Source organism: Lissotriton helveticus, chromosome 2_1 (assembly GCF_964261635.1).
Source record: "Lissotriton helveticus chromosome 2_1, aLisHel1.1, whole genome shotgun sequence".
NCBI lineage: Eukaryota > Metazoa > Chordata > Amphibia > Caudata > Salamandridae > Lissotriton > Lissotriton helveticus.
The window spans coordinates 238,778,724-238,850,812 of NC_136059.1; positions in this window are offsets into that span (position 1 = coordinate 238,778,724).

Sequence of the window (72,089 nt, forward strand, 5' to 3'; positions counted from 1 at the left end):
CAAAGTGCATTAGATCCTGGCTTGTGTGTCAAAGATGGGGCGCAGAGCCGAAGCCATGCAACTGTCCTGAGAAATGACATATCTGCAGAGGGAGGTCCTGCGCCATCGTCGAGAATCCCTTCAACGAGGGCTTGAAATGGGAAGGCTGGGGTGATGCATCAGTTCCGAGGAGCTGAGAGGCTGTGGTGAGAAGTCCGGCATGATTGCCAATGCTGTTGTTGGTGAGGGAATAGAGGGCCTGCACCAAGGATGCATCGCGCAGTGGATGTTCCATTGGACTAACTGGCTGAGATGCTAATCCACACAGCAGTGAAATCTGTCGGTTCTGCTCTGGGTTGTGCTGCACAGTTCTGCTGGATCCACAGAGGCTCGCAAAGCACCTTAGACACACTTCTAAAGGTCGAGGACTGAGGTGCACCACTTGGGAGGGTAGACTCACAGAAGGCAGAGTCCAGGTGCTGGATTCAAGGCTCTAGTGAGAAGGCCGACCAATTAACCCGTGGAGTCACTTTAGGGTCCTGGTTGCAACAGATGCAGGTACAGTCCTTCTCACCCAGGCAAAAAAGGCTGCAGGTAGGAGGTCAGCAGTCCAGCAGAGTGGCAGTCCTATCAGCAGCACAGCAGTCCTTTCCACTATTACCTTTTAATTTACAGAGCCTCGGTACATGTAGTACCACTTTACCTGGGACTTATAAGTAAATTAAATATGGCAATTGGAAATGAGCCAATTTTTCCATGTTAAAGTGCACAGAGTTCTACGGCAAGCAAAAATGATATCAGCAAAACTAGAGGAGGCAGGCAAATCATTTTGGGAAAGACTAACCTGTGGCTGATAGGTCCAGATGAATGTACGGAGAACTACCCAACCTCTTCAGAGTTCTCATCAGAAAGGCAAAAGAACCTGGATAGACTATCATTATTTGGGGTGGTATGACCCACAATGGTGTTCCACCGTAAGGTCCGTTCCCTGTAGGAATATGGACCAACTCAACAGTTTGGAATTTACACCCCTCATTTGCATGAGCCATTAGAGGGGTCTGTGGTAGGGGTGGGCGGAAATCGCTGAGTTTTACTCTGTGGAATTCTGAGGCGTTACGTAAAAACTCTGCAGGTTTCCACAAAGTTCCTTCACCCCTAGTTCTTAGCCAGGCAACGTAGCAGAAGGATGTCCCACTAATGCCTCATGAGCTCAGGTAGATCCATTATCTTGTTAAATCTCTCCACAAGCAAGTTGGTTTGGGGTGATAGGGCCTGGAAAACTTATAAGGCACTCCACACTCATTCCACATGAACTTCATGTATGCTGATATGAAGTTAGTGCCTCTGTCAGACACTACCTCTTTGTGGAACTCTATATGGGTACAATTCCCATCAGGGACCTGGCCACCACAGGCGCAATCACCAACCTCAGAGGGATGGCCTCTTGGTAGCTAGTGGGGTGGTAACCAAGACTAAAATGAACGTCTTGCTTAATCCCTTGCGTGCTGATGACGGCCCCCGTCCGTCATGCATCACAGTGCTCATGTGCTGATGATGGCTGGGGGCCGTCATGAACCCGCCCACTCTTTGAAACGGCCGCACAGGCGCACAATCGCGGCCATGTCCAAGGGGGGATCCAAGTTTCAAACAATGTTGATGCCAAGCCTCTCAAATGGAGTGACAATGACAGGTAATGGGGGCAGAGGAGCCTTGAGCTTTTTCCCTGACTTCCCACTGGCCTGGCAGGTGGGATTGGACCTACAGAATGTAACTGAGGCTGTCTTCATCCAGGGCCAATAGAAGTGGTCAAAAATCATTGTAGAGGTCTTGTTCTGTCCCAGATTACTGCCACCGGAATATCATGAGCCAACCCTAGTACACAGGCTGCCCCAGGTACAGGACGTTAGGCTCACTGTACAGCAGGTCATTCTCCCAAACGATAAGGTGATCTACAGAGCTATCACCTGCTGCCTGGGCCTCAGCATGCTTCAGAGGCTGTTTTTTCTTGCTCCTTGCCTTTACTCTTCTTGGCAGCCTCCTGGGCCATTTTTCCAGGCTCCAGGTGTCTTTGACTCCCTTCCCAGGCAGCTGTGGACCTTGTGGTCATGCAGATCCATTCAAGTAATCCCAACATTTCCAAATGTAAGCTGAGCGCTAATTCTTTCTAGATACCGTGCTCCAGGCTATTACCTAGCAGATATTCTACAGGCATGGGAGGAATCACAGTTATTTTTAGAGGACCTGAGACCACTCCACTCAACCAGAGCCACCGGTAGATTACTCTCAGGGTTGTCAGCGGCTATGACTAGGTAGATTGTGTTAGGGAGCACTACCTCTGAGGTCACCAGCTGGAGGCTGGAGCTTAGCGGAGTCAAGCTGGTTCCTGTGTCCCTGATAGCCTCCACTATTGCCCAATGATGATTTGTCTGTACATGGAAGTATGGGCAGACAAATGGCCTTTTGGTACCACTCCTTATCCCCAAGGGATACTAGAGTCACCTCTGCCTGCCAGCTACACTCGGTCATGTGACCCACAAACTGGCTACAGGCACTAAATGGCTGAGGTAGGAAAACTACATATTTCTAAAAGTGGTATTTTCAAAATTGTAATTCAAAATCTAACTTTATCTTAAGAGAGGAATTTTCATGAACATTCCAAAAACACCAAACATGAACTAGTTACCTGTTCCCATTTGGAATAGACAGCTATTAAATGTAATAAGGTAACTCAAGTGTTATGCTATGGGAGAGCAAGGCATTGTAGTATGTAATGAATTTATGAGTGTTTCACTATAAGAACATGTAAACCTTGAAATTATAAGCCATGTTTTTACATACACTGCACCTTGCCCACGGGCTGTCCAGGGCCTACCCTAGGGGTCACTTACATGCATAGAAAAAGAAGGTTTGGGCCTGGAAAAAGGTTTATTTAGCCAGGACAAAATGGTAATTTATAACTGCATACACAGGCTGTAATGGCAGGCCTGAAACATATTTAAAGGACTACTTAAGTGAGAGGCAGAATTGGTGCAGCAGGTCCACCTGTAGCTTTAATTTGAAAGTAAAATAAATATGCCATTTGGGGATAAGCTAATGCTGCTATGTTTTAAATAGTGAGCACTTGCACTTTAGCTGGTCAGAAGTGTTAAAGTGTGCAGAGTCCTAAAGCTATCAAAAATGAGATGAGCAAAAATGTAGGAGTAAGGCAGGAAGGCCACCCTAAAGATGACAGCCATTATGGTACTCACTTTATTATTTTTGTAGAAAAATGACAAATAATGCTCTCTGTAGAACTTTAAACACAAAACTAGTTGATGTACTTCAACTGTATATATTGTTTTCTTACAGGTACTGGGGACATTTCACAAGATGATGATGTTGAACCATCTACAAGCAGAGAATGGCAGGCAATCCAAGGAGGCAATCAAATCATCATCCAAGCAACCATTTTAGCTTTCAACACTGCTTGGGAAAAAGAGGAGAAAGAGTAGGAACTGGTCACAGAAGAAGAGATCTGGACAAGCAGTAGGACACTAAATCCCCAAACAGAACATCTGTAAGAAGGCCACTTGAAGGCCAGGCATCAGGCTCCAAAATCAGTTATGAGGGTTGCCAATTCCTTTTTTTTTTTTCATCCTCATTCTGCCAACATTCTTGTTAGGGTGTACTCTGATCGCTCTAGGTCTTACAAGGGGGGACCAGACCGGTGACCCATGAGGAGAAGAGAGAGTAATAACCCACGAGTAAGCTGCTGTGTCCACTTCCATCTCCTTTACTCACTGAGGCCGCCCTATTAGAAAAGGAAATACCATGGCTGACAACAACAGTGGCTTAATCATAGGACTCACATTGTCTTTTCTCTCCACCTTACGAACGGAACCCAGATTTTCTTCTCGCTTGTTGGATCACATGCCATATTAGACTCACTGGTATACATAATATTCCTGAGACATTCAGCAAAACACGGGGGACTTTCCAATTTCCATAGTCTACAGATCTCCTGCCTAGCTAACAGAATTGCATAAAACAGAAACTTTGAGCGAACCGCTGAGAGCTGAACTTCCTCTTCCGAATTTAGCCCAAAGAAAACTAGGCGGGCACTTACTATAATCTGTGTCTCAATAAATTCTCCTATAAAATCACAGACTGAATTCCAGTAAGACAATATTTTGGACATAACATGAATAAATGTACATCATCTGCCACTGTCAACATGCGTCTTGGGCAGTTATATATATTGCTTGAAATCTTGGGCAACTTCGCAGGTGACCAGTATACTCTATAAGGGGTGAATAAATGATTGCGTTTAAGTGATGCTGGTTTTACTACTGTTCATAAGATTCTATGAGAATCGCACCACACTTCCTTAAGATCTCTCTCACCAAACTCTTCACCCCACAGTTTTGAGATTTCAGTTTTAAATTCCATGTCCGTTTCAAAAAAAGTCTAATACCAACAATACATTTCTTTTTTCCAGTGGGCAGTTCTCATCACCTGACTAAATTATGTCTCCTCTTCCTCCACCCAATCTTGTGTCGCCTATAAGGAGCTCAATTGATAATATTTGACCCTTGTTAACTGCCCCTTAGTGAGGTCTTTCAAGGCTTCCCAGCTCATCATGTTTAAGCCCTACTCGAGATCAGCCCAACAATAAATGCCCCCTAGTTTCAAGGGCTGACTAAGCTGATCCCTCAGACATTCAGGGGTCCCTGGAGATTCCCAAATTTGTGCCCAGATCGAGAAATATGGCGGTTCAAAGGTCAGACATGAGACATGCTGTTCTCACTGAGAATGGTGCCTTATTGGCATCTGTTTAAGTCAGTCACAAGTGTGTCATAATATCTCCCAGCCAGAATCAATTTTGAGTATGTTAAAATATCCTGTCCGTCTTTGGTGCACATTCAGCATGTCATTAGTTTTTGCAGAACTTGAGAAAGTGTCATTCCATCTAAGCAATTACTTTGCTGTCACATCATGCGACACATGTGCGCTACAAGCTTGGCAATATCTACATATCAGAGTTTGACACTGGAAATTCAGTTTTTGATTGAGCAGGGTAGAGACCATTCTCAAGCATCAATCACAATCCCTGTTGGGATGAACCACAAAAGCAATAAATTAACCTGTACTTTACCCTCTGGTAGTGTTCCATAAACTACGACTTTGGTGTAGTTCTACAAGGTTTGCTTTCTGACCCACACGTGACACAGGTGAACTCGGTTTAACGCACCAGCCCTAAATGTAAACACCATGTTATTGTAGCCCAGCAGAACCCCATCCAGTACATAGTTGAAATCGAGTTAATGCTTTTGGGTTACCAACAATCTCTGCTGGGAGATCAGGGGCACCATGGTAACAGAAACAACCCTATTTTGTAATTCACAATATCACACAAATATTGCACTAAGAAGAATAGACACTTTTAACATAAAGCATTTATTACAGTAGGGCAAACCTTTTTCTCAGCACATCTAAAATAAGTATACAGGATATCATAAAAACAGCAAGAAGGCATGTTGTGGCCAATGAGAATAAAATGAATATTACTAACATTTCTCAAATGCCTTATAAGACCCTAAAATATACTTCCATGTGCTAAACTTGAAGAGCATGGAGAGTAGCACAATTTGCAGTCTAGAGTTTCCTTGGGAGATGCAACTCACTGCAAACCTTGTTGATAGCAATAGCTGTCATTATCAGCAGAGGTGTGAAGTAGTGTTCCCTATGAAAGGCAAACATGCACGGTGATAGTGGACTTCCTCCGGGACTCTGCCTTATCCCCATCAGATGAGTTACAGCTTCCTTGAAGTGTGCTGGCAGTAGGTGAGACAGTCTCTAGAAGAATCTCGCCCGATATTCTGGGCGAAGGACCTCTCCTGACAAGTGGTCAAGTGTAAGCCCTTATATACTAAATCTTTTCAGAGATTTGATTTTCTGACATACGTTTTGGAATGTCTGACATAGATTATGTGCATCAAGGTGTACATCCCAGACGTTTCCTTATGAACATATTAGGTGAAAGGACATCTATTGAGACTACCCTATTTTGTCTGTATTTTGTCTCATTTGACCTTAACATGGTGATAAGTAGACACTTGTCCCAGACTGATGTTGCATCAGGTGTTATATCTATGTCATTAACCAAATGACTTTCACTGTTCTTAGAAAAATATGTTCAGACGACATCTGTGACAGTGTCAGGTAAGAGATGATTCTTTAAAAAAGTGGGAATATGGCTACTCCCATTACCTAAGGCGGTGTCATGACCTACTTAAAGTAGAGTCAGACTTAATGGGCTTTAGGTCAGTATCTTAACAGAAAAGCAAACAATCTTAATTTAGAGGCAATGTGTAAAGTATTTAAGCACACAGACAGCAATAATGTGAAAACACAATGCAAGCAACTACCCACAGCAATTTAGAAAATAGAGTATAATGTAATTAATAATTTGAGACCAAAAGGACAAATATCCTATTAGTAGAACCAGACATATGCAATTTCAAAGATGTAGGTAAGTGTAGAACCTAAAACCACAATGCGCAGATTTTATATTTCTAAGCCAGAGTAAATTTAATAACAGGTCAGATTTTTGGGTAACTCCATTTTTGGGGCACTGCATTTTAGGTTCATTTGTTTCATCCTTTTGTGTATGCAGTGCAAGCAAAATGTAATCTAAGAGATTGGTTCAGCAGAACCTACACTTGAGTGAAACTGACATGTCAATGAAATGAGAAATCAAGATCTTGAAAAAGTTCATGCAAAGGTGCAATATAAGGATTAAATAAAACGTTACCTAAGATTGACGTTTGAGGCTCATCGCAAGAGATGTTAATGGAAAGGAGTAACCAGTTTCAAGTATAGAGGATTGTCCTGAAAGAAAAGAAAAAAACAAGCCTGGTTCCTCCACGCCAATCCTGTTTTAGACAGTTATTAGTAGAATCTGATGGTCTACAGTATTGAATGGTACAGATAAATCCAGCAAGATGAGAACATTGAGTTGACTGCCATCAAAGGTGCTATCACAATTAATGTTGCATATTCTAGACTGTTGCCTACCCTGAACCCAGATTGAAAATGCCAAGATCTCTGGATATGATTAATTAGGAGGCTAGTGATAGAGTAGTAGTTTCCAACTTTAGAGGGATTGAGGTTAGGTTATTTATGGAGTGGTGTGATGTTTACAGCTTTGAGTCATGTTTGCACAACACAATTTTAAGGAGCAGAAATGGTGAAAGACAATGAGAGAGAAAGACTTGCATAGGGTCTTTGGTATTGGTAGGATGGACAGTGTAATCAAAATACGAGTGATTCAAATCTATGACTGCAGAGATACTTTTTTCAGTAACCGAGTGGTGATTGACTTGATGAGAGAATGATTTAAAGAAACAATGGAAGTGATATTAGAGAGTTCTGATCTGATGTGATGAGTGACACTAAATGTTGCTTCTGGGAATATCAGTACTAAAAGGAAAGAAATAGGTTTGAGGTTTGATAATTCCAAACTGCTTCTTAAGTGTGGTCTTAAAGAGATTTATTTGAAATATAAGGTTTGTTGATTTGATGACAATATGAAGGACTTGTAGCACGTATTGTTTTAGTTTGAGATAGGTAAACAATAAATCAGTTTTGGTGACAAATCATAAAATGTCTGAACTTCTAACAGAGCAATATTTAAAACTAAGACAGGATGAGAAACACTGGGAGGCTTTACTATTGTTCATTTGTTTCCAGGAGAGAACAATGAGATCATGCACTGTGCCTTTAATGGAGAATTGTACTTTCTATAAGAGAGAACCCAATGGCAGACGTATAGCTCTGCACATCAAGCTAGTTTCATTAGTATCAAAGTCCTGCGCACTAACTCTCCAGCACCTGCCTTTGTGTGGTGCCTCTGGGTTCCAGACCCTTAGTCGATGAAGCAAATGAGGGATGCACCAGATAATGAAGTCCAGTCAATCTTGTAGTTTCAAAACCTTTATTTCTACTTATTTTTTTCTTTTCCTCAATAGCACATACAGCTCAGCCAACGTATGTCATTCCAAAACAGTAGGCACTTCATCAGGGCTGAAAATTGACACATAAAAGACCGAAATCAAAAAATAGACAATCAACTCACATTATGACAAAAACAACACAGGGCTTTTAAAAGACACAATACTCAATCCTAAACACAACATAAAAATTAAGGCTTGACTGTGCCCCATATGGGGATCGTTTGCGTCCCCCACTTGCACTTTGTCATGACATAGGCATTAATTGCTTGCCTAGGTCCATCAGCCCTTACATTGAACGACATGTGTAAAACAGTAATCTGACCAAAGACATCATTGAAGCAAAAAAGGGGTTAATAGTATCATAACATAACATGACAGGGCCAAAAGGAAACAAAAGAGAAACACCACATATTAGACAAAACATAACTATCATAATTACTGTTATGGAAACATCTAAACAGGAAGGTATCTATGAGCCCAATTGGCACTCTCTATGTGATTTATTTTATGATAGTTATTTTCAATGTAAGGGCTGATGGGCCTTGGCCTGCAATTTAATGTCTATCTCAGACTCAGACATTATCTGGCGCACCCCCATTCGCTTCATAGCAGAATTGTACTTTTTAAATATGGAATTTGTTCCATAGAATACAGGTGTTTGAACAAAGGTGGAAGAGGTCAGGGAGCTTGGATTATCTCTATCTAGAAGCCAGTTATCACAGTCTCAATATAAAACAATGCCCCAAATGTTTAGCTGGACCTAACGCCCGAAATAGGAACAATTTACACCAGGGACCATGCAAAGCCTATGATTTTTTTAATTAAAAGATTAAAAGTAAGTTAAGTTAATTACCTAACTTTAAACAGAATGTATTACATATCAATTAAAATGCTAATGAGGGTGAGTTTTTAATTTATTTCTTAAATTTTTAAATATAAAGAAGGAGAATATATTTAGAATAGATTTATGTATTACATATTTTATTTGAAAAGTTGATGTGGTTTAATATTATTTTATCAGCTCTAGGTATAATACAATTATTTAAAATTCATTCACTTTTTTTTTAAATGTCGAATATTTTTTTCAAGAATTATAAACTTTATGAATTGTCCTTATTCCTTCCCATAGAGATCTACAGCTTGATGGCAGAGACCTCCACAAATAGGTGGAAAGTGGCATTCACTCTGAATACATACATCTTCAAAGTACATTGAGGTAGATTTAGGAATAGTAAATCTATACTTCCCCAAATGCTCTTATCATTCCAAAGTTTGTCACTCGATATTCTGTTTCCACAGTGTAGTATATATAATTGCGGCAGCTTTCTAAATGGCTTAAGAAAATAGCAACCAACAAAATCTCTGAGATAAGCAAAAGGGTGATTCAGGTGTGGTAGTCACTCCAACTCAGTATATGCATAAAGACTTAGGAACGTGCATCCCCTAATATTGAGAGAACCAGGAACTGAGACAGTAAAGTTCTCTGCATGGTAAAGATGTGTAACCTTGCCCTGAGTGATCTGCTGCACTGTTGTCTGGGGCCCTGTAGGAAAGTAAGATCAGCTTTCCTAGTTATCCCCACTTTCTGCTGGTGTCAGTATGTTTTTTTGACTAGTCTGGCTGGGATCCTGCAAATCAGGACCCCAGCCACTGTGCTTCTTCCCTACATTTGTGTTTATATTTCTGGGTAGGATGTATACCAATGTGTTAGTGCATGTTGTATAATACAGAGACACACTTTTATAAATGTAACATGTGGTTCTTTTTCATTTAATCTACACTACATGATTAGATCTGGTAAAAAGAACTGCTTAACACTCCTGCTGGACTAAGCCTGAAGTCTGCTCTCCGCAGATATCACTTATAGGGCTTTCAAAGGTTATCTAAGACCACAAAAATCACCATAAGGGTTGTATGAATTAGTGCAAGGTCTTTTACTTAAATAGGTGTGCACCATTTACTAAGACAGCCTCCTACATTGGTGTGCTGCTGTTGGAATTTAAGCCTGCACTGTTTTACCAGCTCATCTAGGTCTGGTTAGTTAAACTTGGATGCTAAGGCACCTGCAGATTTTTACTGTCATTTCCATTGAAATGAATGGGCACTCCATGACGAGTTACCCTTGTCATTTGCATCCAAGTGGTTAAAAAACCATCACTAATATTAGGAACATATAAAAACATTTTGTTTAACAGTAAGTTCCACTGAAACCTTTTGATTGCTAGTTAAGGGTCTTGCACAACCCTTTCTACTTTCCTTTTTAAGTTTAGTGTCCACTAGGGTAGGTAGGCGCAACACCAACCTACACCTAGTTTACCATGTCTTTAGTTGGGGAATCCAGTGGGAACCAATCTTCTAGATAGAGGGCTCTTAGGTTCCTTGAACGAAGGACCCTGGCTGCATCCAGGAAGTTAAACAAAGGTATTAATCCTAACACTCAGCACCTCTTAGAGCTGCTGCTGCAGGATGACCTCCAGAAAGCTGGTGGGTCACAAGAGCAGAACAATGTGGGTGGGGTAGCTCCAGAACATGGGTCAGGGGTGGTTTACCCCAGTGACACATATTTTGAGCCTGTCCAGGAGGAATTTGATGACACCAACTTGATGACATCTGATCCCCCAGCGAATAGTACAGATAGTATAGAGGGTGTACCCCATTTATCCCTCCTGAGAGGGTGCAAAGAATGCTGGGAGGACTAGATCCTCCTCTGTTAATTCTGATGCCTCAAGTACCTCCTCAAGCTATAGTATGAGAGAGACCCCTTAGAAAAGGAATATCACCTGCTTATGCTTGACAAAGCCAAGCTCAGAATTAATCAAGAACAGCTGGCCATTTATAAGGAAACCTTGAAGGTACATAAGACTATGAAGCATTTGGTAATAAAGACTTATGGTGGCAACACTAGTGTCCCTAGGGTCAGGGAGCAATCTTGTGATGCTAGGAACCTGAGCAGGATAGTCCCTCCTTACCAGGATGGGGATGATATCCATAAATGGATCACTGCCTTGGATAGGGCCTGTAAAGTACAGATGGTCCTTCAAGGGCAGTGGGCAGCTATCCTGTTGCTCTCCTTTGCTAGAAATGGCATAGAAAAACTTCTCACTGTCAAAGAGGAAGATACTGACAACTATGCAGTCTTGAGGAGTGCCCTCATAGATGGGTTTCGTTGGACCACTGAACAGTACAGGGTCAAATTCAGGGACACACAACAGGCACACACCCAAGACTGTGTTGACTTTGTAAACAGTGCTATTAAGGCTCTGGAAGGCTGACTTAATGGAAGTAATATGCATGACTATGAGTGATTGTACAATGTATTGATGAGGGAGCACATCCTTAATAACTGTCCAAATCAGCAGCTGCACCAGTACCTGGTGGACTCTGATCTGACCTCTCCCCAAGAATTGGGAAAGAAGGAAGACACATGGGTCCGTACCAGGGTGAAGCAAAAAACCAATGGTGATGGAGATGATCAGAAGAGGCAATATTCTTCTAAGGCCCAAGAGTAGGGCGGAGACAAGGGTAAAGACAAAAAGGAGTTTTCGCACAGTTCCCTCCGGGGGTGGGTGCTAAAACTTCTCTTCCTCTGGGAAGAAACCTTGGTGTTACCTATGTAAGGAAAAAGGCCACAGAGCAAGAGATGCCAATTGCTCTAAAGCTAACACCAAAGAAGCTACTACTACTGCCCCTAAGGCATCTAGGGCTTCTATCACCAATACTAATGATAGTAGTGCCACCAAGGGATTAGTAGGGTTAACCTTGGGTTCTGAAGTGAGTTCTGACCTTGTCAGAACTCCCACTCAGACTATCCTTGTCTGTAGATGTGGCATGGAGCTTGTCATTTTAATAGTATGTCCCACTAATTTGGGCAAGTACAGGCAACAACCTCTGATTATTGGTCAGGAAGCTGTGGCATACAAGGACATAGTGGATAGTGTCACCATGGTGGCAGAAAGCCTTGTGTCTCCTGACTATGTCCTTGGCCTGCATTTGTGCATTGCTTAGTACATGCAGAAGGCTAGCAAAAACCTTGAGGCCAGCCAAGAGCTTCAGAAAGCTTGGCATGACCAAAAGGCTGCACTGACTGTTCACCAGCCAGTACAGAAAGTGTTGGTGTTGGAGCCTGTGGCCCCAGCAGCTCTCCAAGACAAGTGTACTGTCCCCCACACAATCCTCAAGAAAAAAGGTAAGGTCACCTACTTGGTGGGCCTAGGCACGCCGAGACGTCCTCACAGAGTTCTTCACGTGAACCGCCTAAAGGCTTTTGTTGAGAGGGCTGACTTGAGCTTGCTCATGAGAACTGATAAGGGACATGAGGAAGAGAGTGATCCTCTCTCTGATCTCCTCTCTCAGGACCCTGTTGATGGGTCAGTTTATGGAGTATCCGTGGCAGGCCGCCTCACCGATCAGCAGCAAGCTGATTGTAGGCAAGTCCTCAATCAGTTTCCACACTTGTTCTCTCTGACTCTAAGTCAAACCACCTGGCATACCCACGAAGTCGACACAGGTGACATTCTGCCTGTAAAGAGTAAACTCTACAGGCAGACTGACCATGTCAGAGACTGCATCATGACTGAGGTTCAAAGGATGATGGAGGGGGGGCATTGAACCTTCAAACAGCCCTTGGGTTTGTCCTGTAGTCCTTGTGCCAAAACCTCACACCCAAGATAGATGGTAAGAGAGACATGAGGTTTTGTTTAGACTATAGAGGTCTCAATGCAGTCACTAAGACTGATGTCATCCAATTCCCAGGGCAGATGAGCTTATTGATAATCTGGCCTTAGTGAAGTATCTTAGTACATTTGACCTGACTGCTGGCTACTGGCAAACCAGACAATCTGAGGATGCCAAGCCAAAAACCAGCATTTACAACCCCTATTGGGCATTATCAATGTATTCTCATACCTTTCACTTTTCAGAGGTTGATGAACAAAGTTCTCACAGGTCTGGAAGCCTATAGTGCAGCATATCTCAATGATATTGCTGCTTTTAGTCTCACCTGGGAGGATAAAATGGTCCACCTCAGGAAAGTTCTGGAAGCCCGGCAAAAGGCAGGCATCATTGATACCAAAAGAGGATGAGATTATCCCTGTGTGGTGCTGGCGCTTACTATATCCGGTAATTAGTTATATGTGAATTACCAATCTTTAGGTGCTCAAGGGAAGAAGGGTCATCCACCCTTCAACAAAAGTGACCCAAGAGGACCACAATGATAATGTACTACAGGCCCGAGCAGACATATATTATCCTATGCAATAATGTAGAGTAATCCCAACCACTAAAATATTATATAACATATGTCTTTAATGTTCTTTCTTATGTTGGTCCAGCCAACAAGTGTATCATCGCCCGGGAGTACCCCACGACTTCCTCAGGGCTAGAAGACAAGTTACAGACCATAATGTAATGTAAAACATAACTTAACCCACAAATACATGTATTTGTATAGTGGAACCCACATCGTGAGTGTTAGAAATGGGATCCCTGGCTGGCCAGGGCTTACGCCAAAGTCAGTCAGATAACACCATTCCCACGTCAGGGCAAGGGAGTTACACGCCAAGCTAACCCCTGCTCACCCCCTTGGTAACATGACACGAGCAGTAAGGCTAAACTCGTAGGCAATGTGAGTTAAGTGTTTGCGCGCGCACCCAGCAACAACACCCAAGGCCCACCACAAAGGAAACTCCACACAAAGTTATGTATAAAAATAGCCTTTGTATTACACCAAAACACATTAGATAAAAACACACACACTTTACAATGTGCCAACGGGCACGGGCAGAATTTACAGGGGATATGTACAAGACAGGGCCACCTGGACCACTGTCAGGAATCAGCACTTTTAGAACTAGAAATACTGTTAGAAATAGCACGTTGTAGATCATAGAATAATAATCACTTTAGCACACAATAGAAAATAGAGCACACAACCAGTAATCACTGGTAAAGGTTAAGTACCACCTACGCAACCCTAACCACCTTAGGAGAATATTACGCAGGGAACTTGGACCTCACTAGCAACACCTGCACTAGGAGAAAACAACCACCTAAGTATAACCATACATGTAGGGGCATAAGCAAGAACACATTACACATGATGCATCACAACATTCAGAGGTGTAGGAAGGAAAACACATGATGCATAAACATACATTCAGCGGTGTAAGAACAAGGCACATGACACATCAAAACACATTCAGAGTTGCAGCACAGGAGAACACATGATGCATAAACAACCCATTTAGAGGTGCAGGAATTACAATTGCGCAGAAATCACATAAGGTATAAACTCGTAGGTTGTCCCCCAGGCCAACTGGCCTCCCAGGGGCTAAAACACCCTTGTCCCAAATGTCAGGGCAGGCTGTAGGCAGCCAAAGAACAAGCCTAAACGTGGCAGCTGCCCACTAAGTGCTGGGCAGCTGTGGAGGAAATGATGGGGCCAACGTTGGAGCCTCGCAGGCTCTGAAGAAATGACTGCCCCTTAGGAGCCTCGCTGGGCTCTCAACAATGCAATGCCCCCTAGAGCCTCCGTGGCTCTGACAATAAATCTGGCGCCTTGAGCCTCTCGGGGCTCGGGACAATGACTGTGGCGCCTTGAGCCTCTCGGGGCTCTGAGAACAAATAAAATGTCCCCCTGAGCCTCTCGGGGCTCGTAACACAAACAATGCGGGTGGGGAGCCTCGGGGCTCTGAAGAGGAATGCCCGGTGTGGGGGGAGCGGCCCACTATCTGCCGGGGCCGCTCTACCTCCCAACAATGCCCCCTGAGCCTCGTGGGCTCTACACCAAAGCAATGCCCTGAGCCTTTCGGGGCTCGACTGAAATGCCCCTGAGCCCCTCGTGGGCTCGCAGAGCAACTTGCCCCGTAACGTTGGAGTCCCCCTTCTGGGGACTCAGAATAAACAATTATGCCCCCTTTAGCGGTGGAGCCTCAGCTCAAGATAGCACAGGCGGGAGGGGCGGGCACCGGCAATGTGCCCCGAAGCCCTCCTCCCTTACAATGCACCCAAGGGCCCCACTCACCGGCTCGGCTGGGCTCCTCTGGCCGGTCCCGTGCTCTGGGCCTCTCTTGCGGGGCACCAGGGGACTCTCTGACTCACCCGGTCCTGCTTCTGGGGCCGGGTGTCCTTCACTGGCAGCGGGCGGGGCTCTCCGGCTGCCGGGACGTCCTGGGAGGTGGGGTAGGCTCCCGCCCTCCCTCTCTGCGCCGATGACTCCTGCTGCGTGCTCTCCTTCGCCGGAGCCCCGCTGGCGGCGGCGCCTCTCCTCCCCACTCGCTTCTCCCTGCCACACCGGAGCGCGGGGTGGGCTCCCGTCCGTTTCCGTTTTTCGGGAGTAGTACTTCTGGTTCGGCCTCGGGCCATCAGCCAATCGCAGCGCGGCCCGGGGTACGACGTCACTGGGTGTCCCGGGCTGGTGGCGGTGAAACGGGGCAACACGAGGGGTAGGCTCCGTCTTCAATTTAAATATCCAGCGGCACAAAAGCGAGGTGGGCACTCGCTTGGGGGACACAAAGTCGCCATCTTGTGGGGATAATGCTGGCAATGTCCCTGGCGGGGTGGGCACTTGTCAGGGGGGTAAATTAAAGCAGGAACCCGGCAATATGTGGCGTGGGCAGCCACCAAAGTAAAAATACAGCGCTCCCAGGCGCTATAAGTAAAATAAAGCTCCAGAAAAGTTATTTTAGGCAGGCAGGGGGGCAAGGCTGGGCCCAGAGCCAGCTCACTGGGCCTCCAGGCAGGGAGGCAGTCCAAGTGGCGGTCCTCCTGGCGCCCAACAGCAGCCCCCCTCAGATAGGATCCTGGAAGAGAACAGATTGTAAGGGGACACAGCCCCTTTTTATACATCAAATCCCTGTGTCTCAGGGTGCAGGGTGGGGGAGAAACCAGTCGCAGCTGGTTTTTGAGTACTTTGTTTTCCCCAGCCACCCTTTCCATTCACCAGGCAGGCTAGGGTCATCAGTCGCACCACAGGGGGCGGAGCCAGCATTGTGTGGGGAAAGCCCAGCCCTATTCAGGTCCCAGGTGCACCACTCCCTCACATCACACATGCTAATCTCAACACTCACCACCGGGGCAGACCCACCCAGACTCCTGGAGCCAGGCTCACCAGCCAGCTCCAGCCAATCACGTGCCAGCACACTCACTGCACACGCACACCCATGTCTAGAAGTGACACTTCCACACTAGACACATACACGCCGCATACATCATTGCGCAGCATTTAATCACACGAGTCTGCACATACCAGACTCGAGCCTGCACACCCCACGCATCAGGAACTACCAGGGACACATACATTCCCCATGCATTCCTATGGGAGGGCAGGCCTATCTCACCACATGCACTCAGAGTGCGCACGCACTTTCCACTGGGACACAGTAAAAGTGCGCAGAAACCAAGAATCACCATCACCAGGTCACCATTAAAAGCAAAAAATTTAGCGGTGAACCTGCCAGAAGGGCCAAGTCCAACAGTGAGTTTCATTCCTACCGACTCAGCATGAAGTTCAATTGTTCACATCATAGAACCACTATAGTGTCCAACCACAAGTGACTACCCGTGGTCTGGGAGAGAATTGCCAGAATATTAAATGTATCTGACAATGGTGCCCTTCCGTCATATTTATATTGTGTGGACGCTGTGCAGTACTTAACTTTAAGGAGCAAGTGTAAGTGCTCATGACATAAATATATTGTGTCCGTGGTCTCAGAACTGGTATGGAATAGCGTGGGAGAGGCATATCTGATTGACCTGTTGATTGCGTGGTAGGCCTGAGAAAAAAGGATACCGAATTGACGTCAAGGAAGAGACTATCTATAGGATGCCACAATGAAACTCACGTAATACGAATCGTACCTTTGAGCCGGTTATACTTCCATCCCGGTCCAGAAGGCAAGGAAAGGGTAAAGATATCATGCACTTATTATCTTCGTTATTTCAGTGAGTCTAAAAATAAAGAATATATTCTAATGTCCTGTACCGGTCACAAGTCATATAGATGACATGTGCAATGAACTTAATCCAAAACAATCTAGATAAAAATGTATATGACTGGACATATCGAGGTGCTCAGTGTATAGAGCCCTCATTCTATTTAGCTTTGGTACAGTAACTGACTTTCCAGGTGGGCCACCTATATCTTAATTGATCAATTGGTGAGCCTATATACTTCTGTCAAACATTATGATAGGACAAAACCTACAATCAGCATATATATATAAATACTTGTAATTACCCTAAGAGTACAATATGTAAATGAGCAAAAAAGGTTCTCGCAATATCGTAAGTGTACCATAGCCAATAAATAGCGGTCTGTACCTCATAAATTGAAGCTTAGAAGCATTCTTCTACTATCTCCGTGTTGAGCGTTCCAACACAGTCATTATCAAGGCCACAAATTTCCAGATAGGTCAGAGCAAGATTGCGTACTTAGACACCCTGTGGATGGAGGCCAGGTTCAACCATTGGAGAGTATAATCCAGACCAACATGGACTGGGTTGCTCCCACTACCCAGACTCAGGTCAGAACTTTCTGTGGCCTGAATGATTACTGCAGGAGGTTTATTAAGGGATATGGGTCCATAGTGGTTCCCCTAATGATCTCACCTCCAAAAGAATGCCTAAAAAAGTTCAGTGGACAGGTAGCTGTCAAAAAGCAGTTGATGACCTAAAGCAGGCCGTGTGCACTGTTCCCATCCTGCAAAGTCCTGAGTACTCCAAAACCTGAGTTGTCCATACAGATGCTTCTGAGATAGGGGTAGGTTCAGTATTATCACAATTTAATGCAGATGCCCAGGACCAAACCAATAGCTTTTATAAGTTGACCCCCAGGGAGAAGTGTTGGTCAACTATTGAGAGGGGGGCCTTTGCTGTGGTCTGGGCCTTGAAGAAGTTGAGGCCTTACCTGTTTGGTGTGCCCTTCATTGCTCAGACAGATCATAAACCCCTGTTATGGCTGAAACAAATGAAGGGTGAAAATCCCAAACTTTTGAGGTGGTCGATTTCCCTACAGGTATAGACTCGTCTGTGAAGCAGACTAGGGAGGAACCATGCCAACAGAGATGGGCTTTCCAGATATTTCCACTTAGAAAATAAAGACTCAACTGGGCATGGTTAGCCTCATCTCCTTTACGTTGGGGGGTGGTGGGGGTTGTGTAGGAAAGTAGGATCTGCTTTCATGGTTACCCCTACTTTTTGCTGGTGTCAGTATGTTTTTTGACTAGTTTGGCTGGGAACCTGCTACTCAGGACCCAAGTCACTGTGCTTTCTCCCTAAATTTGACATGGTAATTACTTTGGTACCTCCACAATTGGCTACTGGTGTACGCTTGTAAGTCCCTATTATATGGTACTAAGGTACACAGGGCATAGGTACACCAGGGATCTCCCATGGGCTGCAGCTCGTGTTATGCCACCTATGAGAGACCACTGAAACTGTGACTACAGTCCTGCCATTGCAGCCTGTCTAAGCTAGTGCTAGCACAACTTACAACAGAAATACGTTTCCTTATAAAAGCTATAAGTCACCCCCAAGGAAGGCCTTTCAATCTTGAAGACAGGGTGCTGGGTTATAAGTGTAAGGGTACACGTGCATGAGCAGGACACCCCTACAAACCCCAGAGTCGATTCAACAGGCGTTGTAAGTGCGATCAGCCATTTTGATACATGTAGTGGCCATGCGTCATTATGCGATGGCTAACTATACTGTGCCGACCTTCGGCATGTTTGGTATCAAACATGTTTGGATCATACCACAACACCATTACTGGTGTTGGAGATATGATTCCATGCACCCATTCCAGGGAGCCCCAAGTAGCAAGCTAGTGATGCTGCCGACCCAGACAGGCTTCTGCCCTCCTGCTGCTGAGCTGAGCTTGAGCAGGGGAAGGTAGAACAATAGGTTTCCTGTCACAGATGTAACCACCGCCCAGATATGACTTAATGAATTAGGCTGGGGTGGGTGCGCTTGCCAGTGCCAATAGACTGCTTTTAAGGGCACATTTGGTGCCCTCCTTACCTACTCTTGTTAGAACAAGTTTTGGGAGCCCTTGGATCCTTCTCTGGCGTGTAACTGGATAAAGGACATGGGAGTATCCTTTCCTCTGTCTAGCCATCAATTGGGAGGGTCCCCTGTCTTGTCCTAATTCCTTTCTTAGGGTATAAAAGGGCTTACCTGTGGGTGGCTCCTCTGATTCATCGTGGAACAAGCCTCAAGCCTGAAACCACATCATTCTTTGACCACCTGGACACTTAGACTACGCTGGACTTAGCTTGGAACCAAGACTGCATCAAGGAAAACTCCTGCTGCTCCTAGTCTCACTATTCTGTATGTTTTCTTAATCATGTGTGCCTGTGCTTCTTCCAGGATCTTCAACGGACCTGTGGGCATCAAGAACACTCAAAGTAATTTCACTTAGATTGAAGGAGTCACTCCCCTGCACCTGCAGGCACTGCAACTTGGCTGACCAGTCTTCCTCTCCGGATGTCTCACAGACTTCGAAAGGCTCAGTAACACAGGTGGTGGTTCCTCAAATCCATCAAGGCCTGACCTATCCTCTCTGCAATATTGAGGTCAGTAAATCAAATCAAATCAAATATACTTTATTCGGTTTTTGTAATACAAAACCATAAAAGTTCATGATAAATACAATTTACAATCCAGATAATAATAAAAACATTTTAAGAAACCAAGATACAGTGAGGTAGGGTCCCAATCGTAAAAAAATCTTTTCCACTCCAAGGTTAAGACAGTATCAGAGAAGTTCATGGTTCGTCATAGGAGTACATGGTTGGTCATTATTACATATCCCGATGTTTCCCAAGAAAATCATGATGCGTTTAGCGGATCCTGCCACATGGGGTATGATTTCGGCAGGGGAGGAAAACACGGGATTATAGGGTAAAAGTCATGTAAGTCCCATATGGATATTGGGCCGTCTCTTACTTGAGGCGGCCAAGTTTTCAAGTAAGGGACAATAATTCGGTCTCTAAATCTCACTAGTACCAGGTCCCCCGCAACATCTTTGGGAAGAGAGCCCAACCAACCCACCCTTCTGACGCTCCTTATTGCCCCATATAAATTACGAGGCAGTGGCCTATTTTTTGACAGCCAGAATTTGGTTTTATTAACTAAGTCATATTGACTCTCAGTTTTTCCAGGTGGGAGAGCAGGTACACCCGCAAGGATGCACACGTATCCTTCACCGGAGGGGATGGGCACAGCCAGGTTGCTGTTTGGAAGACTGAGGGGCAGATTTACTTATGTCATGCAACGCAACACAGCAAGACAACTTGCTGCGTTGCGTGACAGGGAGAGCGCAGAAATGTGCCATATTTACTAAGATATGATGCATTCCTGCTCTCTCCCTGCACTAACGCGCTGTTGCTAGCTAGTGCCAAGACAGGCACCCTTGCGCCGTGGTGAAATGGCACCTGCATTACAGGCAGGGTCATTTTGGGCAGGAACCATTCCTGCACCAAACAATCCGCAGAGGCATTTTGATCTTTCCACGTGTGCTGCAAACTGGAAAGAGGATTTATCAATAAGGTAATAAAGATATTTCTCCTTGTTACACCTCATTAGGGAAGGTGTACCATTTGACGCAATCCCAGGTTTACTGACCTTAGTAAATCTACGACTGTATCAAAATCCATGAGTGGATGCACGAGAACACTCTTGTTCCACCCATGGAGTGCGTTCTCAATGCACAGCAAGGCTGTGATTTGAGCAGGGCTTTGCGAGGTTTAGTGAGTTCCATTAAGGGCTTGCATTGCCTTGCGTTGCCTTCCGTGATGCAAGGCAATGTAAGCCATGCAACGTAGCAAGACTGTTGTGTTTGCTTGATGAGATATTCACTTGACAACAACGGTTTCAAATTGTTTTCGCCATTAGAGGATTCCATGAAGACATTACTGTAGTTTGCTACAGTCTTTCGCCAACATTCGATGGAATCCATTTAAAAACGTATTTGTAAAAATATTCTGAAGAACATCAAGGGATATTGAGGGTGTAGCCTTATGGCTAGACCTGCTGAATTTGTTGCTGGGGAACAGGGTTGAAACCCTGGTGTCGGCTCCGCATCCTGTGGTTCTGGGTAAATCACTTAATCTTCCTGCGCATACCAAAATATGAATGTGTAATGTAACTGCGGCTCATGTTAAAGCTCTCCAATACCTTCTGGTCGAGTTCGCGCTGTATAAATCTGCAACAAAAAAAGGAGGCTTCTGCGTGCCACAATGTCCATGCTTCAAGGTCACGTTGTGTCGTTTGTTTTTACAGCAGGAGATGTCAGACAATCGCAAATTTGTCGAGAATATGCAATCAGACTAATCCACCTGCGAGTCTCTCGCGCGGATACTGACTGCTCCCGGCGCACTCACGACCCAGCAAGCCTTCTCCCTGTGGCGCAGTTCATTTGTTTCAAGATCAGTTAGTGTATCTGACTGGACTCCTAAATTAGAGCTTTAATCAGTAAACACCGAGCGGCCGGGTCTTATCTTTGAACGTGCGGGGATTATCTGACGCACAGAGCGTCCACTCCCAGGCAGATACTTAACGCCTGGGATAATAGTCTGTGTCTGGCACGCCCGATGCCAAATACCAACAGTGATGGGCAACGCTTCTAACGCAGATCCCAAGAATGAGGGGGAGGGGGGGGGCAGGTTTGCTAAAAGAAAAAGAAACGCATTATCTCTTTTCGGATTAATCCATTCAACTGGCTTTTCAAGTGATAAAGGAGGGAGATTTGAGTCTGGCGAACTTTCTCACACATCACTTCGGCCCCCAAACGCCGCCTAATAACCTCACACCCCCGCATACGGACCCCTCGCCAGCTTAACCCGTGTTTATTTTTATGACATTAACAGCTACATCCAGCGAGCTTTTTATTGTGCGCGCGTCGTGCCATGCTGCACTTGCGTCACGTGACCTTCTAAATGGCTCTGTTATTTCACGAGATCGCCCGCTGTCAGCGATCAGCCGCGTTATGAAAAGTGCAGTTTCATTTGTGCGCCACCAAGGGAGACGGGCCTTTCAAGCCGCAGAGGCGCGTACATTATGCGCTCAGCGATCCCCCATTGTAAGACGCCGCCTAGGAGCTGGCTGGCACTATGCCAGGCACTCCTTTGGAAGCGGCCGGCTGTGCAAAGGCCGCCATAGAAAAATAAAAATGCTTTTGGTAGCGCTGTCATTTGATACTGGTGTAAGAACCAAGAACGCTTTCTTCCAGTGACGTCGATCACTGTATACATTGCTCAAATTGTAGCCCGGCGCGGTATAATAAAGATGGAAGAAAGATGTATATACTACAGTATTGTGGTATAAAAATGCCAGTGTCGCATGTTCGTTCTGTAAAGGCAAATAATAATAAAACATTGTCACATACTCTGCACAGGTTAATATACAAAAAAAAGCTTATACATCTAAAACCCTTCCTGTAACGCGTATAATGAGCAGCTACTTCTTGCTTTAACATGTTTTTAAAAATGAAAATGTATAAATGTTTTTTAGGAAGACAAAAGTCTATTGATATTTTAACAGCTTCTCGATTAGATTAGGATGGCCCCTGTATGTCGAAGTCCACAGCCTCCTTGAAACATCCCATTCTCGAAGTGGGACTGAACCACTGTGTTCTAAAAAAAAAAGAACATTACAAACATAACACATCTTCTTTCTTTACATTAGGAAACAAACAAGAAAAACAAAATAAGAAAATGAGAAACAGGAATAACATATCCTGAGAATTAATAAGGATATTAGCAACACTCATAGTCAGACACGCCCAGTGGTGTGATTCTGATATGTGTGCTGGGTTCTCTCCTGCCCAACTCACTTCTGGCTCTGATACGTGTGCTGGGTTCTCACCTGCACAATTAACGGTTCTGGTCTCTGACCCCCTCTCTTCTCATCCATTCATTTTTCTCCACTCCACTGCACACAGCCAATTTCCGAGAATTCCACCATTTGCCATCAGACAACTTGACATTGTTTCCCAGAACCTCCACCACTCTTCTTGGTGCAGAAAACTTAGAACTACCCTTCCTTTTTAGGATGTCAATCTTTGCCCTGACCCAGGTCCCACTTACAAATATATTTTCTCCCATTTTAACTTTCTCGTTGTGACAATTTTTATATCTGGTTTGGTAATTGTCAGCCTTCTCACGCATTTGGTAAAATCCACACCAGGCGGCCCGACCTAGCCATCCAGGTTGTGACCGCCACAGTACAAGTCACCCTTCCTTCAAGAAGGCAAAATTGAGTTTCCCCCTGTACAGCATGAGGAGTGACATGATAATTCCATAGCATCTCTTTCATCTGTCTTCTCCAACAAAGGTTACTAGCTAAGGCCAACTGAATGCTTTCCCCCAAAACGCGATCGAAGCGCTCAATTAAACCATTACATCATAGTCTTCTGCACCACGTGAGATTTGTCACTGCAAGCACATGGAATGCAGTTCTGCACATGTCTCTCCAGATGTTTGTCCATCCCAAGCCACCAAAAATCTACCCTAGATTACCCTTTCAAGGCAGACCTTCCGCCATGGACCTCATGTAACAAATACATCACTCTCACTCTGAGTCCCTCAGACACAACTAAACGTACATCTCTCCTGATAATGCCACTATCCACAGACAATTCCCCCCACACATTCTTAGAGGACTCCAATTCCACGTGTTTCTTCCAACCTAGCTCAACAAGTAACGCCTTGACCAGCTTTGTTAGGACAACATCCTCTGCAACACTTTTTTTCCACTCCTCTTCCTTAATGGCAACCCCAAAATCCGACACCACAGCCACCATCCATTCATTCTCCTCAACTTCCTCATTAACGTTATTCGCACCAGGGACATACTTCACTGTAAATAAATATTCTTGTAAACTATATAACCATTTGGCAATGCGAGGCGTAGCCTTTCCCGCACCGGTAGTCGTAAATACATCTACAAGGGGTTTATGGTCAGTGCGCAAGTCAAACTCCAACCCCCACACAAATGTTTGAACATTTTGCACACCCCACCAACAGGCAAGGGCCTTCTTCTACACCATAGAGTAAGAAGTTTCTACACCCCTCAATGTGCGTGATGAAAAAGCTAGTACTCTCTTTTTCTTGTCCTGTATTTGATTCAAACTGCACCTAGACCCTGGTTGCTAGCATCCTTCACTATAATGATCTTATCCTTGGGGTCAAATGACTTCAGTGCCACCGCTCCCACTATGGCTTTTTTGAGATTATCAAATGAGAGCTGACACTCCTCTGACCACTGAAAACTGACCCCCTTCTTCATGATTGCCCTTAGTGCATACACCTTAGCAGCTAAATGGTGCACAAACTAATTTTCTTTTTTATTGAATTTCAAAGACAAAAAAAAAATAGGAACTACAGGTTCCAACTCAACCAGCCATCATGAAATTACAGTATTATAAAAGACAGATTGATACAAGACATTGGAGTACAAAGCATAGAGATCTACATCAGGTAGCTAGAGTGCACAGTTCCATAAGTAATGGATCAATGACAAGGTCACGGACATCAATTACAAACAGGTAAAGCATGAACATCATAAGAATCATCTGGGGGTATACAATCAAAAAAGTTGCAGGCAGGGACATCATATTAAAATTGTGAGTCGCAGAAATCAGATCATGCCAAGGGAGACTGCAACAGTATGGGTGAGCAATTCAGAACTAACCGCCTTCAGGAGAAATGTGCGCAGGAGGAGCGGGCCGACTTCGGGCCCAGTCTAGGAATGGTTCCCATATGTTATGTGGCCTCGAAGAGGAGGGCAGTAGTTAAAAAAAAAGCTAAGTTGTGTGTGACCATAAGTGACATCAGTCAGCCAGTCTTTAATACTTGGTACTCTCCCACACCCCCAGCAAATAGCAACCCGTCTTCTGGTGTAGAACAGAAGAAGTGTGTGTAGTTTGCGATGTTTTGGAAGTGTATCTTTGACATAGCCCAGAAGGCCCAATGCCGGGGAAGGAGCATCAGTTCTACCAACAATCTGGTTCACTGCAGTGAAAATTTCTAGCCAAAATTCAGCAATGCGCACGCAATCCCAAGCAACATGTAAGAAGGAAGCAGGAGTGTAACCGCAGCGCCAACAGTCCTCATCCTCCCTAAGATTCATACGATATAGGCTGACTGGTGTCCTATTATATCTATGTACACATTTAAAATGAATCAGGCGGAACCTGTAATTTAGGGAAAGTTCAGTGAGCTGTCTACAGCAGAACTCCCATTGTTCCTCCGTCAGCGGAGTGGAGAGCTCTCTGTCCCAGTGTTGAAGAGATTTGGGCCTGACTACCGGGTTAGTGTTTTGTATTTGAGTATACAAACGTGTAATCAGCTTGCGAAGGTAGGGTGTTTTTTTTAAATATTCTCCAAACCAGGGAATGGCGGGGGGCAGCAGGAAATCCCAAATCCCAAAGAGCGCTGCATGCCACACGTAGTCTATGGTACAGAAAGAGCTCAGAAAACGGCGTGGCCCGATCGGCGGTGCCCACAGGGGGAGGCCTAAACATGTCATCAGGGTAGAGATCTGCAAATGTGTGCCATTCCATGTTAGTAATTAGGGTCTTGTCTACACCATCTTGGATGCAGGGAAGTATGGGGTTCCGTGCAAAAAATGGTGCACAAACTTGGCGTAATACTCAACCAGCCCCAAAAAACACCTCAACTGATCCTTATCCCTAGGAGCAGGAGCCTTCTCGATGGCATCAACTAGATTGAGTTTTGGTTTTATTCCATCCTTTGATAAGATGTGGCCCAGATACTCCACTTCCTTTGTGCAAAACTTGCACTTTTGCAATCTATGGTGAGAGCAGCCACTTCCATTCTGTACAAAACCTCCTTTAACAACACGTTGTGCCATTCCTTCTCCTCACCCCACACCAATACGTCGGCTTGAAATACCAAGACATTGGTCAAATTCTTTAGCACACCTTGCATCACTCTCTGAAAGACAGCAGAGGCTGAGGTTAAGCCGAATGGCATGCGGATAAACCTATATCCTCCCTCAGGCTTTATAAAAGAAGTCAAATGTCTGGAATCTTTCTCTAATTGCACCTGGGGGTAGGCACTCGACAGATCTGAGGTGGTGATGTATTTTCCCCCTTTAAAGCTAGCCAACATCTCGTTGATTTTCGTAAGGGGATGGCGATCCATCCAAATGTAACTATTCAAGTCTCTAAGATCAACACACATACGGATTTTCCCATTGGGTTTCCTGGCAATTACAATTGGACTCAACTATTTTGAAGCCTTGATCGGTTCAATCACACCCTTCTGGCACAGTCTCACCAATTCTTCCTTTACTGACGGTCTCAATGCCAAGGGCACATTTCGCACTTTGTGCACAGCTCCTTCTTTTAACACAATAGGATGTTCAAACTTAACACCCTAAGTCCTTCCTGAATAGTTTGGGAAACAAAGTAAGCCAGTTAGTTTCTGAAGTTGCTTGTGTCAAAAAAAACCTGATTAGGATGATTAGGGTCCAGCACTATACCTATTCACGCTGCTTGTTCCATCCCAATAAAGATCGCTCCTTTTCCACAACATATTCTTTGCCTTTGCTTCCCTGTCCTGAAACTCCACTTAGACTTGAAGTATCCAAACACCGGTAGCTCCTGGCCACCACATCCTTCTGGTTCAATGTCAGCTGGAATTAAATCTTCAGTTTGTATCCCTTTCCAAGTGTGTACATCAATTAAAGTAAATGGCGAACACGAATCAGCCCATACATGTACTTCCTTTCCATTCAACTTAACCACACACTTTGGGGAACGGTACGTGTACATGTTGACAGAACATGCATCCTCAACCACCATTACTTCAACTTCCTCATCATCTGTCACTGCAGAATTGTCCTCCCGACTTGGCATTCTGCATCTATATTTGTGAAAAGCAGCGAGTATCCTAAGACCCCCAATGCTGCCCGGCGCAGGGTCACCTTTAATTCACTTTGGATTCGCTATCAAAATAACGAGGCAGGTGCTGGAAACTGGAAGGCAAGAAAAAGGTTTATTACTCTTAAGAGGAGACCACGTCAACTGCAGACACCGGGATGTCTCAGGGAGGTGTTCTGCTGGCAACTCCTTTAGCTCTTCCTTTCATACAGGTTTGACACAATGCATTTGTTTCATTATCTTGGTTACACAAGCCCAACATTGTTTCATCAACATGGTTACACAAGCCCAACATTGTTTCATCAACATGGTTACACAAGCCCAACATTAATTCTCCTCCCACCCAGGTCAAAACAGACAATCTTATCTTACAGATGGACCTTGCTTCAGGGTCTAAAACATGTGAGACTGGCCAGATCTAAGAGTCTGTTCTGTTGATAAAAACATGCCCCATTGTTGGCAAAACAAGTGTTGCTGTGTGCAGTGCAATAAACAATGTTTGCAATTGTCTGTTTGGTATTTGGAACCTGTTTGTGTAAGAGTGTCCATGGGTTTGCCTGTAAACAGAGATGAGAGGAAAAACGAGTTTGTGGCAGCAAGTGGTGTTGATGTTTGTCATGGCAATAGTTTATAGCCTCCAGCTCACATACCAGGTTGGTCAGAGGGATGCTAGTAAGCTCAGGGTGAAACAAAGGTGGCCAACAGAGTACAAAATGGCTGTGATGTGTAAAATGGCTGCAGCTTAGGTGCACATAGAAATACCCACTAAGCAACATGGCGCAAGCAATGTTCACAACCATCATTTTACCTTTAACAATATGCGGTGGTAAAGTTTATCGATTTTAACAGCCCCTGCTTTTTAACATAAGCTAGGTCATTTTTGTTCAGGTTAATCTGTTATGGTGGTGTACAAGTTAACATTATTATACATGAAGCAGAGGGTGGGTAACCAACAATGATAATTGTTTGGAGGGGAATGAGGGTGGTAGAGGAGAGGATGGTATCATTATCGAGTCAATATTTCTTTGTCAATATTTATCGCCATAAGTTCCTTTACTTCCTGTCTCATAGCTAAACATGTAGTTGGGCTGTTCATTGCAGTCTTTGGTGGCATACAGGTTGTACAGACAGATGCACAGACAGCAGGAGAAGAAGATCGCTATCAGTACAAACAGTATTGTCAATAACCTATGCAGTGAATGTAACAAACTGGGAGACAGTGAATATGTGATCTTACAACGAATTCCGTTGCAACGCATGCCTTTACCACGCATGCGTTACAACGGAATGCTTTTTCTTCGCATAGGCTTTTCCTCTAATCCTTCGTGGTGACGTCATACGTCGTTAAGAGGAAACGGAAGATTCTTTCCGTTTCCTCTTAAAGGACGCCGTTTTCCTGCACAACTCGACTTTTTTTAAGGTGAGTTTCTTTTTTTGGGGGGAGACCCCCCTAAGCCCCCCTTTTTTTTGTTACCCTTTACCACACATACCTTTACTACGTACCTCGTAGTAATGGTATGAGTGGTAAAGGCTTTCGTGGTAACCACGCATGCATTGTAATGCATGCGTGGTTAACGTTTCCGTGGAAACGGCCGCGTTGTAGTGGCTGTGTCCCGGAGACAGTGTATACAAAAGGGTATTTGTTGTACCACACTTTTAAACTTGGTGATGAGCATAATTCCTAGAGGATGCAGTAAATTCATTCTAACACAAAAACGAGTTGATCATACTAATTGTTTTGTAGGATAAGGAGTACTAAGTGCATTATTGAGAACTGGACTGTTTGAGAAGCCAAACTAATAAGTATATTCATGAGGGCAACTGGCGTTGTATAATCCTTGCGATACACAGTTTACTCTTTCTTCCATATGGTAAGATATTCCTATGCTATTATTAATACAATGACACTATGGATGCAATTGATGTAGAATTTCAAAGGGAAACCTTTTTCTTGTCCATTTGGAGCATAATGAATACAAGGTGATTGGGAGAGAAATTCAACCTAATATAATTGACGGTCAGGGAATGATATTTGTCAAAGCTCTTCTTTCCAGTGTCCTTTACAGTGAGCCATCACTGGTAGGCTCCCATTGTTCATCTAGCGTTGGTGCTGTGGAGCACCTGCAGTGGAGCTATGCGTCCAGCTCGGATCCAGATTCCACGTTGCAGGGCGAGGTCATTCTTTCTCTGGGATCACAGTCCCTTTGCCCTGTTCACTAACTAATCTATCGCTGGTACCTTAGACATGGTACCCACACCCTATTCTTGATCCGTGAAGTCCATCCCTACTAACCCTATTCTATCTTTGTGCACTGTTCCTTCATCAAGTGGATTAAAACCCCATGTGAAAAAGGGGGTTGGGGGAGTCAAAGGAAGAGAGGGTGGAGTGGGGTCAGACTGGAGATGGACCAAGGGGGGCAGATACTCCACACAAGTGAGCCCACCAATTAGGCCCAATGGGCTGAGACTTCAGGCACAAGTAGACCAACAGGCTGGGGGCTTCTGGACAGCCCTTCTATCTTTCATTCTTCTTGTCGGTGATAGTGCCTCGTCCAGCATATCTTTGCTCTGCGGCTCCACCTTGGTCGTGGTCATAGGCGTTTCATGACAAGCAGCCAGGCTGTGCATTGCATCCGACCTCTCTCTTCTAATGACTGGAGGGCGTCCTGAATCTAGTAGTGAGTAAAAAATGATTTTTTTTAGAGTACTGGCAGGGGAAGACGTTACCCAATTTAGTTTTCTCTCCCAATCCGAAGCAGCTGGGGAAATATGTATCTTTACTTAAAAGGAAGATAATATGGATACTCTGAATCTTTACATCTGTGTATATTATTCACTCATGAATCTTCACAGTTGTGCAGGTCTGCAAACACCTCTAGGAATTTCCAGCATACATATTATCTCTTGTGTCTATTCCTTTTACGTTTATGGTTGTGGGAAGAAATCTAAAATTATTAATTATATAGCCTGTCAAATTTAAACTGACTTCTCCAGCAAAAACCTGTTGTTACAAACAAATACCTGCAGGGCTTTATTTTCTTCAAGATCTGCTAAACACAATAAAAAGTGTGATGTGCTATTATCATGGGCATACAGGTACCCCTCCTAGTATTGTGCACCATAAAGCACACTGGCTGAGCACTGTCCCATCCTGTCAATAACTGGTAACTAAACATCTTGACCTCAGTACCCACTCAGCAGGGCTTACTACAACATTACTTTCAGTTTAGTTCAAATAATTTTCTGTAAACATTATTCTTATTTTTTCATCATCCTTTACAACCTAGCTACTTCACTAGCTAATGAAGGACTTGCGATGTCCATACAACTTATATGCAATGTTTGTGGTAACATGAACGATGATGGTGGTGCCACTAAGGCATTTAAACGAAAGCCACCGACATATAGCCCCCTTTTAAGGGTCAGATTATGGGACATCAGTCGTCTACCGTCCTTTCATTTTCAGCCAATTGAAATTCCATCATTTTACCGAAAGGTTGGGCAGTAACATGGCCTAATATGGTATTTTGTTCCTGTCAATTTGTTAAAACACTGTTCTGTTAAAGCCAATTAGACGTGTACTTGTGAGGTACACTGTCTTCATTTATTCAAAAGCGTATTCACAGCATTCTATGATGTGAATAGCTAAGAGTGAGCCAACCCAGTTGTCTTATGGAATTGGTCCCAGCATGGTCATTCCTGGACAGCGTAGGTAGGCTCAGAAAGAGAGAGAGGGAGAGAGGGAGAGAGAGAGAGAGAGAGCGTGCACGACAACAAGCTATTCAGTGCACTTACCACATAGAATAGTACAGGACAATTAGCATAATAAGCACATAAGCCAAAGGAAAAAATGAAACGCACAGTCTTTGTATACACACAATACAGAATAGGACGCGACAATACATGTACCAAGCACAGAAACCGAAGAAAAACGCAGTGTTAGTTGCACAAAAGGACTTTTTCATGCACGTCGCGCATCTCATAGTTCATTTAATTTACCCAGGAGCCAGGCTCCTTCCTTCCCCCCTTTTTGACAGTAGATGACCTAAGCAGGTGACCTTCTTTTTTAAAATACTTACTCTTTTTAATGGCTGAACACAAGCACAGTCATACTAATACTCACAGTGGTGTCCCCCAACCTCTAGCAACGATAGTTCGAGTTAAGGTATAGGTGTAAAGTAGGGATGCCAGTCAGATTTGCAATGGTACAGCTCTTATGTTTCTATGTGAATGGAAGAAGAAGAGGTAAATCTGAGACATGACAATGTCTCTAACTTCTGGGTGGAGGGAGATAGGATGAACCTCAACCCAGGGGACCCTTCATTTCTCCATTTGGTCAGTACATAAATCAAATTCATCGTTCTCACTAGTGTGCGTTACTTTGGTCTAAATAGGATAGAAAGTGTTCCTAGGAAAAGTGAAAGGTCGCGCACTTGTGATACCTGCTGGAGCCGGGCTCTTGGTACTGCAATAAACCTTCAGGCTCGTGATGTAAACTGCCCTCCCACTCACTGGCTTCCAGGAGACACGTTTTAGTAAGGAATGTGTCATATTTTAATAAAAATGCTATTTGTCTTTCGCATGTGGGCACCAGGTCCGGGCCTGTTTTTCACATCCCATTGGCCACTTGGTTAGCAACCCAGCCATACAAAGGCATTCATATTGACCCGTATGCACATGACACGTACACATACATACTATACAAATATTTCACACAGTCAGAGATAGTCCCTACACACAATGCACAATCTCATAACACTACCCTCTTTTCGCATAAAAGACAGTGTGCTAAGCCTTTACAGCCTTCAGTTGAAACACCGCTATAACCTAAACAAAAGGGGGGCAGCATCTAAAGCACATCCATACGCGCGATGATGAAGATTTTTAACCCAACATGAATCAGATTCATCTCTGAGATGCAGTCCTTGGTGGCACCTTGGTATTGAAGACCAGAAAGATTGTTAGTGTGGCAAGGTTAACTAATGGCGGAACCTTCACTACATAGATCATTCAAGTGCAGCATTACGGACCGCTTGTAGGAAAAGGTCAGATGCCAGAGGTATTCAGTATAAGGTAGGGGGATGATGGATTAATGTTTTCATTACAAAAAACAATCTACAGTGATCTTGGGCTGTCCCCATTCACAGAATAGGGAAACTATAGGAGGTGGCAAGTTTCATTGGGTGCATCCTTGTTTCTAAGGGTGTACATCTTGGTTACAGTGGCAAGACCACTAACAAACTCGTTTAATGTTTGCATGGAGATCAGTTTGCGGGCGCATGGAGGAATCAGTGCAGCTCCAGTTAAAAAAAAATGTGGGGGCACAGCTGTGCCCGGAAACCACAGATTTGTAACTGCCAGGGCTGGCAGACCTACCCATGGACTCCGCGACCACTGACTAGGACATGCCTTACATGCTTGTGCAGGGTGCACCACTCTATATGACATAAAAGAAGCTGTGCCTTTCTAAAACCAGCAGTATGTGTTTGCGCCTGACTCCTAAGATGCGGTGCCTAGAAAAGCTTTTCTATATTACAATCTAAACAGATGACCTTTTTCCTAGGTGGTTGTGGGAGGTTAAAACAGAGCAAGACTTTCCTTAAATGCTCATTCAGGTCATGTAGCTTGTGCATGGACATCAAATGCTAACACTTAAAATGAGCATTCTTGTGATGTTTCTCCGAGCCCTGGCTTTGGTCATGCAAGCAATATGTTTATGGAAGATATTTTCTCTCTTTTCATTTAATAGATTTACATCTCACTTCTGTCTAATGTTAGACTGGATGGCATACCCCTGGTAAGGCTCAGGAGCATTTGAAAAACCCCTCTGAAGGTCAGCAAGATTATTAGAGTGGAACGTGGGTGAGAAGGTAGGTGAAACACATGGTGTGGAAAATAAAGATTACGATGTTTAGAACCCCAAGAACCAGAATGCACCTGGGGCTCACAGTCAACCAATATCTGGCTAAAGTACTCCCTTGGAAACTATACAATAGTAGTACCAAAATGTTCAATGAGAAAAATGTGTACTTTTGCTCCTTCAAGGGAGCTGCAAAGTAAAAGAGGCTGAATTTACTGTCCTCTTCATTGACATACCTAAACGCCAGGATCTTGCAAATTGCTTATGTTGTAGAAGTGCAAATAAATAAAACATATCTTGACTATTCTTTTAGCGTTGTTTCTGCGTACTGCATCGTTTAAAATTTTTAGAATTGAATTACTCATTCTACTGGCCACTGAAAATCGAGTTTCTTCTTTGTGTATTTGTTCCACAATGAGCCATACATTATGGGACAAATACCGTACTTTATATCTAACAAACGATTCGAGCTTAAACAACCATTTTCCAACAACTTTAGAAAAGACAGGCATGATAGATATCGGTTAAAATAAATCTCTCAATTAATCCTAAATTCAGACAAGAAGTCTGCATTACCTGCCCTTTACTATTTGCAAATAGTAACTTCTGTTCAAACAATCAATCAATCAATATTCACGAGGCTAATCCATATTTAACGTACATGTCTTTGTTAGGGGTGCCTTCCGGCTTCTGACTGACCTCTAACAAATGGTCCGGTCTAAAACAACTACAAAACAATCTAGAGAAAACAGGCATGACGTATTTACCGGTCAAAATGAATATCTCAATCAAACAATTTTAGACAAAAAGCCTGCACTACCTGTCCTTCGCTGTCTGCAAAGAGAGAGAATATTCCTATTCTCTGTTGTTTGCAAGCAGGGAATGTCTCAAATAACTCAAAAAGGAATACTAGTATTCCTATCCATCAATCAATCAATTTAAGTCGTTTTTTCACAACCTTACCTGGACTGTATGGACAGTTCTTCGTCTTCCACTTCCAGGCACAAGAACGTCACCCCGCCGGGTGTTTACCGGTAGTCATAGACAGACGTCTGATGTCACATTGATGAGTCACAAAGGTGTATCGATTGCTGAGTAGCCGGGCTCATGCAGACTTCCTCGCGCCGTGCCAATGGTAAGTGACCAGGCACCAGATAAAGGCAGTGTAGGAGAGTAAGGTCTGCTTCCTATGGTTACCCCCACTTTTTGCTGTGATTCTCTGGTTTTTCGACTTTAGTGTGGCTGTGGGCCTGCCAATCAGACCCTCAGCCCAGCTGTTCTCCCTCAAAATTAATACCATGTACTTTAAGAACATACCAGATTGGTTACAGGGTCACCCTTGTGAGCCCCTGTATAGTGTACCATAGGTACCCAGGGCATAGGTGCACCTTAGGCCTACCAGGGGCTGGAGCATATATTGTGCCACCCCTGGTATGCCTTCCAAACTGACACCACAGCTCTGTTCACACAGCCTGGGTAAGTTGGTGTAATCACCCCTTACTTAGATATAGTATTCCTATTTCTATATATACATATAGACACAAATACACCTATAAGTCACTCCTATGGCAGGCCTTAAAAATCCTGGAGGCAGAGTGCTTGGTTTTATGTGAGAGGATACCCTAGCATGAGCTTAGCCCCTCTGCAGCTTTCGGAACCATCTCCTTATAGCTATTCTATGATATAGCCATACCATATACTCTTAAATGCATTATAATCCTCGCGGTTAATGCTAACTTTGGTTTGGCTTTATCAAAACATGTCTTGTAAGGTGTCAAACATTATGTAATACTACTACCCCCGCCAGTCCTGGCGGCGGGGGTAGCATTCCACCCTTCTAGAGGGAGAAGACATGTAGTTACTGGTTTATCCAGTTAAAGTTAAACAGAGCCTCAGCATCACAAAATGGATGCTGCTGCCACAGACACGAGTCTGACCTGCTGCTGGACGAACCTCCAGGAGGGGAGGCCTGGACAATAGGTTTCCTGTCCAGGGAGGTGCCAGCACCTCCCCAGACAGGGTTTTGTGTATTGGGGCAGGGAGGGCTGCATCAGCAGATGCTTTTCCAGACACTGCCTGGGGCACACAAGGTGCTCCATGCATAGCCCGGTTCAAACCAGTTGCTGGGGCACTCAGCCACAGCTCTGGCATGAAACTGGATAAAGGGAAGGGGGTGTAACCACCCCTGCCCAGGTCCACCCATAGGAGGGACCTAGCCAGGTAGTCCAGCCCCCAACCTTAGTATAAGTATAGGAGTTGTGTCCCTAGGAATTTAGATTACCCTGGACGAATCTTTGAAAGACATATCCTGGACTTTTGACATTCCATTCTGACTGGAAGAAGGAAGATATCTCCCTTGTGGTCAAGGAGTGACCACCCTGTTTAAACTGGCACCAACAGCAACCTTGCCAGTCTACATTTTTGAGGCTCCTGCCAGATCCCGAAGAATCTGCGACACAGGACCTGGACTTCCAAATATCTCTGACCCCGACCCACATCCACAGCAAAGCTGAGACATGTGGCCGACACGAGAGACGTGGGACTGGAACTCCTGGACATCCTGCATTTTGCAAGCTGCACTCCTTCAACGAGGTATCTCGAAGTTGTGCTTTGGGGTGCTTGAAGCCCTAGCCCCGAGCACCATTTGCACTGAAGCGCAGACCCCCACACTCCGCGAGTGTTGCGTGGGCCCTGCTTTTGCATTTGAGCTTGACACATCTTCCTGGTTCCTAGTCCATTGGCTAGTGAGCCCCTTGAAGACTCCATTTTAAAACTAACTCACTTTCCTGGTTGCTCCTGGCTTGCTACAGCTTTCCTGTAAAGGAGAAGCGCCACAGACCTTGCTGGTCTGCAACTGAGCCAATATTGACATCCTGCGTGGGTTGCGGTTACCAAGGCTTGTTGGGTCTAATCCAGATACCAACATGGCAGTCTACTAGCTCCATTATGCGACAAATTAAATCCAGCGCCTGGTCATTGTCGATGCCTCCTGGACATCGTGTCTGAAGAGACAAGTTCAACTACTTCACCTGAAATCACCCGACATCGCCTGGTTCCTTCCTGGTCACTGGCTAGTGACCCAGACTCTATCCCTTCTGCTTTCAGGTTCTACAGATCTTCTATCCACCCTTGGATCCACCCGGACACTTTTCCTCTGGTCGCCTGCAGCACTTCTTTGCAGCTCTCCATAGAAAACGACGACAAAACCCGACACGAAAAGACACCTATGCACCCGGCTTCCCTGGGTGAGGTAACCCGAGTACTTCGGTGCTCCCGTGGGTCTTGACTCTCGAAGTGTCCTAGTTTAAAAGGGTTCCATCCTAGTCCATCCGGAAGTGTCTTTAAATTGTATATTTGTAACTTTTACGATCTCCATAGAAAATCAATGGTAACCCGTGCCTGTGTTTAGACACTGCACGCGTCTCCCGTGGGCCTCCTACTTCCTAACCTTTGGTCGATTAGAGTAGCCCCAGCAATTCCACAGGCCCCAGACCTGCTTTCTAATTCTCTCGTGGTTCTTATACCACTTCCTTAGTATATGGTTTGTGAGGCCCCTAAGGCATAACGTATACTGTGCAACTTATCGTATATTAATTGTGTGACTTGTATTGTATTTTTACCTCTGACCTCATAAAGAGTGCAGAGGGGTTGTGTTTAGATTAAATACATATATATTTGATACATACCTTGTGTGGTGTCCTTTCATTTGGTACTCAAGGTATTATAATTGGTAGAACAACTTGCTTAACTCGCCTACTGAAGTCTTAGCCTGATGACTGCTGGTTCATGCTACCACTAGGATAGCTTTCTATAAGGTTGACCTTACAACCACAATCAATAAGGGTCGATTAGACTGGTGCAAGGTGCTCACTAGGACTAGTGGACATCATATGCCAGGCTTACTTCTCACAGGCAGCTTTAGTCAATCTCTAATTTTCATGCATATAAAAAAAACAAATTGTGAAAGTCACACGCATGACAGACTTGCCTGAGGGTCTTGACCGTCGAGCGCAACCAATATGAGTGTTATAAATCAGCTCGTAGCATGGCTACTGTGGCTGTAACACAGAGTGATCCACAAAGGATAAATAATGAGGAAATCCTCTCAGCGTTATACACAATAAGTCGTTGCACTAACTCGATGTCCTCACAGCTCGCTGTAAAAGAGAAGTAAAAGTCATGATCCACACTTGACCTTCAGCAGGGGCCGCAGGTTCAGTTTCCATTCACTTCTAAAGGTAGAGTCGATAGGGTTCTTCTTTCCGGTCATCGGCACTTTTAGGAAGACAAAAGACTATGGTTATTTTAACAGCTTCTTTATTAGATTAGAGAAACTGCCCCTGTTCGCCGAACTCCACAGCCTCTCTGTTCCTAGCCTCCTTTAATCAAGCCAATTCTCGAAGTGGAATGGAACCACTGTGTTCTAAGAATACATTACAAACCTAACAATGGTGAGGTAGGCAAGTTGGGGGTAGACCTATAAATATTGTTATATTTCTCAGCAAAAATGTGGCATAGGTCAGAGACGCTGACTTTGGAACTTGGGAATCATGTTCAAGTTTGTTGTTGGCTCAACATCCTGTGATTCTGGGCAAATGACTTAGGGGCTTATTTACAAGCCTCTTGAGGCGCCGGTGTCTCACTTTTAAAATGGGAAAAAGTAACGTACCAGCGGTGCAAGGGGCTTTTAAATAAGCCCTTGACTCTCCTGTGCCTCACATACAAAAGCATCTGCAATGCAATAGGTATCGCATTTATGCAAGTTTGAGCTATTGGCATTGTAAATGAGAATGCCTCTTATTTATGTTTTTGTTTTTAAAACATAAATAAAAGGCATTGTCATTTATAATTAAAAGAAAGTGGAGGTGTCCCAAACAGCGAAGGTCCCACTTGGGGTTAAAAAATATAAAGTTCTAGCACCCACTGCACTATTTACCTGCACAACCACCAAGTGTGTATCTAAAATATTATATCAATATGCAACATTTCTGTAGAGCCTAAGCAAAATTGACAGTAGATATGAACATTTCACAGCTTCTTAAAGTCATACAAGAGATACATTTTGCATAAAATTGCACATGATTTAATTACATTTGATAGTTAAAAAACATTGTTTTACACAATTAACGATTGATATCCGAAGAAATCACAAAGATTCAATACACAGAATACAAAATAATACAGAAGTAAATTAAAATAGGTCAAAGAAACAATAGTCTATAGAGACTATCTAATGCATAAACTGTTAAAAATAATCTTAGAAACAAAAGTCGACGCGGCGTTTCGGTAAAAACCTTCTTCAGGACAGTTTCTGTTAAGAAAACACAAAATTACTAAAGCAGTATTGACAATATACGTGCAATTTTTGTACTTGAGTAAAGAAAGGGCCAAGTGCAACACACAGTTTTCCATTCTTAATAGGTAAATGTAACATTCTCTTGCATTGCCATATGTGTTTTGAGCACTGTGAAAGTTTCCATTCCAGCTTTTCTGTTTACAATCATTTGGTGTTTTCAGACTCTACTACCTCTTTCGTAGAAGACATGCATAGAAATGTTTGCATTATTTCTACCTGCTATCTAAAATGACATGTTCTTTTGTTGTTTACATATTTGCATTGTGTCTGCCTAATGTCTAAGCTGTCATGTTTATTTTTGTTTATAATGCTTGTTACCAATAATTAGCATGATAATCGAGATGATATATTTGTCACCATGATTGTTTAGTGTTTTTTTGCTTCAGTGTCTACAAGTGACACATTTGATTTCTTAATATAACATAATCAGATACTGTGAACAACTCAAGTATCTAAGCATATTTAGAGAGGCAGTTCACTTTAGTAATATCACACCAGTGGTTAAGCCAGTTTGCAGCATTAACAACCTCAGTTCGGGCAACATCGGGGATGGTAAGAAGAAGTGACCTTCAGACTATTGCCTTTTTATGTTTTAGCCTGAACAAACTGTGATAGAGAATAGCTGATTTGCTATTTCATGATGAAAACACGTTTGATGTGCGATCTGTCATGAGAAAATCAAAGTCTTGCAATGTACTGCTGTAGCTGACATTAGCATAGGGGTTAAAATATCCTGAAGATGTTAGGGAGCTAAAAATTAAATACGCTTGTTACAAAAGTTCCTGCTGTTCTCACTGACCACAAGAAGCTTAGTTGCATTCCTTTTTGAATTTTGTGTGGTTATCGTTCATATTTTTAGGCACTAGATTAGGATTTTAAAATAATCCTTTTAAAATGTATGTCCTGTTTCTTAGTGCTATTTTGAGTGTTGTATTTAATTACAAAAGGGGATTTGGAGTTCACTGTGTCCCTTAATTCATCTTATGCGAATGATCGGAACCAGTAAGCATGTTCTGCGCAGCATTGTTCAGTGATTTGTGCATGGGTTGCAGTCCAACTGGATTTCTAATTCGCATTAACACTTTGACTAAGGGCTTGATTTAGATCTTGGCGGATCGAGTCCCGCTGTCGCTTTTTCTGCAGTCACCCTTCCCGCCGTATTTAGATGTTAGCAGGACCATTGAAGGAAGACCTCCATGGTCCCGCTGTCACCACCAGGAAATCTCGACTGCGTCGACGGTGGGATAGGCAAAAGCAGGTGTCAGTGGAAGGACCGCCAGTTTCCCAGCCAGGCCAATCACAATGTGCCTTCCCGCTGACAAGACTGTGGTAGTTAAAACCTCCACACTTGAGTTGGTGGATTGGAAGGGATATAAGGCAGAAACTCACCTTTTCTCACTTTCATACTTCCTGTTTGAAAACATCTTATCCAAGTGTGCTCTGGGTACAAACCCTAGTAATTTATGCAGTTCCCTGCATTGTATGTCTGTTAATGTTAGCAGATAGATTTGTTACAATGTCTTAGCCTTGCTTGTCCCTGGGAGGGCTTCCCTTGACATGCTCCTGGTATGTCCCCCCACTATCTGGTCTTTCCATGATACTTGTTGTCCTCTTCTTCTCTTTCTCCTTCCTCTGCCTCCCCTCGATAAAAAAGGCAACCTTTGATTTGGGGGAAATTATGGTGGCCCTTGTGAAAAGGGGCTCTCCCATCCAAATAATTAATGTTGTTAGGCGTAGACGGGGGCCTTGCTGGATTTCCTCTTTGTTCTCTGGCTAAATGTAATTGCCAAAAACATCACTAATGGACATGCAATTCAGACAGTGTGTGACTATAGGGCTCACCCCCGAGAGTCTCCAGGTAGTAAATAACTACATCCTGACAAATACGTTATGCTTACAATTGTAATAATGTTTTGCACTGTGTGTTATGTCAATGTCACTTTTTAATCAAGCTTAATCTCATCTGTGAAAAACGATGCAAACCACCTTATCGATAGAAAGCAGTGCATGTGATTTTATGGGGAAATGTGCATACACCGCACAATGCATGACCGAGCAGCTGTAGCATTGTGAACATGGTTCTACCACCTGATTTTCAAGCCCTACAATTTTTAAGAATAGCAATGCATCCCACAGAGATCGTGCTTGCCAATATAAAAATAGTGCATGTAAGAATCACCATGCATAGAATGTTCTATGGGACAGGACATTCCCTACTTTCACATATAGTCTGCATGAAGAGTAATGCAGTGCCACATACAGCACTTGCTTTCATTTTCCTTAAGGGCACGGTGGTTCAGTGGATGAAGGGACCCAATGATTGATGACGTAAGCATATAGAATGTGCTTAGCCTCGATCCTAAAGTGTTTCTTTTGTCTACAAATGGCACTATATAATGTGTGTCTCTCTCATGTATTCAATTTTCACACAAAATCTCAAATGGAGTAACCCTCAAAAATATGTAAACTGCACACAGTAATGTATTTGCATGCCTTAGCACGTATGCATATGTGTTCCTGAAGAAAACGATACGAACACCTTTGAGTGGCTTGGACATTACGGCTGAAACATGTTGACCTTTTTATGGAATGTGAGAGGTCATTAATTCCTCACCACACATCGACAACTGATGTTAACCTTGTATAAGGGTGCCATTGTTAAAATATACACCACGTGAGGTGGGTAACCCATAAGTCAATTTAAATTCACCTCTTTATCTCTTCTGGAGAATAAGAATCATGCCCAATAAAAGAACCAAGCTCTGCTGTATTCAGATGTTGAAGCACACAGTGACATGCTAGGTGGCTCAAGAGAAACCCCAATGATAAAGCATGTCACCAACTGGGTTGGTAAGTGAAGGGTTTATTAAAAAAAAAACGATAGTGTTTGTTTTCACAATCTCTGTGAGGAACATCCTTTGGACAGTTGGTAACAGTACTCATCTACTTTGTTTTTTCATGTAAGAAAAATGAATGCCAGGCCTAATTTGGTGAAGTCACAAATATGGATTTATTTCAAAAAACAAGACAAGGGTCCCAAAATATTATTAAAGCCAAATGGCAGTCCATGAAGTCCACAATTTTGCACTGTTGTGATGTGGCACAAAACTTGCCTCCTAATTTACTACTAAGGGGGACCTCCTCAGGAAGGGGCATCTAGTGGGCAGAGCAGGCCCCTCAAAGATATGGTAGTGGGGTGGGGCTAGGATTTTCGAGGTGTGCCCTTGGGTTTGGGAGGGGGATGTTGTTTTGGAAGGGGTGCTCTTGCATTTGGTAGGGGTGGGTTGACATGTGAAAGGGGTGGGTTGCGGTGAGGAAGTAGTAGATTTGCGTTTGGTAGGGTTGGGATGTGGAAGGGGTCAGTTGGGGTATGGAATGGGTGGGTTGGGGTATAGAAGAGGTAGATTTGTGTTTGCTAGGGTTTCTTTGGGGGTTGGTGGGGGTGAGGCAAGGGTAAAAATGTTCCAGTGTTGTGGGTGGCGCATTTGGATGTGGTGATGGCTGTGGTGTCTGTAGGTTTGGCTGTGTGCTTGTGTCTGTTTTGGTCTCTGTGTTTATGTGTTCCTGTGCTGCTTTTGTGTGTTGAAGTGAGTGTGTGCAAAGGTGTGAGGGCTCTTGCGACAGGTTTAGGAATAAGGAATTGGGATGGGGAAGGGGCAGGAAGTGGGGCACAAAGTTGAGATTGTTGGAAGGCTGAAGTCAGTGAAGAGGCCAGACCTTGAAAAGACCGCTGAAGGCCAGACATACCACTATGAATGCCTTCCAGGTAATCTATGTATACACCAGGAGTAAACCCATAGACCAGGTTGAGACCTGGGTTAGGAAGCGTAAAAGCACAACAATGTCTCAACTGGTATTATTGACAAAATCAGTTAACAAGCATGTATCAGGACTTGGTTGTTGAATGTAGGTGCTGAATGTTTGGCTGGGTAGAGGAAGAAGTTGAACCGAGTCACAGCCGGGCTTGACCCCACGACAGAAATGAAGCAAGAATTAAATTAAATCGGGTGCCCCGTAGCATAAAGTGGAGCCTGGATAGTCCCCGGGTATGCTGAGGAAGCAAGCGTCTATGTTGTACAACAGTCGAGTAATTAAGACCATGTGTCAATGGAGGGTGATAGGTTGACAGCGGGTCTGGTTCGGGTAGGAATCTGGAGGCAAAACCGGAGCAGAATTGTCCGAGGGGTCCAGTATCTTTGGAGACCCGGTTCGGAGGGCTAATCCTTGAGGGTCTGTCCAGGGGAGCTGGTAACAATTTGTAATTCGTGCTTGAACCCATGATGAGGGAGAGGCAGCCAGAGCCCAGGGTCGGGTTGGAATCCTGGTGCTGTGCCTGGGTCGGAGCCCCTATTCACAGGTGGATGTCACAGGGTGATCGCAAAGTTACTGTCCAGGTAAGCTAGCATTTGTTGTGTATGGAAGCTAAGTCCCTGGATAGTATTGAGAAGTGCAGTCTGGCCTACAGCGATGCTGCCGAGGAGGTCAATAGCTTCCTCACTCACCACAGTCAGAGGGAAAGGGGCAGGGGGTGAGGTACCTGGAGCGAAAGATTTGCCACCCCTTTTAGGAGGGGGTGGGATTGGCCAACTGGGGGGGGGGGGCATGAATGAGGGTGTAAAAGGAGCAGTGTGGTCTGCTACCACTAGGGACTAGTCTCCTGGGGAGGCACCCAAAGAAAATGTTGACCTGGAGCCATTCACAGAAGTCCCCTCACCCTCTGTGCCACTGTATTAATCGGTGCCAGTGGTCTCACCAGGTAAGACACAGTGTCCAGCTGCTACTCAACCTTTGTGGCCAATATCTCCTTCATCTGCTCTGGATGATGCTGGAAAGACATATACAACAATTGTATTGTAGCTTTGTGAATAGAACTAATCAACAACTTTAAGCAAAACGTTTTTCCTAGTTTCCATACTGCACCTGCTATAGGTTTCACACACTTTAGTACTTCACATCATCATCTCATACATGTAGGGAACATCTTCGGACACCATTTGCTCACAGTTCCGTAATTCCCCACGAAAGCATCTAAATCAATTATGATCTTTTCTCTTAACCATAATCATTTCTCTAAAGGATCTGTTGAACACCTCTGAATGGCTGGCCTTTGTTCTCCAGAATAGACTGTTGCTGGACACAACTTGCAGGCGTCTTATGCCCAGCTCTCTGAAACTTAGCTCATGGGACATCTTCCATTCCTCCATGGCTAGACTCTTCTCTTATAGGGCCTGCTTTTTCTCAGCCAGTGGAAGTTCTGTTGTTGGTCCAACTTAGCAAGATCTAATCTCAGTTTCCTGTCTTCCCTCTGGTCTACCAGCTCCTCCGGGAACAGGTTTCTGGACAAGACACTGGTCCTGACTGGGGGAACTAGTATTGCTTCCTGCAGGTCATTGGCCCCCTCCCTTGAAGTGGTAAACCCACATCAGAATCTACACCCATTTTACCTTCGTCCTCTATGATTTCCGGCTCATCCTCCATTGGGTTGTCAGAACCTGCAACCTGGGTTTCTGCCCAGAATTTCAATGCTTTCTGCAACTCTGTCTTCCTGGATGAGTCCCTTAATAGAAATCTGAAGCCCTTTGCAGAACCCCTTTAGCTTAATTCCATTCTAGGACTCTAACTTATCCAGCTCAAAATAGAAAATTGCCTCAGTACAGAGTTGTGGTGAACAATGCGTTACTATATGATATTGCGCAAACACAAATCCTATCCTCTCCGCTGATCACCAGTGTAAGAAATGGAATTCCTGGTTGGCTGGGTAGGTACCCAAGAAAGGCACGAACAACCACTCTAGTCAGGGAAAGCTAAGTACACACTGAAAGATAGCCTGCACTCACCCTCTAGTAGCCTTGCACAGATCAGTCAGGCTTATCCAAAGAGGCAATATGTAAAGTATTTGTGCAACACACACCATCAGTAAAACAATGACTACACCACAAAAAGACTCCGCACAGGCTTAGATAATAGATATTTGTGTTAGCTTCAAAACCGGGCCAGAATGATGAAAATACATTCAATACTTTTCAATTTATACACGTTTCAAAGTTAATACACTTTTCTACTGAGAGAAACAAAATCCAAATGATTCAATCAGTGATTATCAAGTTATAACGATTCAAAAGAAAGGCATGTAAAATCACAGTGTTCGAAATACATTTTGTTCCTTTAGGAAGTTTATGGTAATGCTCATGGGGAGTTCTGCAAAGAAGCACTCTTGATTGCTGTCTTCGTTGCGATCTCACAGGACCGAAGGGAGTAAACAGGGATCCCGGCAGGTACAGGCTCCGCACCGTGTGGCCACCGACTCCCCCAATGCGAATTTGGCCATGGGTCCCTCGGTACCGGTATGCAGTAGTGTGGATATGTGTAAATCAGGCATTGATTAATACAAATGGGCCACCGCAGGGGCCATATGATAGCAGAGGACCTCGCAGGGATGGTACCTTTCGTAGTCGGAGCAGTACTTGTGTCACTGAGGACTCCCCTGTGTCAAGAATGGCGTGCAGTGTGGTCGCATCGTCAAGGAGAAGCTTGGTTGCTACGGCAACGTGTCAACAGGGCTTCCCTCAGTTTTACAGTGATCCCGGCAGCTACAGGCTCCATACTGTGCAGCCACCGACTCCTCCAAAGAGAATTTGTCTACAGGTTCCTCAGGAACGGTATGCAATTAAGTGTATACGTGCAAATCGGGCACAGATGAAGGCAAATGGGCCACTGCACGGGCCATAGGATAGCAGAGGACTTTGCAGGGACATTTCCTTATGTAGTCAGAGCAGAATTTGTGTAATTGAAGACTCCCATGTGTTGAGAAAGTTGTACAGTGTGGTCACATCATCAAGGAGAAGCTTGGTTGCTATGGCAGCACATTAGCAGGGCTTCCCTCAGTTCTAAGGTGTATGATCAGGCTTGATAGTGGTGATTATAGTCAGTGCGTGGCGCTGAAGTTTGCAGGTCATAGGGCTTGAGAAAGAGCTGGGTGCAGACACAGTGTGGTGTAACCTTTCCTCCAGTGGGAGGATATGCTCTTTTTTGCCACTTGGACTCCCCCTTCTGGTGTCAATACTCAAAGCACTCATAGCACTTAACACTCTTGGGCTGCTGACTTTGTAATTTTCCTTCTGGTGGCCAGATTGGGACTGGGAACCAGACCCTTTCCCCTGTAAGTTGTTTTTGGGGCGTTTAGAGAACTCAGGGCCAGATGTTGGTGTCAAAATACCGTCCGGAATCGGCCGAAAATACCGATTTTCGGCCGTTTCCGACCGGTATTTTGACATTGGTATGTAGGGGCACTGAAAGCATACAGATTCGGTAATTTTACCGAATCTGTAATTTTACCAAATCGGTAAAATTACCGAATCTGTATTTTCCTATGTAGGTAGCACTTCTAACAGTGCTACAGGGCCTTTAGAATTCGTTATTTACCATGTAATACAATTTCATGGTAAATAACAAATTCTTGTGTACATGCACATCTGTGCATGTACACCTGTGCCATGTGGCACACAGACATGCCCTAAGGGCATGTCTGTGTGCCACATGGCGCACAAGCCAGTTACAGGGGTGCAACAGGGTGTCAACTGTCAAAGTGACACCCTGTCCCCCTTGTAAATTCGGTATTTTTACCGATTCGGTAATTACCGAATCAGTAACTGCCATTGAATCCTATGAGCTTCAAGGCCCATAGGAATCAATGGCAAATACCGATTCTGTAATTACAGAATCGGTAAATACCGAATCATACCGATTCGGTATTTGTTACCGAATTTCTACCTACATTTGAATTACCGATTCATGAATACCGAATCGGTAAAATTCGGTATTTATGAATCGGTAATTCACATTTACCTACATCTAGGCCTCAGTCTTTTTATCTCTCCCCTCCTTTTTCTGGTGGAAAATCTAAGCACCCTTTTGGAAGTCCCCTCCCCCATACCTTTTTGGACACTTTGGTGCTGACCCAGATGTCCGCCTTATCAGAAAGCTTCCCAGAGTCAGTCATCTTGCTATCAACCAGGAGTTGACACAGCTCTGAAAATTAAGCATCAAGAATATACTCCTTCAAGAATAAATTATCCAATCCCTCATAATCATTTACTATGTTGGCCTTCTCTCAGCCCCTCAGTGCCTTTCTAGCATAATCCACAAAATCAACCCATGTCTGTGTGGAAAGTTTATGACTGGCCCTGAATCGTTGTCTGTAATTATCAGGGGTCAGTCCAAACTTATTGGCTAAAATGGTCTTCATGGTAGTGTAGTTAGTCTGGTCCCTCACCTCTAGTGTAAGGAGTGCAGGTTGTTTGCCCCCTCCCCAAAAGTAGTAAACCCACATTGGAATCTACACTCAGGTTATTCTCCTCCTCTATAATTTCCTGCTCCTTCTCCCTTGGATTGTCAGAACCTGCAGCCTGGGTCTCTGCTCAGTCTCTAAATGCCTTCTGGAATTCTATCTTCCTTGTGAATCCTATAATAGAAATCTAAAATCCCTTACAGAACCCTTTTAGCTCAGTCCCATTATAGATCTCTAACTTTTGCAGCTCAAAATCAGTTGCTGCAGGTGCAAGTACTACCTCTCAAGTTTGGGACCTGGGCTTCGCGGAAAAATAATCACAAAGGCTAAACAAGCAAAGTTGGAACACAAATTCAAAATGATCTCAGTACAGAGTTGTAGTGAACAATGTGTTACTGTATGATTTTACTCAAACAGAAGTCCTATCTTAACCACTGATCACCAGTGTTAGAAATGGGATTCCTTGTTGACTGGGTAGGGACCCAAGCGAGGCAGGAACCAGCACTCAGGTCCGGGTAAGCTAAGCACACACTAAAATAAATCATCTGCTCACCCTCTCGTAGCTTGGTACAGAGCAGTCAGGCTTATCTAAAGAGGCAATATATAAAAATCAATTTGTGCAACACACACCCAAGGTAAAACGATGAATACACCACAAAAAGACTCCAAACTGCTTTAGAAAAATAGATATTTGTATTAGTTTCAAAACAGGATCAGAATGATAAAACTTTGTTGGATACTTTTCAAGGTATACACGTTTCAATGATACTACTCTTTATACTGAGTGAAACAAGATCAAAATGATTTAATCAGTGGTTCTCATGTTATAACGTTTCAAAAGATAGGCAGGGCAAATCAAAGAGTTTCAGTTAGGAATATTACGGTAAAGTTCACAGTAAGTGCTTTAAAGAAGCACTCATGATTGCTGCATTTGGTGTGGTCTCACTAGACCATAGGGAGTAAACAGGGATCCCAGCAGGTACAGGTTCTGTACCATGCAGCTGCCATCCTTTATATGAGTGGGAGCTGTTGACCCACTTGGTTTATCAATTCCATGTTTTCTTTGACTAAAGAAGGAGTGCATCACAGAGTACATAGAGGACAGCTGCACAACCAGACCTGGTGTCTGCCTGACAGCCAGCTTCCCAGAAGTGAAGTGAAGGAGTTCCTGGCAAGTCCTGTCTGACCAAAGAAGGAAGTAGCAAGTCTACCCTGCGAGAGGAGCTGACTGTTCATGTGGTCAAGAGTGTTGTGCTGTTGTCTGTATTGCAGAGTGAAGAAGAGCTTGACATTGCATGTTGTCAACTTGGAGCTGGTCACCAATCCAAAGCAGAGGATCCATTACACTGCTGAAGTGAGTCCAATCATAATCAACCCTCCTGTTGAAACAGGGCTTGAGCCCAAGTGTGCCCTGATCACCCTGCACCCTTAAAAATGTGATTGACATTGACCTTTGACACTGGTTTGTGTACCAAAAGTGACTGTTGTTAACAAGACTGTGTCACTTGTGGAATTGTGATTGAGTGGTCCTCACTTCTGAAGAGCACATTGAACTTGTGGTTCCCTCCTCAGAGTGCCCTGAATTGACTAAGCGTGTTGTAGGCACCTTATCCCTATGTGCTGAAGCACTGATTAGGTTCTACCCTTAGCCTGCACAACATACCCAAATATTACTACCAAAAAATGCTAAAAACTGTCAAGTCGCTGCCCCAGGACCTGGGCCTAGAAAGAGAACTGTATCATCGCCATGTCCAAGGGAGGGCCAACAACTTTGTTTTGTTAATATTTAGTATTGTGTCTTATTGTGTAATAAAGTACTTTTCTTTTTGAACAGAGAAACCTTGGTCCGACAGTCTTACATCTCTGGGTATCTGTTGAGCTCTGAGCTTGTTACACTTCCACACTAACCTCCCTGAAAAGTCTGTGGGCCTTATTATAACTTCGGTAGTTTGGCAGTGAGGTTGCAATACTGCTGCCCCACTCCCACACAGCCAAAGACAAACAGACCACCCGCCAGAATATTACTTTTTAAGTCACTGGCAGGCAGTTCTTTGGCGTTACCATGGTGGTGATTTTAAAAAAGGCACCACAATGGGAACACCATTTTAAAGTAAAATGATTCTGGATTTGAATCATTAAAACCTGAAAAGTATGGATATTTGCCGTGAAATGTTTTTTGAGCTACCCTTTGGTGGCGTAGGACAATGTTCCCATTGGTTATATTTCAATACATTTCGAGGATTTGCAGATTTGTGCAAGAAATAATGACCATAGTGATTATAACAATACATTTGTTCATAATCAGATGAACCTTCTAAGTATTCATGATTTGTAAATACAGCAGACATTTCTAAGTCTGGCATCATAATATTAACAGTCTCGGAGTCCCAATCATCAGAAAAGGTACTAGATGAAACAAAGTCGTTCAAGGAAATCTTGAACTGCTGTGGAATCTTCAACAGCTCTGCCGGACTGAAAATGTCATAATCATTTCTGTCCCAAGCTATACCACCAAGTATAGGAACGACTGTGATGTTCACTGATGACAAGTCTCTTTGTTCATGATGAGATGGTTTGTGTGGCTTGAGGAGTAAGTTGATGTTCTTACTTGCTGTGTCCTTTTTAACATATCTTCCATTTATCAGCATTCCCAAAGGTATTACAAGAGTCAACCAAAGTAAAAGAAAAAGTACAATCCATGGTGAAACCAGATAAGTCTTTTCCAGGTGATGAAAAAGTTCTGTTGCTTGTTCTTTAAAAGTTCTTTTTACTGGCGTTGTTTGAGGTTCGCTGGGATCCTCGGAAAACGTATCAAAGTTAATGAAATTGCCCGAGGCAGTTCTGTTAATTGTAGGGATTGCTTCAGGATTCGTTGAAATCGCTGGAACCACTTGATCACTTGTTACATTTGTATAGTCAGATGCTATTTCATTGTAGACAGGCGTTTCTTGACAAACTGTTATTTGGGCCTCAAGAGGTACAAGTTCCATGGCTTTGTTGCATAGTCCTTCTTTTCGCACTGCAGATTCTTCAAAGGTGATGAGTCTCTCAGTTTGAACCTCTTGGATAGTAGCCAGATTAGGGCGTCTGCTACATCTTTGGAGTCTACTTGGTCTACTGCTTATGATCGGCCACATGATGTGGTTTTACCAGGTCAATGGACACAAACATTTTCTCCTTTCTTCCAGCAAGGGGCGGCAGTAATAATGTTCTTGATCCGTAGATTGCTAGGACAGGTACTGGTTGTCTGTAAGAAGGCCCAAATTCCTTCTTGTCTGCGATCTTTTCTCTGACTAGATCCCCAATCTTTGGAATTCAGACAGGCCTTGCTGGGACGGATGGTTTTTCTTCAGTTGTTGTTGGCTTCAGGAACACATTACTTTGGCTTTTTCTTATTTCATTTAAGCCCTGCAAAACAGCCAAACGATCTTTGATATCAAAGGGTTTTTGTTCTACTACTGAAGTCTGACAATCGAGATCCGAAATAATCATTCTTGTTCCAAAAAGGATTTCATATGGAGTGATTCCCCCTAGAGAACGTCTTGGCAGATTATTAAGACTACGTTGGACACTTATTAGATGTTTGACCCACCCATCACCCGAGCCTAATACCCTAGCTGGTATAGATTGCTTTATGTCCTGGTTTTTTCTCTCCACTACCGAATTTCCCTCGGGATGGAATGGACTAGAGTACCACAATGCAACACCCAATTTGGCCATGGCCTCCTTGTAAGCTTGAGAGCTAAACGCAGGACCCTGGTCAGAATGTAGTGTGCCGACTGCGTATGTGCCGATAAAGACTCTCAAATCTTTTATAACAGTTTGAGCGTCCTCCGAGTGCTGAGGCCACATCCAAATGAACCTTGAGAAAAAATAAACTGCAACCATGATATATTTATAGTTACCATCCCTCTGTAAGGGACTGCAGTGATCTAGGTAAACACAAGCTAATGGTTTGTCTGAAATTAATAGGGGTGTCTGCCCATGATGTTTCACTGTAGATACTTTCATCTTTTGGCAGATTTCACATTCCATACATAGTTTCTGTTCTGTTTCCTCCTGCGCGGCCACCAGTATCACTGTTTTAATAATGACACTGTAGCGGAAATACCTGCGTGTGCAGAGGCAAGCCCTTCATGTGCTGCTAAGATAAAACCTAATCTATGTTCAATGTTTGGAATTACTCTATCCCCCACTTCAGGTATTCGAGCAAACAGAATATTATTTGCATCAGTTATGTATGAGTATTTGAGTGGAAAGCCTTTTGGTAATATTTTACCACTGCCTTTGTTTGAAGCATTGACAGCTAGCATTATTTCGCTGTCTATTTTAATTTTTGAACGAGTGATTGCAGCTACGGAAGCTGTTTGCACAGCTGCCTTTGCGGCTTCATCAGCCAATGAATTCCCTGCAATGTGAACGCAATCACGTTGATGGCTCAGTGTATTTATCACGTGAGCCTTTTGTAGTTCTTTTCGTAACTGAACTACTTGTTCCCAAAGCCATTTATGCTTAATTCTTCCCCCTTTTTGCATTTTTGTAACCATTTTGAATACCGTTTTGCCAGTATTCATTGTAAGATTGAACACAATAATATGAATCGCACACTATGAGTGTGGGGAATTCGCAATCTGTTTTTTCAAGTGCCATCTTGAATGCTTGTAGTTCAGCTCGCTGAGTTGTACAATATCCTTGAGATTGCATTTTAGGGAGATTTGGCCTGAATTTACCATTGCGCCAGCGACCTTTAACAATCCCGCACGCAGCACTATAAGCTTGTTTACCAACCATAGCGGGTTGGGCTGATCCGTCAGTATAAATTATACAGTCATACTGTTCTAGAGGCAGAATCTCATTAGGCAGAGGACATTCTTGTTCATATTGTAGAAATGCTTGTGTTTTCAAAATAAGGGTCAAAAACGTATTCAACGTCTCTTGCAGCAAGAACATTAACCCATTGTATCCATCTCGGATGTAAAGCTTTAGCATTTGGAATGCTCGCTTTTGTCAATGCCTCTAAGGCAGGTACAGGAGTAACGACCATAATGCGCTTACCCTTGTGCGAGGGCTCTCTCTTTTGCTACTGCAGTTTGAACCGCTGTCAGAATTTTTTCTGTTGAAGTGAATTTCATTTCTGCTTGTGTGTACAAATATGATTTGTAAGCTATTGGTACTTTTTCTCCTTCATTAAAGGTTAATTATGTGAATCCATATTGTCCTGGAATGATTCGGATCACTAAGTTGTGTACGTTTACGCGTGTTTGTAGATGTTTTGTTATTAACATGTCTGTTTGCAATGAACGCAAAATTTCTGTTTGTTTTTGTGTCCAATTAACTGTTTTGAAATCAGGTTTGATTAATTCTTAGAGAGGGTAACCCTTTCTGCGTAGTTTAGAATGTAAGTTGTTCCGAAATTCAGGAAACCTAGAATCGACTGTAATTTCTTCAGCGTTTTTGGAGGTTGGAGCAGCGCACATTTCTCTAGAAAGTTTGCTGCCAGGGTTTTGCCTTCACTTGATAGTTCATATCCTAGAAAAAGGACGTTTAAATGGGCAATTCTTGATTTCTTGAAATTTAATTTATAACCTTCAGAGGCGAAGCCCAATATTATGGTGTTCACCCTGTTCAAGTGCCTATCCAAGTCATCGTCTGTTAGATAGATGTCATCGACATATGATAATGCCTCATCATCATAGGTTTGTAGTAACTCTGTTACTCTGGCTGAAAATAACCCTGAAATATTCTTGAATCCCTGGGGGAGACGACAGGATTGACGCTGTGTCCCCATAATTGAGAAGGGAGTCAAGTACCTACTTTCTGGTGCAATGTTTTGACAGAAGAACCCGTTAGAAATATCTAATGTGGTTTTATATTTTTTACGCACAATGTTATTCATTAATGTAGCACTAGGTGCATTTTGTACTGCAAAAGTTTTGCAACAAGAGTTTAAATGTCTGTAATCCAAAACTAGACAATATATATTGTCTGGTTTGGAGACAGGAAACAAAGGATTGTTCATTGACGAGGTGCATGTTTCAATCACCCCTTGGTATTCAAGTTGATCTAATATCTCCCTGACCTGTTTTTTAGCTTCTTTATTTTTTTTATTTTTTTTTATTTTAGAGGTTTTCTGTAGCACTGGCCAGACCCAAGGGTATCGGAGCGCTTTACAACATGATGTAGAGAAGATAAATACAGGATAGTGGCAAGGTAGACAGATACAAAAGTGTTCAAAAATTACAGTTCTGCTGAATTTCAGAGGTGCGTCGTTGAGGTAGAGAGGTTGAGGGATCCGAGGTGTACCATAGAGGTAGAGGGGTCAAGAGGTAGTCTCAAAACCTAGGGAAAGCAAGTCTTATGCTGGAATTTTCTCTTAGCGGTGCCGACCCAAGGACTGAGTGATCGGTGAGAGGGCATGAGGTAGGTTGTGGGTGTGCGATGTCTGATGGCTGCCCGGTGGGAGCGCGATGTCAGGTGTCTGCCTGGTGGAGGCATGAGAGTCACGTAATTGCGTTCGGGAAGGCGCGGATGAGGTAAAGGGTTTTTAGGAGGCTTTTCAATTTTGGAAAGGAGGGGGTAGTTCTGATGTCGACTGGGATGGAGTTCCAGATTTTCGGAGCATTGCCTGCAAAAGAGCGGGCTGCAGTCTTTTGTTTGTGCGTTTTCAGGGGCACGAGTAGGAGGAAGTTGGAACTCCTAAGGCTTCTTGATTGACCGGCTTTCTTAAGTTTGGAAGCTAGGTATTCTGGTTTCCCTGTGTGCAAGGCTTTGTGTGTGAGGCAGGCAGTTCTGAAGCTGGTCCGCATTTCCACTGGGAGCCATTTTAGATCTCTGAGTGCGGGAGACATATGGTCACATTTTTTTATTCCGGTGACCATTCTGGCTGCTGCATTGAGGGTGGTTTTGAGTAGGGCTAGATGGGAGCGAGCTGTACTGGAGAGAACTGCATTCACATAATCCAGTCTGGACAACACCAGAGATTGGGTGACTTGTTTTGGGTCGATAGGAAGGATGTAGGGTTTGATTTTGTTGAGGAGCTTCAGATTGAGGAAGGCGCTCTTGGCGGAATTCTTGATGTGATTGGTCATGGATAGTTTGTAGTCAAGGGTGATTCCCAGTGATTTGACCGAGGTTGCCAGGGTGAGATTTCCATTGAGGGCATCAATTGCTTTCAACCATTCAACGATTTGCAGGTTTTCTTCCTTGTTGGAGATGAGGAGGATCTCGGTTTTTCCCTGATTGAGTTCAAGGTGGTTCGTTGACAGCCATTCTTGGACTCCTCTGAGAGTGTTGTTGAGTCTTAGAATGTTTTTAAAGGAGGAGGTTTCCAAGTAGATTTGTGTGTCATCTGCATATAGAAGAAAAGGGATGTTCGCTTTGTTCAGAATGGAGATGAGGGGTTCCATATATATGTTGAACAGTTGAGGGGAGAGAATGGATCCTTGAGGGACACATCTGTTCACGGGGAGGAGGTCAGAAGCAAAGGATTTGATTTTTACTCTTTGGGAGCGGTTTTCGAAGAAGGAGGAGAACCATTGAAGAACCACTTCGTCTGCACCTACCCGCTCGTTGAGATCTTTGATGAGAAGACTATGGTCTACAGTGTCAAAGGCTACTGACAAGTCTAGGAGGATGAGTAGACAGCAGTGGTCTGTGTCGAGGGAGTTGAGGGTGTCGTCCATGATGTTGAGGATTGTAAGCATGGTCGGAATTTGCGGATTCGCAATCCGCGAATTTGCGGATTTGCGGATTGCGAAAATTCGTAAAATCCGCGAATTCTCGCGGATTTGCGGATTTTTTGGGGGGGTGTGTGTTCGCACGGGTTTCTGCAAGTTCGCGAGGGTTTTGTACAATTTCGCAAATTGCAAACTTACTTGTCGGGTCGCCAGTTTTGCGAACTTGTTGTTTCTACGTGCCCAGCCTGTTTGCAAGGCTTTCTTCATCACTGCCACCCTCTGTCACCACTGGCACTCTCTTTGGTCACCCATGCCACCCTCTGGCTCACCCATGTCACCCTCTGTGTCATCACAGCACCCTCTGGTTCACCAGTGTACATTATTGGGGCAAAGCAAAGCACTGCCAGTGCCATCCTCTGTCAACACTGGCACTCTGGTTCACCCATGCCACCCTCTGGCTGGCACACCCATGCTACCCTCGGTGTCATCACAGCACCCTCTGTTTGACTAGTGAGTGTACATTATTGTGGCAAAGCCAAGCACACCTGCACTAAGTTTTGCAAACAACAACACCTGCCCTGCCCCAACTGACATTAATGAAGGCTGGCACCTGCTTGTCTGCTCCCTTTCCTTTTTGTTGCAATAACAGGATGCAATGGCATACTTGTAACTATTCTGTGACTGTCAGAGCAGGGTCACACAATAGTTGCAAGTAGGCAACCGGATTCTGGAGGGCCCCTTCAGGAAGCACTACAGGTAAATGGTTACAAATGATGAGCTCGAACTTTTGCACCTGCTCGTTGGTTTTGCTTTTGCAAAACTCGATTTTCGGTAATTTCGCCCTATTCGCGAGGCGCGGCGTCGTGCGAACTCGACCGTGGAAGCCGCGAACTCGTGCGAGTTACCCCAAGGTTGAGTATGGGCGCCGCCATTTTGTTTGCGTGACGTATTTCCGTTTCCGCCCGCTATGTGTAATCTCGCGCAATGAGCACCTTGCGAATGCAAGTTCGCACGAGTTCGCGAGAGAAATCGCGTGCGAACGTACTTACGCGCACGTGATCGGGCCGCCATCTTGTTTTTCATTCATTCCTATGTGTCTGGGTATGGCGTTTCTATCCTCTGTATATCTCTGCCATCCTTTGCTTGTTTTAATATTTTTTTGATCTATTTAACTTATTTTCTATCCCTCTATTTTTCTAGATCTATATTTTTGTGTTTTAGGCTACTTTTGTTTACTTTTCAACTACTTTTTTAAACTTTTATTTCCTTCTTCCCTACTCTTATTCTTTTTCATTTTGTCTCTTCTTTACTGCTAACACCTGCCCAGAACATGGTCAAGACAGCTGTCAAGCTGCCCAAGACGGGCACCACAGCCCGTGCCCGGCTCCCGTGTGGTCGCTTGAGGGCGGAAATGGTGGTGCCCCGGGAGATCTTCAGCCCTGAGGAGGTGGGCGCACTTGTTTTTTATGTGCAGCGCCGTCTCCCCAGGACTATCGCGGCAGGCGGCAGGATCGCTGCTGGTTACACCAACAGCCAGGAGCGACGGAAGCGGTGGGGGCAGGTGTGCCGGGCCCTTTTTAAGATCACGGGGGTCCAGCGCACCTACAATCAAGTCACCCACCGCTGGACCGATATCCTGGACCGAGAGCGTGACCTGCTAGACGTGCTGGGAGTGGAGGTCCCCGGGCTTGGTGAGTAGTAGTAGCAATTTTTTCATCACTCACTACTCTGTTTTTTCTCCTGCTCTGTGTGACTGTGTTATATTGCAAATGTTTGCTTTAATTTTTTTACAAAGAGCAATAATGCTGCTGATTACATTGATAAGAGAGGTAAATTAATATTTCAAAATCTTCTGTGCATTTCAGGTGCACGGTTCTCCTTCTCTGTGGCGGTGCCACTGCTTATTTGTTTTCTATTTTGTGTTCATTTAATTGGGCTGAGTAATGTATGAGTGTATGTTACAGAACTGCGTAATGCTAGACACAAAGGGGCAGATTTACAAGCCCCTTGTTCCACGTTTACGCTGCCTTACCTGACCCACAGCGACGTAAACGTGGCGCCTCCCTGCGAGTCATGTACAACGTGATCCATCTAAGGAGATGCGCCACGTTAAGGCCTGGGCCTGCGCCACAATGGGTGCGTTCCCACGCAAGGGGGGGTGGCGGTCAGGCAGCTGTGCGCCTCGCAAAAGTGCCTGCATGAAATCTACAAGATTTAACGCAGGCACTTCCGCGACGCTGCTATGTCAATTCTTTATGCCTGCTTGCTTGAAGCAGGCGTAAGGACTGATGCGGTATGTTGAGTATTGGGCAGCCCTGAGCATTGCTATAGTTGCATCGCGCCCGCGACGCGACTCTAGAGATGCGCCCCTCTTTCGTCACGAGATGCGTCACGCATCTGCCTACCCTTGCGCCAGGGTTTGCCGCATTGTAATAGCGGCGCATCTGCCGTGACGCAAGGTTAGTTTTGCGTTACGCATTTGTTCTGGTGCACATCTGGAGGTGTCCAGCTCAGAACTCGTAAGTATGCCCCTAAGTGTCAGATTAGCAATTACCTGCGCATCCCTGCAAAGTGTGCGGCACGCCAGCACCACCCATGGTGCGCCGTATTTACAATGCGGCACACCATGGTCCCAAAACGTCACCGAAGCGTTACGCATCGGTGCCGTAAAGGCGGCTCATTGATGGAGTTGCGTTGCAACGATGGTGCAGCTCCAGCAATGCTGCGTCAAGCCGTAAGTCTGCTTCATGCAGGCGCAGGGTTTCAGTGACGCATCATTGTCCTAAATGACTGATTGAAATTTTATATTTCCTCATAGCCACTTTTAGCATGCGTTCCTGCGCAGGAACGCCCTCCCTTGCGCTGGAACGCTCCCTAATGGCGCAGGGCTTTAGAATGGGATGCATCTCCCATATGCGTCACGTTGTTAATATACGCCACACCATGGCGCCTCTCTTGTTGTGGCGCTGCGTCACAAAATTGATGCAAGAATGGAGCAAAAGAGCTGCACGGGGCTTGTAAATCTGCCCCTAGAGTAGAGGCTCAGGTGCAGTCCTTCCTTTGTAGCCCTCATTTTGGATGAAATAGTTGGTTCTTGTTCTTTCTAAATGTTTGATTTGGTTGACAAGGACATCAGCAAGCAGCAATCATCAATGTTTTCTGTTCATTCTTTCATGTTGTACGTCAGGTCCGCCCAGGGGCAAGCGGACCGAAAAATCGGATGCAGTGGCTCCAAAGGAGGAGGATGCAGGCCAGGGTGGCGAGTGCTCATTTGCTGGCCCCAGTAAGTTTTCATTTAAATATAGAGGACCTATTGTTGTCCAAGCGTTCCTAATTTAATTGTTTCGAAATAGTGTTTAGATAGGAGCAACATCAATAATCCTACTGTTGCAGGGACAATTCTCCACAAACCGAACTATGGACACCAAAGACCAGAGTAATAATATTTCAGAGTGGCGTGTTTGGCAAACTGTATAAACCTGGTAGTGTCAGCGGCACGGACTCCTCCTTGCAAAAATTGCAAAACTTTTCGCTCAGTCACTCTAGTCTGGAGGACCAAAAACCACAGAGTCTATTCAAGTTTAAAAGCTTTATTAAAAGTTTAAGTAAACACATATATTAAAATAAAGTTAGTTGGAAATGGAAAAGTGCTTGGTGCTGAGTTGATGAGTAATGGAACACATTTCTTGTGGTCGAGCCGAGCTTTCACCTGGTTTGAAGTTGATGTTGCTCTTGTCCTTAGAAGTCCAGTTTCTGTCTGTTCAGAGAAAAATGGTGTGTGTTAAAATTAAGCAAGCATTCAACAATTGTGACAAAAAAGTGAAGCAAGACAACAGCCTTCCCTGGAAGGAGGGACATTTTTACTTTAGACTAGAGTAGACAGTCAATTAATTTTTCTGTTGTTTTCACATTTTTTCATTCATAGACCAAATACTAGTGAGTGGTGTAATCTAACATTCTTAAATCTACTTTGTAGGTGGAACATCTGGTGGCGGGGCCAGCTCGGATGTGGTGGTGATCATTGACTCTGAGTCCGAGGATCAATCTGGGGAGGAGGCGGCGCTAGAGGAGTCGGACCAAGAAGTACAGACTGTGAGGAAGGAGACAGTGGCGGTGGCGAGTACAGGTAAGCTGGATCATGGTACTATCTGACTCTTAGATAGGATATGATGTGTATCCAGTGGTGGCCCAGTGACAAATTACAATATGGTAATTACAGCAGGCTGGGACCGACAGACAGATAGAGGCAGAGACAGAGAGAGAGGAAGACAGAAGGAGAGAGAGAGAGGGAGGGAGCCAGAGGGAGGGTGAGGGAGGGAGACAGAGAGAGAGAGACAGCGAGGTAGGGGGAGACACAGGGAGACATAAAGAGGGAGACAGAGAGAGAGAGAGAGAGGGAAACAGACATATCGCCTGGGCTTCTGCCAGATCTCTTTCAAATGAAAGAGCATCAAACCAAGGATACAAGTGAGTTGTGGGAAGGGAAATGGTGATTCAAGCGCCCCCCCTTGCCCCTCCCTGCGTACGCCCATGATACTGGCCTGAATAGTTTTGTACTGCGCTGGCTAGTTGCTAGTTGTACTGTGACACAACTTCCTGCTGAATTATTTTGTGTTAATCATATTCTTAAAGAGCATTGGTTACATATTATGTCTTTCTTTCTTCATATAGTTGGCAATACTAAAACCTCAAAACCGACGAGGAGTATGCTGGCTGTACTGGCCCGGCAATGGAGGCTGGAAGCAACTGTTGCCGAATATCGGCGGCTGGTGGAACTGGAGGGGGACGACACGCACTCCAGTGCATCAAATCTAACATCTACATCCTCCTCCGTGACCCCATGTTCTGCCGGTAAGCGCAGTGCTCCAGCGAACCGGAGCCGTGCTGGAAGACGCCACCGCCGAGCAGCAAAGGCTGCACCTCACAGTACTGTTAAGGCTCGCTTGCGCCGTGCACTCCGCAGAGTGTCCGACCTAGAGGCGGAGGTCCAGAAATGGAACGAGTATCAGAATGTGGTGGAGGGCCTCCGCTTAGATCACGCCACCCTCCAGGAGAAGTATGATGCCCTGGCCCTAAGGCATGATGCCCTGGAGGCCAAACTCAACACCTTGCATCCCTAGAGTGTCCCTTGCCCCTTTTTTAGAGACTTTTGGGGGGTGGGAATTGGGAGTTGGGTTTTTTGGGGACTTTTGAAGGACTATTTATTTGTTGGGGTTAGGGAGGGTCTTGCGGGAGATTATTTTGTTAGGGATATAAATATACTTTTTCAAACTTTATCTGAGCATACCTGTTTTTTTACTACTTTTGAGCTTGGTGGGTGGTAGTTTTGCAGTAAGTTCATTTAACTGAACACTGTCATCGTGTTGGTTCACGTGCAATAGGCCAAATGTTTTCCAAAGTAAATGCCTGTCACAGAGTTTGTTAATTCAAGAGCCCTAGGACTTTACTACTAGTACCACTGTCACTCTCTCGCCTCTCCGAACACTCCATTATACTACCTCCCATCCAAACGCTTATCTTACCTGTAATTTGTGTTTGAGGGCTTGCTCCACCTGGAATTCACAGAGTCCTAAAGCGTTCTGCAGCAGGGCCACAACTGGAGTTTCCCGGCGTGGATTTTCTGCAAAACAAAAGCAATCAACATTAGAAATGTGGCAGCGGTGCTCACACACCACAAAAACCTAGAAGCCCCACAGACAGCACCCCTAAGACAGGCAAGCGAGCAATAATAACGCCTAAACGTTCACGTGCAATAGGCCAAATGTTTTCCAAAGTAAATGCCTGTCACAGAGTTTGTTAATTCAAGAGCCCTAGGACTTTACTACTAGTACCACTGTCACTCTCTCGCCTCTCCGAACACTCCATTATACTACCTCCCATCCAAACGCTTATCTTACCTGTAATTTGTGTTTGAGGGCTGGCTCCACCTGGAATTCACAGAGTCCTAAAGCGTTCTGCAGCAGGGCCACAACTGGCCAATTTCATCCCTTAATAGACCTTGCCAGCAATGGCCCAGCCAAGACCCGTAAACCCAAGCGCAAACAAGTTTGACAGTTGACACCCCCAAACAGCCAAAAATGCAAATCGGGGAAAAAAAATCACACTTAGCAAAATGTATTTAAATGAGGACTCACTACTTCCAGTCCCTCTTTAGGGGACTCAACGTAAGTTTCTTCATTGTGCAGAATGAATCCAGGCATCAGCATTACGGGAAATGGATAGGATGAGTGGAGGAGGAGGATAGACGACCAGGACTGAGTTCTTGTCAACTAACTGTTGTGAACATGAGGAATGCTGCGGCATCAAAATCAAGACAGTTCTGCTGATGGGCTTGTTGTTGCTTGTGATGGGGTGATTACAGTTTTGTTGTGAATGTGATGAAGCACTTGCTAAACAAAGAAAGACAGACACACAGGAATAAAAGTGAAGGACTAAATTTACAGTTAATGAGTCATTGACTCATTTTCAGAACTCGCTGTCAGGGAAGCAGAACTCGTCCTCATACTCTGCTAATTCATCACTCGGTTGTACTTCTGGTAACTGAGGAGAACTTTCCTCAGGTAGGTCGGTGTCCTCTTCTTCCTGCGTGCATTCTCGTGCTTTGTAATCTGGTGGTATGAAGTGCTGGTTCATCTTTATCACGGTGAGCCGCTCCACATTTGCGGGCAAGAGGCGGGACCTTTTGCAAGTCACAATGCCACCAGCAGAACTAAAAACATGTTCTGAAGACACGCTTGCGAGTGGGCAAGACAAGTAATTGATAGCCAGGTGGGTAAGCTCTCGCCATATTTTTCTTTTCCCATGCCAATACGCCAATGGGTCCTCAGTAATATTGACCGCTGTGGAGTCATCCAGATAGTCTATGTAGAAAAGGAGTGTAGCAAACTCTGAGAATATATCTAGACCCTAGATCAACAAATAATGTTACATACTATACAGCATCAAAAAAAATATATACTGAAGCAGTGATATATCAAAAATTCTTAGATCTTTTTATTTCAATTATTTTTCTTATTTTTTTTTCCTTTTTCTTATTGATTTTATATCTTCAATTAAAAACGTTTGTGAATTTTATAAGTGACATTCAAGTTCTGTAACTCAAAAATATTACAAACATAACAGTGCAAAAACAATTAGTGTAAACAAAAAAACTACATAAACACAATATCATGAAGACAAAAGTGATATACGATATAACCAGTCGTTGGAAACTTGGATGAAGGCAATGCGGTTGAATGGAACTACGCGCGTTTCGGCCAAAAGGCCTTCGTCAGGTGACCGTCATTCGTACATTACATATATACCAAAATGTGATAAAGACCTCAGCAGACAAAACAAAGACAAAAAATTTATATAAGTGAAATGCACATAAATGGAGATCTATTTCAATAATTCATGATCGCAGCTGTACAGTAATTAGGGGGTCTATAACTTTTCATATAAGGATACATATATATACACAGTATTTGTGTTTCAGTGCAACCACTCAAAAATCGTTTGTAATAAACCATCTAATTGTTCATCTTAAGCGGCAGAAACCTTTTCACTCTAATTAATGCCTGACTGACTTTAATTATCGAAATTCTAACATACATTGTGTTTATTACCTCACATGATATATTTCGTTGCATCTTTTCTTCAATTCTAAGTATAGTATATCTTCACTTCAAAAGGGTTCATTAGCCAACAGTTCCAATTTAAGAGAAAGGTTTAAAAGAAAAACAAAAAACAAAATAACTCTAGATATAGATAGAGCATTGGTTATGTCAGCACATAACTTCGACTGCTAAAGAAAAAAGGAAGCAACCATTATAACTCATTTGAAGAAAGTGGCTGTGTGAAAACACGGAATATCTGATCCCTATGGGGGCTGCTTTATTTTAAAGGCGTCAAATTATGCTGAAAAACAGACATATGATCTTATTAAGGCACTAGTTATTAGTTGTGTGGTGCTATAAAAAATAATGGCCTGATATATAAATATACCTGATAAATTTATGCAGATGCCCATCAGAGCAATTGATTTCGTATGTAGCTCAAGGGTTTAAATCCAATTATATTAAAATGTTTTCATGGAAACTTCTTTGGAGTTACCTGACTCTGTATTGATGGAAACAAGAGGGATAATATTTATGTATCGCAATGCCATTATCTATGTTAGTTGAGGACTGTTCAAAGATAATCTACGGTATTAATATGCTGTTACATTCTAATAGTCATATACAGACAGTTGGTTATTGGGGACGAAAGGCAAACCTTGACAATGTATATTAGCCCAACCTTGGCAATGTTGTAACAGTGCAGTAGTCACACTAAAATGTGCGGGTATGTACAAATAGTTGCTTATAAAGACTGCGTACAAATCAGGCATATAGTATTCTATCTTGAATGTGACTATAGGGATACATACATTCCACTAAATGATTTCTTAAAAAATCCCTAAAAAATAACTTCTCTAGCGATTCCTACCTCGGAAATCTGCCGAATGTTGATTATAATTTTCAATTCATTTGATATTTTTCTAGACGAATTAGGAAAGAACCGCGGGGTGCCGGCATCTATTTCATTTTTGTGTAAGCAGTCTAAAAAAATAAGAAGACACTATTGTACTAAACAGAATTATAGTTAATAAATCGCCTTAGTAATTGCATCTTATTGAGATTACCTTGGCGTGGTTCTATGAATAAATACGCCGAATAGATGATCATGTAAGTCAGGCAACCTGCAACATGAACATAGAGCAGAGAAAATGTAATCAATGTTTATCCCTACTTTGAAACGATACTACTATCCAACCAAAGTTGTTTTGCTCGATTTTAAAACATACCTTCGTTCCCTGGATAAAGCGTTCCAAGACGGGGGTTCTGCTCGTTTGTTCCCTCCGATGGTAGCGATCGAAACGAGTTGTTAAAATTCTAACTTTATATAGGTTAGCGCGCCCTCGTAACCTACTACTTAATGCCCGACAGCTGATATCAATTACCACAGCGCGTCTTGATGACGTAAGTTGACCTAAGAAAAGTTGTAGTCATCTACGGACTCGCGAGAGTACGATCGATATAGATGACAGACTACATTAGGGTCCTAGTTGATGATGTCAACACTGCACAAGCAGAAGAAGAAAGACTTCCGTTCATGAATACTCATGGATACAAGAAATACGATTTTTAAACCAAGATTATTTATACAGCGTTTATGTTTTTATAAGATGGACTTAAAAGACTAAATAATCGTCTTTACATACAATAGTCAGGTATTTATGGATGTAAGTTATAAGTGACAAATATAAATGGCGGACTGAACTATAGTCTTGGACAGTAGTGTTAACACTGCATATATAATGCGAAAAAGGACTTCCCAAATTTAGATGGTAATTATTTCAAAAAGCTAAATGGATTGTATAGACAAAATTATCTATACAACATTTGCATTTACATATGCTGTGATCTACCATTGTCTTAATACATGGTAATCCAGACTTATAAATACATGATGAATATAAATGACGGACTAAATCGTCCTCATTTTTATTAGTCATTTTCTACACAAAAATGAAAAAAGAATTTTCGCCAACAGATGGTATCTTGTGCAATGATTCAGGGAAAATAAGACAGGAACTGTTTTTGCAGCTCTTAGAGAATGTTAGCATGATTACCGACGTTTACAGGATGATAGACATAGTCATCAGTGTTTCGTGATTTTCTCCTCAGTACGGTAAATAATGCTGATCACCACAATTATAGCACCAAGTGACCAACTACTCACGACGGTCACAATAGTTTATTATAGATACATGTCTATGTATAGGATCATTACCAGATACTATGATTATAAGATAGCCTGCTGCCAAGGGATTTCGGAATTCAGGCCTGATCTAACAGTGTCCAGAGTGAATATCCAAAAAACTTCCAGTTTTCGGAGAATTTTATCTATGTTGATGCCTGGCTAGGCCACAATTTTTTCCAGGACTACCCACTGAATTTCTTCAGGTTTATGATCCTTCTCTAGGTAATGTGAAACTAGAGGGGCATTCATCTTTCGCGTGCGAATAGCTGATTTATGTTCAGTCACTCTAGTACATACGGAGCGTGAGGATTCACCAACATATCCCTTGTTGCATGGACAAACTAATAGATAAACAATGTTTGTGGTTTTACAGTTCGTCATATGCAACAAGGGGACAGTTGTATTGTTGAAAACAAATTCTGTAGTCTCAATTGCTTGTGGACAAATTTTGCAGATTCCACATTTATGGTTTCCTGTCACTGGAGCCACAGTGACAATGCTTCTTTGACTCTTAGCCTTAATAGTTGACATCCTAGATCTGACAACTATGTCCTTAATGTTTTTGTTTTTCTTATAGGCAAAAAGAGGTTTATTCATAATTTCCTTGCCAATTTTGTTAACATTAAGGATATGCCAGTTCGAATATAGGATATGGCGGATCTGATTATTCAACATAGAATGCCGTGTTACAAATACCAAACTGGCATCTCGTTTGTCGTTTGTGCCTGTAAGGAGATGCTGGCGATCATAATACCTAGCTCTCTTATACGATTCACGTATCAATCTGTGTGGATAACCACGTTCTAAAAACTTCTCCTTCATTACAGTAGCCCTCTCGTCATAATCAATTAATCTAGTACAATTCCTCCTCAGTCTAAGAAATTGACTGAAGGGAATGCTATCTTTTTGTGACGGGGGATGGAAACTACTGTAATGAAGGAGTGTGTTACGAGCAGTGGGTTTGGTGAAAAGGTCCATGATTAATTTTCCCTCAAGATGTTTGATGTTTAAATCCAGGAATTCGATTTCTGAGTTGCTTATTTTTTCTGTGAATTTTAAATTGGGGTCACAGACATTAAGCCAAGATATGAAGTCTTGCAAAACATCTTCGTTGTCATCCCAAATAAAAATAATGTCGTCGATAAAACGTGACCAATAAAAAATCGATTCAAAAAAAGGAGCCACTTCATTGAAAATAAATTTTTCCTCAAATAAAGCCACATAGATGTTAGCAATTGTAGGTGCACACGAAGCGCCCATGCTGACTCCTCTGGTTTGTTTATAGAGTTGTCCTGCAAATTCAAAGATGTTATTTTCCAAAATAATTTGCAGACAATCTAAAATGAATGGCATATTGCAGTCGATATTAAAAGACTCAATGAACCATTTAGTGGCTTCCATAGCCCCTTCGCAGGGAATGTTAGAATACAGGCTCTCTACGTCCAATGTCACCATCCATTGTCTGTGGGCATTGAACGTGGTACCTTCAAACTGGGTAATTACGTGTCTGGTATCCTTAATGTGTCCCAAGATTTTATCTATATGGGGACGCAAAATAGCATCTATGTATTTAGAAATGGGTTCTGTCACACTACCAATGGTGGTGACTATCGGACGAAGGGGCGGATCATGTTCGTTCTTGTGGACTTTGGGGATCCCGTATATGCTGGCCATTTTTGGATTTTCTATGTTCATATAGTCATACTCTTTCTGGCAGATATTTCCATTACCTAAGGCTTTATTGATTAATCTAGTGATTTTATTTTTGATGGTGCTAGTCGGATCCTTAGTGATTTTAGTATAGAATTTGATGTCACTGAGCATATTTTCCATTTTATCGATGTAGTTGTTAGTATCAAAAATGGCGATGCCCCCTCCCTTATCACAACTTTTCACAGTTATTTGGGTCGATTCCTTCAATTTCAATAAAGCGTTGTGTTCGTCAATGGAAATATTGTAGGGAGTATGTCGTATGTATTTCGTAATGTTTTGTAGTTTAGAAGTGACAATCTTTTCAAAGATTCCTATTTCAGGATCTACTTGATCTAGGGTCGGTGTAAAAATCGATTTTGGTGACAAACCAGATTTATTTGGTTCACGTAACTCACATTCCTGATTAGAAAAGAAACTTTTTAATCGTATTTTTCGAAAGAAAATTGTCATATCATTGAACAGTTCAAACTTGTTCAACCCGGAGTGGGGAACACATGAGAGGCCTTTAGAGAGCACTGCAAGAGTGGCTGAGTTGGTATCGTGGCTACTTAAATTAAAGATAGGTATTGTGTTCACTGTCTCCAGTACCTTGCATTTCTTGTTTCCAGATACCTGTCCGTATTCTGTTGATGGTCCTGGAATTGGGGCTGATATTGACCTTGAGGCTGGTATGATTGGTTCGGTGGATATTGTCCTTGTGGCTGATATTGTTGGTTGTATTGATATTGCTGTTGTGGCCGATATTGAGATCGATAATTCGTTCTCCAATTTCCTCTCGGTTGACGTCTTCCTAAAAAAGGTCTATAACCTTGATTAGCTCTGAAACGATTTCCCCTCGGTTGGAAAGGTGACATACTGGAGTTACTCCCTGAATCTGAGGAATTGGAAAAAGTTGAAAAAATGTTTAATCTAGAATCCGAATTGATCATATATTCTTGATCATTGTCACTTATTTGGGCATAAAAATTGTCTGCCAAGTATGGATATACTTTTTCCATACTAAAGAAGCGTAAATCTTTTTGTAGTTTATCCATTTTTCGCTTAAATAGATAGTCGCTATATGAGTTAAGGTCCATCTCTACATCTTCTAGCTTTTTTTTGATGTCTGTAATTACTGTAGAATTTTTAATCTTATCCTCAAGTTCAGTGATTTCTTTGGCTAATTCATCTAGAACCTCTTTGACAGTTTCCACTATAAGCATCATATGATCCCTAGAGCATCTGTTAGAAATAAGGGACCAACGGTCAAGAAAATGCTTAAATGGACAAATAAACCAGGGACGTTTTTTATCTGGAGACCTTGCGGAATAACTCCTGCTTTAAGATAGTCTAATATGAATCTTCCATGTAATTCAGTTCTTTTACTTTTCTTTTTAAGAGCCAATAGTTTTAATAGATCTCCACATTGCTCATCATTTGATGTGTTTCTAGTTTCAAAGCTAACCGAAGATCCTACCATAGAGGCAAATTCTTCGTCACTAAAGCCATGTGATTTTAATGTGGCCATGATGGATGCAAGAGGAATAGTTTCAGGAAGAACAAGAAAAGGAAATGAAAGTAACAGAATTAGATACAAACATATAACCGGTACTGTTAACTAAATTACCCTAAATCACCACAAATGATTGTAAATGAACAAATAATATACAAATAATCAGACACATGAAGCTTACAAATTGGAACTGTGGTATACACAATATGTTTTTGACACATCTAACTAAATGAGATACATAAATACTGTGTCAAAGAGAATGATATAGAGGACAAAAAACCCCTCATGGACCGGCCATGAGTATAAATTCAATGGAAAAATGGGGGGCCCCTACAATGTACTGAGTTAGCTACTCGTAGGGAATGTAATCTATGTAGAAAAGGAGTGTAGCAAACTCTGAGAATATATCTAGACCCTAGATCAACAAATAATGTTACATACTATACAGCATCAAAATAAATATATACTGAAGCAGTGATATATCAAAAATTCTTAGATCTTTTTATTTCAATTATTTTTCTTATTTTTTTTCCTTTTTCTTATTGATTTTATATCTTCAATTAAAAACGTTTGTGAATTTTATAAGTGACATTCAAGTTCTGTAAATCAAAAATATTACAAACAGAACAGTGCAAAAACAATTAGTGTAAACTAATCCAGATAGGTCAGATATCATCCAGATAGGCCTGCACCATTGAAATAATGTCCTCCCGCATTCCTGTACTTTGCACTTCTGTGTCCTTTCTGGGACAAGGAAACCCTAGCTCACTTAGCCAATCCGCTTCAGACATATCGCCTGGGCCTGGTGCAGAATCTGATACGGTTGCTGGTGTGGTTAACGGCTTAGTGGAAAAGTCACTCACTTCTGCCAGAGGCACAGATGCAGAAGTGCTTTTTTGGGACGCCTGATGGCCTGCTGATTCTCTAGTAGTACTGTCTTCTCGTACAGTTTCCTTCCGCTCTCTTTCAAAACGAATGGCTGACTGAGCTAGCCAACCTTTGTACTCTGTAACATCTGATGTTTCAAAAGGAATTATTACTTTGCCAAACAATGGCTTTTTGTAACGTGGATCCAGAATAGTAGCACAAATGTAGTGCTGTTGTTTCTTGATATTTACAAGCCGTTTATTGCTAACTAGGCGTTGTAATAATCTCTGCGCCAACTCATATGCTTCATTTTTTCCAGCATCTTTTAATTGTGAAGACACCACCTTGACTTGGTGCTCGAGCTTCAGCAACAATGGGATAGCTTTGCTCAAAGAACAGTCCTCCCTGCTGACGTCACGCGTGAAGACCTCAAAAGGACGAAGCATGTCTGTCAGGCTTTTAACTAGCTGCCATTGCTCCACCGGTAGCATCATTTCTGTCGTATCACCACCTAGGTTGTAGAAATACTCATTGAGTACTGGAAACAGCTCATGCAGACGCTCAAGCATGTAGAAGGTTGAGTTCCAACGTGTTGCCACCTCCTGGATAAGTGCTTTCACTGGCATACTACGTTCATTTTGCTTGCGCCTCAGCTCCTTCCGGGCCTTAAACGAATGGTTAAAATGTGTGCATATTCTTCTGCAGATGGTCAGTATTTTGTCGACTGCAAGTTCTTTTTTCAAGAACCTTTGCACGACAAGGTTCATACAGTGCGCCAAACACGGCACTCTGAAATAGAAACCGTCCTCCATGGCGCTAACTACATTGCTGCCATTATCAGTAGAAACATAACCAACCTTGCATTTTCTTGGGGGCAGCCATTGCGAGACCTTTTTGTTAAAGTCATCCAAAATGTTGGCTGCAGTATGAGTTTTCTCCATGCCAAACATGGCTAATGTTGCATGTTTACGAGCACCCTTAAAAATCTCGACCAAGTCACCACCTGCATTTATCTGTTTTGTAACCCCTGAAAAAGAGACCCAGTGTGCAGTGATGCACATGTAATCAAGGGCTTGGCAACTGGTCCACATGTCGGTTGTCAGGTGTATAGTGTGAACAGCACTCTTCTGCAAAGCAGCCCCAACCAACTCAAGCACCTCTTTATATAGTGCTGGAACAGCAACCCTGGCAAAATAGAACCGGCTAGGAACCTTCCATTTAGGGGCCAGTGTTGCCACGAGTTCAAGGAAACCCACACCTTCGACAAACGAAAAAGGGAGAAGGTCCACCGCTAGCATTTTAGCCAGCTTAGTGTTATACAGGCGTACAATTGGGTGGTTGCGTTGAAATTGCACATCTGAGGAGAACATGGCTGAAATGGTGTGCTGGACAAATTTACGGGATGATGCTGATGCCTTCTTCGACCCACTTCTGATCAGTGTTGACATTTTCCGCATTGGTGTGTCTCCCAGACTCTCAGTGTGCCTCCTATGTGTTCCGGAGGGTGTGGTGCTGCCAGGGGTACTGGGTGCAACCGGACACATGTCTGATGCTTCTTCTACCTCCCCGTCATCTTCAGATGAAACACCTAGTATGGGTATATTTTGGCCACTTGCCCTTTGGGATTGCTTTCCCTTGATGTTTGCTAGGTGCGCAAACCATTCGACAGCGTGCCTTCTTTCAAGATGACCTATCTGGCCTCCGGTTCCATAGTTGGTACCAGTCTTACCACGGCTAACGCTAGTCTTACAAATGCAACAAACGGCTATGTTATCATACTTTGCATGGACACTAAAAAAGTTCAAAACTGGGGACTTGAAACCTCTGGTTTTGGCGCACGAGATGATACTGCCAATGCCAGATGAAGCAGTGGTGGATGAGCCTTGCAGACATCTACTGGGTTGTGCAATTATTTCAGCAACCCTACTTGAGGGAGTCGAGCTGGATGGAGTCCCCCTCTGGGGAGAAAATATGGGAGCTGTAGGTTTTGTTGAACTTGTTGTACTACTTGACTGCATTGGTGGTGCTACCAGTGGCACGTCGCCAGGGTCACGCTCAGCCTGACGTCGGGATAGGGTATAAATGTCTGTCTGCTGCATGGCCGGTGTGGCTGGAATGACGTGTGTGATGACTAGGTCATTGCTGTCATCCTGTTCATCAACATCAGAATGAACCACTTCATCAAGTCCGACGTTCGGATCCATAAGTATGAGCTTTCCGGGGCCCTTCCTTTTAACATTTGATACCTTTCGCAGCTCATGGTGTGCCTCCCTCTCAGACGTCGGAGATGGGTGCCAATCTAGATCCAGATCATCATCTGATGGAGCGGGGCTTGAAGAGGAACTTCTACACACACTCCTTGATCTTTTCTTTGGTGGGGAGCTGGGAGAAAATGAATCATCAGGAGGAGTGCCTTCGTCTTCCTGACATGATACCCCGGCTCCAAAGTCAATTTCCTCCTGTGCCCCTACTTCTGGAAGAACAACCATTGTGGGCACTTGCACCGCTCCATGCGCCGCTACATGGGCCTCTTCACTGATCGCTACTTGCAACTCTCCATGGACCTCTCCTTCTCGGCCTTCTCCTTCTCGGCCAGCTCCTTCTCGGCCAGCTCCTTCTCGGACAGCTCCTTCTCGGACAGCTCCTTCTGGGACAGCTCCTTCTCGGACAGCTCCTTCTCGGACAGCTCCTTGCGCATGTACTTGTGCTTGTACTAGTAACCCATACAGTTGTTGTTGCGGCTTTGGTTGTTGAATAGTACTTGTGAGATGAGTTACAACCTGTGTTGATGGTGTGCTGCTACTTTCTTGCGATGAGCCAACATCACTGGTCGTTGGTGATGTAACCACTAAACAGGCTACCTGTCCAGCACTCATGGTGGGCCTTTGTTTTCCCCACACAAATTTAGTGGTGGTGCCACCAGTCTCCTTGGTAAGTGGTGCCACTTGCTTCTTCTTCTCCTTAGTAGAGACATCTTTCTTGCTAGAGGGCCTACGGGCACCTCTTTTTGGAGCCATCTTCTTCAGATGCTGGAACAACAGGCCGCTGCAGGACTTCTTCCTGGCACTGATGCTCAACGATGATGCGGATTTATTGACTTTATGCACCTACAAGCAAACGAAGACAGAGGAACATCAGTAAATATATGTTGCATATGTAGCACTTCAATAAATAGTTTGCAAGTAGGCATTTATGAATACACTCGTGCACACCACACAATATGGAAATTTCAAAATTAAGAATTGCTAAATTTTTGGGAAACAGGAATTTAACATTGATCCAAGAGAGCACACACAGAGAGGGTTATAGTTTCATGTACCACTGACTCCCCCTGGGCACAATGGGTGAAAGCAAGGCAAAATGGGTGCAGGCCTATGGCACAAAGCTCACTGCCTGCCTTCAAAATGGCCGCTTGACCCCCATCCACATGGCCAGGACCATGCCTCAAAATGGCCACCACCAACATAGCCAGCCCCCAACCCCTACTCCAAAAAGTCAAAAAACACAACACAAATCAAATCACCACAATCCAATGCCATCCATGAAGTTTCAGAAGGCTTATGCTGCCTGCTGGTGGTTTTCTGGTGCAAAATTGCAATTTTTACAATTTCGCGAGTGCGAGATTGTTGCTTCACGGCGCGAACGTGCCGAAAAACCAGCAAAATCCGCGAACAGACCGATTCTGGGCCCCCTGGCCATAATGGATGAAATCAGAGCACACTGGGTGCAGGCCTATGGCACAAAGCACACAAACTGGCTTAAAAATGGCCCATAGACCCCCACCCACACGGGACCAGGCAATAAAATGGCCCCCACCCACATACCAAGCCCCCAACACCACCCCAAAAAGTCGTAAAACACACAAAAATCACCACAATCCAATGCCATCCATGCCCTGGCCAGAATCATGTTAAAAATAAATTTCAACAAAACAGTTGTATCATGCATGCACCCATAACTAAGCCTGGTGGTTTTCAATTCATGTGCAGAATTGTAATTTTTACAATTTCGCGAGTGCGAGGTTGTTGCTGCGCGGGACGCGAGCAGTGCGAACACAAGCAAAAAAATCCTCAGCTCGCGAACTTGCAGATTTCCCCCCCAAAAAAGTCCAAAAACAAGCAACACACACAAAAATCACCACAAACAAACAACATCAACTTACTTCCTTGTGAAAT